General features: G+C 39.5%; 10 protein-coding genes across 13 annotated transcripts in view; 5 read left to right on the forward strand and 5 right to left on the reverse strand.

Annotated features, from left to right (window-relative positions):
* Positions 1-3,757: 3,757 nt before the first annotated feature.
* On the forward strand, positions 3,758-10,276 carry LOC110051082 (beta-2 adrenergic receptor-like). Its single transcript, XM_020757057.2, has 2 exons — positions 3,758-4,182; positions 7,429-10,276. The coding sequence occupies exon 2, from the start codon at positions 7,497-7,499 to the stop codon at positions 8,475-8,477; it is 981 nt and encodes a 326-aa protein (XP_020612716.2). The 5' UTR covers positions 3,758-4,182; positions 7,429-7,496; the 3' UTR covers positions 8,478-10,276.
* Positions 10,277-10,400: 124 nt separating this feature from the next.
* On the forward strand, positions 10,401-14,073 carry LOC110051080 (uncharacterized protein KIAA1958-like). The gene is made up of 2 exons (XM_020757055.2): positions 10,401-10,991; positions 11,126-14,073. Exons 1-2 carry the CDS (start codon positions 10,868-10,870, stop codon positions 12,346-12,348), a joined length of 1,347 nt encoding a protein of 448 aa, XP_020612714.2. The 5' UTR covers positions 10,401-10,867; the 3' UTR covers positions 12,349-14,073.
* Positions 13,129-19,244, reverse strand: LOC110051061 (putative G protein-coupled receptor No18). The gene is made up of 3 exons (XM_020757029.2): positions 18,958-19,244; positions 16,289-17,106; positions 13,129-15,719 (listed from the first exon to the last, which is right to left on the reverse strand). Exons 2-3 carry the CDS (start codon positions 17,059-17,061, stop codon positions 15,395-15,397), a joined length of 1,098 nt encoding a protein of 365 aa, XP_020612688.1. The 5' UTR covers positions 17,062-17,106; positions 18,958-19,244; the 3' UTR covers positions 13,129-15,394.
* Positions 19,245-24,452: 5,208 nt separating this feature from the next.
* Positions 24,453-28,973, reverse strand: LOC110051086 (myosin regulatory light polypeptide 9-like). Its single transcript, XM_020757063.2, has 2 exons — positions 27,481-28,973; positions 24,453-25,588 (listed from the first exon to the last, which is right to left on the reverse strand). The coding sequence occupies exons 1-2, from the start codon at positions 27,879-27,881 to the stop codon at positions 25,474-25,476; spliced, it is 516 nt and encodes a 171-aa protein (XP_020612722.1). The 5' UTR covers positions 27,882-28,973; the 3' UTR covers positions 24,453-25,473.
* A 138-nt stretch (positions 28,974-29,111) lies between these two features.
* On the reverse strand, positions 29,112-31,257 carry LOC110051085 (myosin regulatory light chain 12A-like). Its single transcript, XM_020757062.2, has 2 exons — positions 30,745-31,257; positions 29,112-29,369 (listed from the first exon to the last, which is right to left on the reverse strand). The coding sequence occupies exons 1-2, from the start codon at positions 31,146-31,148 to the stop codon at positions 29,255-29,257; spliced, it is 519 nt and encodes a 172-aa protein (XP_020612721.1). The 5' UTR covers positions 31,149-31,257; the 3' UTR covers positions 29,112-29,254.
* An 873-nt stretch (positions 31,258-32,130) lies between these two features.
* On the forward strand, positions 32,131-35,219 carry LOC149117645 (ATP synthase F(0) complex subunit k, mitochondrial-like). Its single transcript, XM_089283483.1, has 3 exons — positions 32,131-32,218; positions 32,304-32,459; positions 34,993-35,219. The coding sequence occupies exons 2-3, from the start codon at positions 32,313-32,315 to the stop codon at positions 35,080-35,082; spliced, it is 237 nt and encodes a 78-aa protein (XP_089139609.1). The 5' UTR covers positions 32,131-32,218; positions 32,304-32,312; the 3' UTR covers positions 35,083-35,219.
* Positions 35,220-35,942: 723 nt separating this feature from the next.
* LOC110051073 (mediator of RNA polymerase II transcription subunit 28-like) lies at positions 35,943-39,768 on the forward strand. The gene is made up of 4 exons (XM_020757045.2): positions 35,943-36,045; positions 36,126-36,198; positions 36,333-36,445; positions 38,293-39,768. Exons 1-4 carry the CDS (start codon positions 35,995-35,997, stop codon positions 38,482-38,484), a joined length of 429 nt encoding a protein of 142 aa, XP_020612704.1. The 5' UTR covers positions 35,943-35,994; the 3' UTR covers positions 38,485-39,768.
* A 97-nt stretch (positions 39,769-39,865) lies between these two features.
* On the forward strand, positions 39,866-48,643 carry LOC110051072 (proton-coupled folate transporter-like). Of its 3 annotated transcripts, none has more exons than XM_020757042.2 (7): positions 39,866-40,222; positions 41,798-42,024; positions 43,410-43,722; positions 45,196-45,753; positions 45,835-45,918; positions 46,295-46,454; positions 47,984-48,643. In XM_020757042.2, exons 2-7 carry the CDS (start codon positions 41,812-41,814, stop codon positions 48,153-48,155), a joined length of 1,500 nt encoding a protein of 499 aa, XP_020612701.2. In that variant the 5' UTR covers positions 39,866-40,222; positions 41,798-41,811; the 3' UTR covers positions 48,156-48,643. The 3 variants fall into 3 exon arrangements, with proteins under 3 accessions (XP_020612701.2, XP_020612702.2, XP_020612703.2); XM_020757043.2 differs by lacking the exon at positions 39,866-40,222 and adding an exon at positions 40,335-40,778; XM_020757044.2 differs by lacking the exon at positions 39,866-40,222 and adding an exon at positions 40,793-40,984.
* A 10,852-nt stretch (positions 48,644-59,495) lies between these two features.
* The window catches only part of LOC110051065 (uncharacterized), a 17,992-nt gene continuing 8,520 nt past the window's right edge, over positions 59,496-68,967 (reverse strand). For both annotated transcript variants that reach the window (XM_089283521.1, XM_089283513.1), the window contains exons 8-10: positions 62,883-63,062; positions 62,167-62,445; positions 59,496-61,490 (exon numbers count right to left, since the gene is read on the reverse strand). In XM_089283521.1, coding sequence (XP_089139647.1) covers positions 60,973-61,490; positions 62,167-62,445; positions 62,883-63,062 — 977 coding nt within the window. In that variant the 3' untranslated portion in view covers positions 59,496-60,972. The remainder of the gene's footprint in view (positions 61,491-62,166; positions 62,446-62,882; positions 63,063-68,967) is intronic.
* LOC110051066 (serine protease 1-like) overlaps positions 63,582-68,967 on the reverse strand; it is a 7,453-nt gene continuing 2,067 nt past the window's right edge. The window contains exons 1-5 of the mRNA XM_020757037.2: positions 68,806-68,967; positions 66,885-66,978; positions 66,627-66,791; positions 66,059-66,334; positions 63,582-65,879 (exon numbers count right to left, since the gene is read on the reverse strand). The exon at positions 68,806-68,967 is cut by the window's right edge and continues 2,067 nt beyond it. Coding sequence (XP_020612696.2) covers positions 65,356-65,879; positions 66,059-66,334; positions 66,627-66,791; positions 66,885-66,978; positions 68,806-68,925 — 1,179 coding nt within the window. The 5' untranslated portion in view covers positions 68,926-68,967 and the 3' untranslated portion in view covers positions 63,582-65,355. The remainder of the gene's footprint in view (positions 65,880-66,058; positions 66,335-66,626; positions 66,792-66,884; positions 66,979-68,805) is intronic.

Below are 68,967 nucleotides of genomic sequence, written 5' to 3' on the forward strand. Positions count from 1 at the left end.
AACTAAGCCCACTTATGGCACCGGACCAGAATCGAACCCAGGCCACATTGGTGGGAGGCGATCGGTCTCAACACTGCGCCATCCCTGCACTTTTTTTTGTGCTTGACATTTGCTTTTTAACAGTTTTACGCGCATAATGGGCCAGTTCAGAAGACTCAAACATTTGCCCCTCTCAAGGTAGTCTGCGCAGGGTTCCGAGCATTTAGGAGGTTCAGGCTTTCGCCAGATCTTGTTTTTCTTCACTGTTTGACTCAGGTGCAAGCATTGCGCAAAATACAGCATTTGAGGAGTGAGAAGCCAAACAATTTCCTATCAAATTTAAAACCCGAAATATTTTAACTATACTTCCAAAAGCCCGATTAACTGATTAAATTTGGAGGCTGTCTTCAGTTTTGCGAACATTTCAATTTTTCCACGGACCTAAATGCGAAACATCTAAACAAGTTACAGTCGGGCAGTATTTGAAATGTTAAACATCAAACCTTGGGTAGGGCGGTTTTTTGTGGTCAGTTCATTTCTAGTGATGCGCTGAAGGTGACAGATTCAACCTCGATGATTCCTGGATTCCTGGACATGAATAGCAATAAAAATGGAAAATTTTTATTTACCCTCTGCGCAAGGCGTCACTTTTTAACCACGAGTATCTTGTGGGTGATTTTAAAATTTGCTTGATGTTTAAAGTAAATCTATTTTCAGTCGTTCGCACTTTAAGAGTGTTAAATAACGCTTGCGCAAAATTGTAATCGATTCACTTCAAGGTTGCTGATGATCAGAAATTGGTATAAAATACTTTACGTCACTCGTGAAGGATACGCAAAGACGAAGCAAACGAAGAAGATTCTTGATTTTTCTCATGTTTTATTGGGCTATCGAAGGATTTATAAAAAAAATGCTAAACACGTCAACACGTGTGAGAAGAATAATAAATAATTTTTCTATTTATTCAGAGTGACAAAATCAACATCAGAGTCAGAAATACAAATACTGAAATTTGCATAGTTCATTTAAAGTTGATATACATTACCCAAGTAAAGAATAATGCTGAAGCTTGAAATAAAAATAGACGAAGTTAAACAAGTTAATTTTTCTTTAAAGAAGTCTACTTGATCAGATAGCTGCATCACATATTCTGTATACTCGATTTCATCCGCCCAGCTCCCAAACCTGATATAACGAATTGAACGTTTCTATTTCGAAATTTAAGCATTGTCTTTATTTGCTTTTTGCCTATCGATTAAATATTGTGATATGAAACGTTTCAAGCAGTGTGCAAAAACATCTGTACGTCTTATATTTCGAAATTTGCGAGAAAAAATATTCATTACGAGCGGTCTATTTTGGTAAGTACTGTCAATCAATCTGAGACTTCATTTTCAATGTAAGATTAAAATTCAGCGCTGGCTAAAGTTTGATTAAGCCTTTCCTAACTTTGGGATTTTTGTCCCCACGTATGGTCAGATTTTTTAATTTGGTGTTTCAATAACTTTGGAGTCCTATCGCAGACATATGGATAGTAGATGAAAGTTTTGGACGAAAGTTTTAATTTTCGTCAGCGAAAATTGAATGGTCTCCATTAAGGTGATAAATCTGGCATCAAACATGTCATATAAAATATATTATTTGAATTCATAGTGATATGTTAATGAGTTATTGTTCTGGTCAATAATTTCTAATGTCGTATGACTCTATTTGCCTCATTTTTACTTGGAATCAAGTGAAAACCACCAGGTATTGAACAGCTCAGAGGTTATCAAAAAAAGGTGAGATAAAGATCACTTTGTTCAGTATTTCTCATCTTAATTTCTATTTCGGGAAAATGCCCATATTCAGTTTGATATTGGGCATCTGGTTACCTTTGTTATGAGAAAAAAAAAAAAAAAAAAAAAAAAAAAAAAAAGAAAAAACAAGCTGTGTTCTCTTTCGGTCAAGCTTTTGCGGGCGAGAACTTTTTTCCTTCATGGCATTTATTTCATATACAAGAATATTTTCTAGAAATTAAAAGTTAACATTTGGCGTTTTCGTTACACTGGATCTGTAATAACTATGAGAGTTCTCTGTACGCGGGAACAACGTCTTGCTCTTATGCCAATTTGTCTGATCAGCGAACTGAAGAGGCGGGTTAACTAAATAGGGAGCGAAGAAAGTGCTATGTGAAGCTTCCAGAATGTTTCCAGATTGTTTCATCGATAAGTGCATTAGTTTGCAACGAAGAAAATAATATAAAAATGTTTTCGCTTAGGGCAAACAGGAAAGTCTCCAATGTATAGTGTAACGGCTTCGACCTGTTACTTATTATCGATCACATTTGAATAATATCCTTAGATCTACAGCCGGAAAACCCCACTAACGGATACGTTGGAGGAATTACTGTACTTTCCAAGTCAGGTGAGTTACAATGTACAATGACTAGATATTCAAAAAAGTGAATTCTATTTGCGTGACCGTGCTGAATAAAAATTCCCAGGCCTTGTTGGTTGAGTGCAACAAGATTTGTCCTGAAGGCGCAGATAAATGAATTTATGTAGAGTTTTTAAAGCTTTCTTGTTAGTGAATAGTTTGCTAGTTGTGCATTTACAAGTTAAGATGTGAAGCGCCAAGCAGTTAGGATGAACACAGGGTAATGAATGAACAATGGAAGACCTGCAAAATAAGGTTTCATAGCAGATAAATGTTATTATGTTTTATTAATGATTCATCAGAACTTACACACTGCAGACAAAATAGTGTAAGCGGTCACCCTTATATAGCGAAGGAAGTTGCATTGACGTAAACAATGTATCTCCAGATCTTTCTTTGAATTTCCAGTCTTCTTCAGAAAAACCGTACCAGTTAATATCAGATCACAATCGGTTTTTCTTCGAATACACATTTACTAAATACAGGCCAGAAACAATATAAAACACCGTAGGCGAGATGATCGGTAGAGGTGAACGCTAAACAAACATATAGTCATAAGAGTGTCGTAAATTTTCGCTATGTTTCGTGCGGTAAATAATCGCTTTTTGGTGCACGACGACAAATTGTTACCCTCGTCGTTGTTTTTAGTTGTTGTTGTTGTTGTTTGTGTTTTGTTCAAGCAACCTTTTTCCGCGGAGATGTTAGTTTCCCAAACGACGAAATTTCTCCCCTTTGGGAAATGAGTTTCTTGATATGCAAATATTTCTTATCGTTTGGAAACACCAAGATGGGCGCTGTAAAACCCTTTGATTAAAAATAATCACTTTTATTACTGTGCCTAAAATAGGACTTTTTCAATAGCTGTCTCCCAAAATGTAGAGCTTTGTCTTTCGAAAGACGTTTAACCAAATCCATTGATACTTTCGCCCTTTGAAGCACTTTGCAATCCATTTAATTCTGCTTTAGAACATTGTCTTTCCACTTGCTCAAAACAAGACATTTCATAGGCAAATTTCGCTTTCGATATTTTCTTTCTGGTGGAAGCCATTGCCTAAAGCATACTCAGTTATTCAGAGGTTATGAAGTTAGGTTGATCCGAAAGCCTAAATATTCATAGGTTTTTAAAACATATTTTCCCGATTTTCGCGTTTTAGTTTTATTAGAAACATTTTGAAGGCCTAAAATTTGAACGAAACGCATACCACTTCCACACAGAATATTATCTCAGGCAAAAAACAAATGCAAATTTCTTTGAACTTTGCCAAGTTTGACATAATGATAATGATTTATATATCTAAAAATATTTATCTTTGACCAACCAACAGCGGTAAACTTCAATGTATAGTTGTCATGTTACAGTAATTTAACACTCGTGGAAACAGAAGGTTGATGGTTCTGGCCAAATAAGTGATCCTTAACAAGAAAGACAATAGCTGCATGAGTCTGTCAAGAGCCACACCTACTTATATCGAAGATTACAACTGGTATGAATTCTGAATTATACAAACAGTCAATAGTATGTTATAGATGTTTTAAACCGTCATGTAGTCTCGCCTTTAAAACAGTACGTTCGGCCTATACCATTTGTCAGTTGTCAATTCTCCCACTCGCTTTTCTCAAGTTTTCTGGAAGTTCATTTGTCCTCTCTTGTGTTGGCATATTTGTGTTTATCGAGCTAAATGTTTCGCTTCTTCGTAGAGCCACAGAGGGTAATAACAATTGGCAAATAGAGACAAAGGTTTGCCACGGATTTTTCTAGTCTTCTACAAGTTTCAACTAATCAGGGTAAGTAATTTACAGTTCATCGAGAACCTTTGTTTTGTATCGGATCTCAGTTTCGATCGGGTGTTTGTCTTTGAAGTTCGTTGCTGTTTTCTTCGCGATAGTATAAATGGTATGAATAATTAGGCTTCTCTGGAGCTTTAAGAATCCATCAATATAAGTTTATAATTTTACATATTTTTTATTTTTAAAAATTTACTTTGATAGGATTTCAGTCGAGTTTGTTTTGATTTTCGCTATACCCTGCTATTCCAACTGAGTGAAAAATAGCTTGCAACATTATCCGTGCCAGCAACTTCTGAAGTGGTGGGCAACTATCGTTGCATATTTCTTGTAGCCTTTTTACATTGAGACTTTCATTTGTTTTTGTCGGACGACAATGTTAAAACTTGAAAAAATAGAATTCCTGAAAAGCATTTTTTTCTTTCCGGAGAATTCTACAGACGTCACAAATTATCCCGCTATCTACCAAAAGAAAGTACTTCATGACCTTTTATAATTAATTTCACCTTTTATTGATATAATAATGGCTTTTCTTTGTACTGATGTAGTAGTCTACCGCATTTGAGGTTACCATTACCGAAAAAAATGTACGGCCAAGTATCAATAGTTTTGTATAAAAATGTCATTAAAGATTTTATGGCCTACCGCAGACTTCCTGAATTTCTTTGAAATGGATTAAGAGATTCACGGTTTGCAACGAGAAATAAGAAATTACGAGAAATTCCAAAGAAATTGAGAGCTACCAGACGTCATAACTGCAATACAAATGACATTAGCGAAGTAAGGAACAATATACATGTATTTCAGTTTGGACAAATCGAAAGTCACTGATCTAAGCGGGCTTATGCGAAATTAATTTATCCGTTAAGGCCCAAATATATTGTCTTTGAACGCACTTTTTTTACTTGCATTATTGGGAGGTCGTTCGTACTGGTTGGGCACATCTGGTAGACTATGCATTAAAAGACTTGTCTGATGAATTGCCGTCAAACAAACTGAAGTAAACCACTATTAATTTTTCAAGAGAAGCACGTAATAAATTGTTCAATGTAAATAGTTGAACAAAGTTCACTTGGCCGCTCATCTCAATCATCAGAAAAGCTCGCAAAACAGTGGTAAGAGAGTCATGTTTGTTTCAATGAATGTATGACTATTTTAGGAGGGCAATTTCAGCCCAAAAATAACCTCAGGAACTGGGAACAGTGATGTTTTGAGTTTGGGGAACAGTTCCAGAAAAGAAAACTGCAAATTGATACCCGACCATTAAAGCCTTTAGATTTCTGATGGCCATCAAAATAAGCTAAGAGGTCAGACGAGAACTCCATTTCAGTTTGCTTGATTCGGAAAAACTTTTTGCATGCGTAGGTTTTGATTGAGAAGGTCATGTCTAAATAAGTCATTGCTCTGACGGAACAAAAGCCAACTATCTTATCATAGATTCGAGGCTGATTACTACTTTCTTGGTATTATATTACTAATCACTCATTGCTGCCTACTGAACCATCATAAGGGATGGCCAATGGTCCTTCAAAAACTCTGGGTCTTGCAAAATTTTAGTCGAGTTTCACGTTCTTAGCATTTATGTGCGTCTTGCAGTCTTGATATTTTTCACAAAGCTGTCTTGTAGCCACGATTTTTTGCAAGACTGAGTTGTTCAAAACAACAAATGCATAGCTGTAACCAACGGTTACAAACTCTGTTCTTTATTATCTGTTATCCACATAGGCGCTCGAAATCTATAGCAAAAACACAGCAATAATGATAAGTAAGAATTCCATAAAAAAATGTTTTCATAGAAAGGAAATATTCACCCAACGGGTTGTCCTCAACGTTCACTGTGTATTATGATCTATTGGTGATAGTTTCGTTTTCTGGTTGAAACTTTCATCTTTTTCTAGCACCCTACTTTGAACGTTTGAGTTGCTACTGGCTTGTTAATAGTGGTGCTCTAGTCGCTCAAAGTTGAGCAGTATCCGATCAAGCCACCTTAAGATAGTCATTAACACTTTTCACGTCATCAGCTGGTCCTTAACTAAGACATGATCAAAGGATGTAAGGAGCGTTATCAATGTTAATTGTCGGAATGAATTTTTCCTCGAAGTCCGTTTTATATTGAGGACAATCTCTTATTTCTCCTGTAAATTATGGCACCTTGACCTTTTTTAGTTAAAGTGGATTCTGATTTCGTATATATAGACTGTTCAGAGCCCCCTATTTTCTCGTATTTTTATTTGATCCTTGAACGCACTGATAAGATCGAGGGAGAACTTGACGCCAGCCCAAAACGGGAGACTTGAGGGGATCGAGAACTGTTTCCGCTGACTTCATTGTAGTGCACGTGCACGTTACGAATCCATTCGATCTCGTATTCTGCGCTTTTACTGTCCACTAGCTTGAGCGCTTTATTATGTAATTATTTGCAGTTTGTCACCGTAGTATCCAATTCTGTAGAAGTCTTGAGCAAAGCTGCCACTGTGGGATCTTTCTTGTTCCATTTTTCATCTCTCCGTTTCTTCTTGATTTGAATCTGTTCGTTCATGTATTGCCGGAACTTGTGTGGCTGCTGCCTCATTGTGCAATTCTTGAAGTTCATTGATCCATGATTCACTTTGTTCAACTTCTTCCTCTGTTAAGTTTATGGTATAAATGTCGTGCTTACCTTCAACTGTATTCCAAGCTTCATTGGGTTCAGCGAAGGTTCTCTTTACAGTATCAATACCTGTGTTATTTGACTTAAGGCATTTGTTCCGCTTTCTTGTAAAACATGATTATCTGAAGTCCCTATCGTATTAGCCTCTTCAGCCATCTCTCCTCCTTCAAAACGGACTTCCGATGTATTGTTGTAAACAACAAATGTGGCGGTGTAACCAACGGTTTCCGTGTTCTTTAATTAATACTATCTGCTAATACGCAAATGCATTCGATATCTATAGCAAAAACACTGAAATTAAGATGAATAAGGGTACTACTAAATTAAAATTTCTTAGAAAGGAAATATTTTTCCAATGTTTTCCCTCAAAGTTCGATATGTTTCAGGATCCATTAGTGATAGCTTCGTTCAACTATAGCTTATTGACGATTGTTGTGTTTTCGCATGTATTTAATCTCAGTAGAGTGAAAAAACTTTTAAGGGTGGATGAGTTTGCAGGTGCGTAAATGGGTAGGTGTGTGGTAAACTCAGTAACCGAGTGAGCCGTGAAAACTTTCACGACTTTCTTTATGTTCTAATTTCTTTCTTCTTTGTAGTTTTATTTGCAATTAGACGCAGTAGAACGGGACAGCATTTTCACGGGAACAAGAAGACGAATACAGCAATGTCTAACAGCAGCGAGGCTACCTCAACAAACCCGTCGCAGACATTCTCAGACGGATTCCGCGCCGGTACAGCAACATTCACCATAATTCTCATTCTTGGTACAGTATTCGGTAACATTCTGGTCATCGTTGCGTTTTCGCGTTACGAACGCATCCGCACTGTGACAAATTACTTCTTGGTGTCATTAGCATGTACTGATCTTTGCGTTGGATTGTTCTCAATGCCCGTATGGGTAGCGTACGTATTGACTGGACCGGCCTGGGTACTAGGCGCTGGCTTGTCACGTGTTTGGACCATGGTTGATATTTTAATAGGGACGGCATCCATTATGAATCTCATGGTGATAAGCTTTGATCGCGTTCTGTGTATAAAGCGGCCTTTGCATTATAAGCTATGGATGACCACACGGAAAGTGACTGTAATGATTTCTTCCGTTTGGCTATATTCCTTTGGCGTGGCGGTGATAAGTTTCTTTCTTTATCACAAGCGTATTTTCAACCTGATTGCAGCTATCGTGTGCTGCTGCATTCCACTGCTGGTTATTATCACCGCGCACTCGATTATATTCAGAGTGGCACTGCATCAGCTGAAACAAATACGCGCTACTACGCCTGCGCAGTATCCAAGGCGTAACAACAACTTCTTGAAGGAACTCAAGGCAACTAAGACACTGTCTGTAGTAGTGGGTGCCTTTCTAATATGTTGGTTGCCATTCATAATAATAAACACTATCTACAGTTTGTGTGACCCTCAGAGCTGCCATCTGGTGAAGCCAGAAATTATAATGGTCACTAAATGGATGCATTACGGTAATTCCTTGCTCAACCCAATTATTTACACATTCTTGAACTATGACTTCAGGAGAGCGTTTAAAGCGATACTCTTTTCCAGAAATTCGAGACTCCAAGGTGGGATACTTACCGAAACAAGGATGTCAGCAGCTATAAATAGTGCTTTCCATATGGAACAGCGCAAGTAACTCATCATTCTCTGGAGCTTTTTTGAGCCAATCACTTCGCGTAGTAATGCAATTGGCCAGTATTATTGCAGACCGATTTGGACTCTACTCGCCAGGTCCTCTGGAATGTAGTGCATCGCATAATGAAACCAGTTATGGTATAAGGTACTGACGAAGAATAGTAAGAAATAAATAAATTTCGTTAGACGGAACGTCTAAAAACCGGCTACAAGATGGGGGCGTTAGGAGATGGGACTGCAGGAAGAGGGGGTTACAAAAACGATTACCCCGGTATCTGCCTCTAGATGATGTCAGGTTTTAACTTCCAGTTAAGAGATCACGTCTCTGCTTGGAAGTCGGATATAGATATACGTTCCTTTGCATGATTAGGGCAATTTTCCTAGTTGCAGCGTTTTGCTTGAGGAACTGATGTTTCAAGCGACTCAGTGTATTAAACATTGGAAAAATTGTTATCACTCCACCATGTAAAACAGTGTGAACATTGCAGAACCCTCGAATCTTCTCCAGATGGTCTAACTCAACATATAATGTTCTTATTAGACGCAACTGCAGAGTTTGTTTGCATCAAAACCTTGAAAGGAAACACGTCTGGAGAATTTTTATTTATTCTGTATCGTGACTGGCTGTAGGAGATTTCCTGCGTGATGGCAAAATGATAACAGTGAAGCCAAAGAAGAATTTTCAGGAGGCGAACACCACTCTCCTTTTTATTTCGTCTCGCAGAAAGGAAGCCATCACATGGCCTGCGCATGCTATCATGCGATTCACTGTTATGTCTTGTTTATATTTGTCATGTGCCTTTCCCGCGGTTTTTTTCAGCGTCACGCAATGAGTTACGTTGCGTGACTGCATCCAGTTAAGCGAGTCGACTGATACTTACGATATTGTCAAAGAAGGTTACTCTCTGTGTTGCTATGCCACTCAGAAAAATCCGTTCTATATTGTTTAGTCCGCTATATTAGGTGCATTTGGTGATGTTCAGAATATAGTTTCACAATCGATGTTTTAAATACCGAGTTCCTAGAATACACTCTTTTTTCGATAAGAATATTGTTTTGCCGAGGCTGAAATTCTTATTTTTCCGCCGATTTTAGATTGGAAATGTTGTTCATTGTGAATGTTCTTAGATTATAGCGTATGACATATCTGTTTTCGAATGTCTGGATGGTGTCTGGTGGTGTCTGGATGAAGTAATTCTGGAGCAAGCCTGCAGGCATCATAGCCTGATATCACGCACATAAGTTCTTGCAGAAATGTTATTCAGTAGCATCGAATATACGGCTAGTGACGTTTAGATACAGGAAGAATTTATACGGTTTAGTTAAAAACATATAATTGTAATGTATTTACACATTCTAACACATACAAATATCTTCTTTTCAAAGCCTCGGCCCTGGGTTTATTCTTAAAATGTTCTTAAAATTTTGCAAAATTCACCCTCGATATTCCTATAAAACAAATTCTTATAGAAAAAGTAACAGTGCATGAAAACAAAAGTGTCTCGATACAAGTCCTGAAAAAGAATTATAAAAAAAAAAAAAATAAATAAACAGATTGGATGATAAAAACTGTAAGTTTAGGAATAGTGCGCAATCTCATGTGATACGAATCTAAGACTTATGCGCTTGTTCATCAGATACATTTAGATACATATAGATTATTGAAGCTTCAAAATCACAGCTCTACAACTGAATGCGATAAAACTTTACAAATGAATTCAAATAATAAGACTATGCTAAAATGTGATCCATGAAAAACACCAAATTAAATCGTCTATGTACAATTGCTGTAAAAAAAAAGTTATTATTTAGTCTGTAAGGTTTTGCTTAATAGGAACGTGATGTCTTAGACTGTTTCTGGGAAAAAAAATACATTTGCTTGGTTCTGGTAAAAATCTGTAAAATTTGTGATCAGCAATTGCAGATATCCACGATTGTATTGATAGGTTTCTTAATCGTTGAAAAACCCACAGTATATCAGGGCATATGCCTCGCCATATGCAAATATGATCTTGTTTATGCCAAGGAAAGCGCTTTTAATATCAACATGGTAATTTCGAGAAACATAATTTTCGCATTACGCATGTTTTTCAAGATAAAATGTACGATTTTTTTTCTGCCCGCAAGCTAGTTTCATTGTGGTTTTTCTGTTTCTCAACGGCGCTTTGGTTCCAAATGGAACGAAAATGAAAGCAAGTTTATTATCTTGTCAACTTGAGACTACAATATGTAAATTATAAATGTAACTACAGGTTATTAAATTTTGAGCTTTCTTATTGGTTCAAAGCGTACTGGTTATTGGAACATATGCTTCGACGTCGCCTTATATGGAAAAAGCCACTTGTTTACGAGTTTCTTTGATATTCACGCAAGCAGACTACCTTGGGAAACATGGCGGCTGTTGGCCAAAATAGATTTGGTGACTTGTCGCCCGATGAAATACAAAAACTGTTAGACAACGCTACAGCCAAGTCAACGATGAAAGCCACAAAATTTGGCATGAAAATATTCAACGGTTAGTTTTAATATGAGATGATTTGAACAGTTATTTTTATCGAGAGATGAATAACAGTCTTGTTTTCAAAAACACAAACAAGCACAATGTGCATTATTTCATTCAAGCGAAATCGTTTTTTATTTTATTTTCAGACTGGCTTGCCAGCCCCGGAGGAGTTAAATTTTTAAAACCAATTGAGGAAATGTCGAAAGAGGAGCTTAATGCCTGCCTGAAGTGTTTCTACACTTCAGCGAGAAAGCAGGATGGATCTTACTACAAAGCATCTTCGCTGAAATCAATCAGAGCTGCTATCGACCGATATCTTCGAGCGGCTCCACACAACAAACCGTTTTCTGTCATCAGTGATGCTGCGTTTACTGAAGCTAACAAAGTGCTGGGAGCTTTCGTGAAAGACCTTAAGATGTCTGGCAAAATAGAAGATATTGTTCACAAGAAAGCCATCACGAAAGACCAAGTGCGAAAGCTCTATGACAGTGGTGAACTTGGACCAGCTGACAGTCAGGACCCAGCGCAACTCCAGCGCACCGCATGGTTTTATGTGGCGTTGTTTTTCGGACGACGTGGACGAGAAAACCAACGCTTAATCAAGCGCGATATGCTCGTACTTGGACGAACACCTCAAGGATTGGAATACTATGAGCTTAACAGGCAGATGCCGAGTTCACTGCCTTCAGCTATTTCCGCAGATGACGAAGAGGAATCTGAAGCGAAGGTATTTGCCGTACCGGGATCTGCCAGGTGCCCGGTTAAAACGTTAAAGAATTATCTCTCACATCTAAATCCCGCTTCAGATGTGCTATTCCAGCGGCCAAAAGATGGCCAGCGATCGCAATTCAAGCCTGAAGACGTGGTGTGGTATTCGCTGTCTCCCATTGGAAGAACCGTGCTAAACTCTTTCATGAAAGAGATGAGTAAGCGGGCAGGAATTGTCCCGCATCTCACAAACTATTGCCTGAGGACAACGTCGTTTGCTCTTCTGTCGCACAGAATGTTTAAAAAGGTCGAATCTCGTAACACTGAAAAACCAACCTCGGAGGAACTACAACAAAAGTCTGCCCAGCTGAGCAGTTTTGTGGGGATCGATGAAGCACCTCTGGGAGTCCCTCTAGGTAGCTCCGTCCCTGGTGAAAGAGTTATTGGCACCATGGTCGAGATAGAACAACAGCAGCAGCCCAGCGGTGAAATTGTCTTGCAGGTTCGTAAAATCCCAGTTCTGTTGAAAAACAACCAATCTGTCGCAGTGGCCAACATCCCTGCAGCAAGCAATCTGGCGCAAGCTTCACAAGTCGCTCAAACGACCTTGCTTCCCAAGTACAATTCTTACAACTGTGATGTCCAGATAAAGCCCAAATAATGTTCTTCGAATAAACCGTCGCTTTGTGCGACCTTAAGCGAATAACAATTTTTCAAGGTTTTTTTTTTTTTCGCGCTAGACATAAACATCATGTTTGGTCTCTTGTGAAAATCCCGTGTTTTCCGCTCCACCGTTTGCCGTTTCAGTTTTCGGTGAAAGTGATTATCCGTTAATATTTGTTATTCTCTGGTTTTTGGTAAAAGTAGTTATATAACGATTGTTTTGAACTTTTTATTTTAATTTATGATTCATTTATTTAATCATTCGCGGAAGGCGTGACCTCGAACGCTTTGCTTATTTTAATCTCACCTTTGCCAGCGCGCGCACTGAAGACTGCCAAGTTCAATTTATGTCCGAATTATTTCCAAAAAGGGATTATGAGAGATTTGTGAATGGCGAACTTAAGATAATAGGCGAAGGATTTTACTGACCAAATTTTAAGGGTTGTAGTTTTGCTAGATAGTAAGTTGTCACGAATTGTTTTGCCGGTTATCTTAAGTTAACCATTCATAAGTATTGCAGAATTATTGATGATTTTAGAATAATGTTTGACATCAGCATCTCTATCGTTTCGTAGAGACAATGGGATATGTTAACGACCTTCGCAATATAACAAAAAACCCTCGAAAAGGTATATTTTAAAATCCGTTGAGTATGACTTTCAGCATTTCCAAATTCCACCCGTTATTTTGGAAAAATGATGTTGCTGTTACGTTTTGTTTAATCCACGTTCTACAGTAATGTCTGTTCACAACTTCACATGATTCGGAAGAAACCCGGTTTCCTTATTTTACTAGATCTTTCCTTGGTATTTAATATTGTACGTCACATTTAAAAGTTATACATTCAACTAACAACGAACTAATATTTATGTTAGCCAGTTTGTAAAATTTTATTTATGATGTCTAGTTTTTAAGAAAAATTGATTCTGAAGCACATTGGAACAATGCTTTAAGAGCTGATGACATTAACTTTCCACACGTCCTTGAGTTTTAAAAGCGATATTTCATTCAATATTCAAATTGTTCGTTTAGTATCGTCCATGGTTACATATTACAACCTTGAAAATATTTATGTGCTTGTTCATGTTTCACTAACAGTCAAAGGGATGGACCATTTGACTTTTGAGAGAGGGAGGGGTGGGTGATTTAAGTTGGAAAAATACAACCTGCAGGCATTCTTGTACCAGGAAAAATTAATGCACGCAAACCCTGACGCTCGGTCAGAGAGCCGAAAAACAAGCATGTTGAACGGGTAAAAAAATTATCATGCATACACGCACGTGCCGAGAAAAAAAATAATCGTATTGCATGAAAGGGTTAAAATAATCGAGCCTGTAACAAATCACCCGCACATCCCCTCTCCCTCTTCAAAGCCAAATAGTCCCCCCCTCCCCTAAACATGAATTATGTCAATGAGGCCGAATCGAAATGTTGATATTCATCTGTTTTGCTGTGAGAGCTTCTTGAAAGAAGCGAATTCACAAATTGTATCCTGGTCGAAATAAGTCGGACAGGATATTGCCAAACTGCCACTCGTCCAGTTGTTCAAAAGTTAAACCAGGTTTCGCTGAACAACAAACAGCTGCAGTAACCACATATTGTTATCAAATCCACAAATAAACTATCGACTTCCATTCTAGAACGGCTTCGCTTTATCGACGTTTATCCAATGGAGGTTAGTTACCGTTGCTTGAGAAAATGGAATAAAATTGGTGATACTAAATAGCATCATTTACGTATTTATTTGAAATTCAGTGATCTCTCCCTATCTATGAAGGTGTCAAACATTTCAGTAAAGTATGACATTTTCTGTTCTTGACAGCAACTTTACACTGCATGAGAGTTCCGGAAGAATCCTTACTTTCAAACCATGATTGCAGTTTTACCTTGCATGAAACCTCAAACGAATAGTGAGAGAACAGGAATACCATGACGTATGAAAAACGCTCATCGTACATCACCCCTTTCAGGCCGCGTCCACACTACGCCAGAGAAATTTGGAAACGGAGATTTATTTCTACGGCTAGGCCTACCGTCGACACTAATCCGTCATGAAAACGGAGTTATTGGAAAACGCACTTGAAACCGGAGGAATTTGAAAACGCCGGCTTTTCGTTTTCGTGTGGACAGAAAATATTTTGAAAAAGGACCTTTTCGAAAACGATGGCGTCACGAAAATCATGATGTGATTTTCTCGCCCTGTTTTTACCCAAACACAAATCCAAAATGACCGGTGAATGTTTAGTTTTTAAATTCCTCCAGCGTAGCGTGGATGGAAAACATTAGATACGTTTTCAAAGTGAAACCTCCTTTTTCAAATTTCTCCTGCCTAGTGCGGACGGGGCCTCAATTGTATTAATTTTAATTTCGGACGAAATTCATCAACTGCTCACACAAAGGAACTAATTCCATGTCATGCGAAAGTCTTATAACTGTTGCGTTGCCCTGTTTTTTTTTGTTTGTTTGTTTGTTTTGTTTTGTTTTGTTTTGTTTTTTTGTTTTTGTTTTTCCTTTCACCTCATAAAGGCAAGCGCGCGTTCTACGAACAGGCGAACTTGCGGTTCCTAGCCTGCGAACAGGCGAGCTTGAGGTTCCTAGCCGACGAACAGGCTCCTGGCGGGGACGGAAAAAAATTCGTCGTGGTTTATTCCGCCGGTTCCACAAGATCGAGAACAGCCTGGGGTCGAGCAACGTGAAGGCGACCATTTTGAACAGAATAGCCATTTTCACGGTTAATTTTTCTCATTTGCATTACAATGTAATCCAACGTGGATGCGAGGCAATTTCGGGCTAAAACTACAAAATAGCCCGAAATTGCCTCACATGCATGTTAGATTTTATTTTAATGCAAATGAGCAAAGGTAACCGTGTTAAAGGGCTATTGGAAAGAAATCTTAGCTGCACTTTCTAACAGTCTCAAATTGTACTTACGTAAGTATATATTTGGATGAGCCATTGATAGCTATGTTAGATAGTTAGGCAAGATAGTTGAAAAGTTCCTTTTGTAAATATTTCGTTGCAAATGTGTTATTCACCCGGGTTATTTACTGGCTAGACGACTGCAAAGTTTTTTCCTGACAAGTCACCCACAGTTCTGTCGTGCCGTTGGCTTTGTCGAGCATAGATGATTTGCTTTTCAAGGAAAAGATTCCTCGTGTTCGTGTCGAGATGGATAATTGTCTGTCGATTTCTGATTTTGTGAGCGAGGGAACTTTGCCGGTTAAGTTGGAGTACGTGAATTTGAAGAGATGTTTAAAGGCAGTCTTGAACTGCTGGTTCATCAGACTGTAGATAATGGGGTTCAGAAAGGAGTTGAAGTAATGAAGTCCCTTTGCAATCATCACTGCCTCTACCTGAATATGGCATTCACTGAAATTTCAAGGAATACAGTACTTTGTTAGATTCTTCTATGTACAGTTCAATTTGTAAAGGCCACAGTGTCCTCTTACTATGAACTATTAGTTGTATATTCGGGCCTGAGACGTCTTTTTAAAGTGAAATATGTAATTATGAATAGAACGATAGCGGTGACGGAGAATTTATACTATAACCTCTTTTTGTCTGAAGCACGTAATTCTGATGGTTTATTTGTTGGACCTCATATAGAGAAGCCTGGGTTCGTGCAATTTTCTTGGGTTAGGCACTTTACTTCACGCAGTACCCTCCCCACCCAGAAATATGGATGAAGTCAAATGTTTACTCACAAAGGTTTTGCAGGGAATGGTGCGAGGGAAAGCGAAAGGATAGTTTGTGATTGCTAGTATCCCATCTGGGCGGGGGAGGGACAAACTTGTACTGACTTCATTTTACACTGAGATCTAAGGTGTGAACTAGCACTGCTGTACAATTTCATCCTGCTCATCGATCCGTAAGCACGCAATAGACCTTGACCTTTAACATTAAACCATTTTTATATACATTTTCACGGTTGTACTCACCGGCAAAGCGCATTGAAGATATTGAGAAAGAAAAACGGAAACCAACAGATAACAAACGCCCCCATCACCACGCCCAATGTCTTGGCAGCTTTTAGTTCCTTTGGGAGACAGAATCTTTTTGTTTTCTCACCAATCTTTAACACCATCTTTTTGGCTTGAGTGCGAGAAACTTTGAAGATCATAAGATACGCGTAGCTCATAATCACCACAGGCGCCGCAAAACACAGCGAGAATGCGGCCAGTTGGTAAACTGTGGACCGCGACTTTCCCCAAAGCACGAGCTTTATTACGGTCATGAGCAGCGCAAAGGACCACGCCGCGCAGATGGCGACGCGTGTCTTCGGCGTTGTCACGACACTGTGGTACGTCAGCGGGGTAGAGATGCAGATGTAACGCTCGATGCTGATGAGGAGAAGATGGGAAATTGACGCCACGCCGCACAAGATGTCGACGGACTGCCAGATCTTCATCAACCACATTGAGAATCGCCACTGTGGCCCCGTCAGTAGGTAGGCCACCCACACTGGCATTGAAAACACCGCCACTAAGATGTCCGTCACAGCAAGGGACACCACGAAGTAGTTAGTCACGTTACGCAACTTCTGGAAGACCACAAATGCCCGGATGACAAGCGAATTACCGACAAGAGTTAGGATGATGATGATAATCAAAAGAAAAGTGGAAATGAATTTGATCGTGAAGTTAAACGAATGGACCTCCGCAGCGACGGTTGTTGAAATGTTTAGAGTTGTTGTTGCCGTGCCGTTGGCCATCTTCGGTTGTCTGAAAGGTCAGTGAGGGCTTACGAATTCCAAAATCTGAAATTACAATGCACTTTGGTGAATACCGAGATGAACTGAAAGGAACTTAATACATGACCCTTAATTAACTTAAGCTTTCCTCCTGTTCAAAAGATAACTTTTCGAAATCCTTTAATAACTCATTAACAGATTTTCAGTGGTACTTTTTGCACCAATCATTTACGTTGAATGCATGCGTCGAGAATTGATGTTAAAGCCGCTTCTGCTGTACAGATAAAAAAAATCGTTGGCGGCTTTCTATCTAATCTGAAAAAAATAATCAACGTGCAGTAATTTTCGCGTTTCGGACTTGAAAAGCAATGTACATGATCAGTTCTGGATTTTTTTTACAGGCACATTGTTACTCTTCTTGCCTATTTTAAAATTGATGATAAGCACGCTAGATGTAACGCCATAAAGCCTGACTCAAGAACTGCATGTGCGGTTTGTTTACTTCTGGCACAGATTTGCAAATTGAAACGAATTTGCTAAGAATTAAGAAACTCGAAAATTCTACTAAGAAACTGGAACTATTATGTAAGCATTTTGCAAAACATATAAAGGGCATGTAATTTTGAAAAAGGAAAATCGGGAGACTACATTTTTTGTAACAACCTTCATTTCTGCAGAGACGCTAAACGGTCTCTGCTGGAGTTGTCAACTCCCTCCAGTTCTAGCTGTTTGAAATGTTTCCGTTGTGAAGTGGTCGCGAATCGATGTTTTGGTGAAAATTAAAGCGAATGTTTTCCACGTGAAATTGAGATTTTGATAATTAAGCCGGGTCCTGGAAGAATTTTGACACAAACTGCCAGTCATGTACGATAGTTTACCAAAACCTGGAAATGAGAATTGCTTACACTATATCACAATGGCATTGATTATAGACCAGGAGTAACAGCGACCCCTAGATTGAAACATCTCTTGTCAAACCCGTGATAAAATCTTGATGAAGACTTTGAATTCTCGCTGCCTTCCTTCGAGACTCAAGATATAGCTCTTCACGATGAGCGAATAATAAAATCTCATGATGTTTTGTCATTGCCAGCTGACAAGTTCGCGCGGAAAAATAAACAGTTAATTTTAAATTTGTTTTCTTTTCCATTTTTTGCTGGCATGCTTTACGACGAATTTACTTTTGATAAGAAATCTATCTTTTGGACATGTAAAGATTAATTTTTAAGCCGATTGGCTTTTAGAATTGCATTTATCTGACCTCCTTAATATTCGAGTTTGGCAATTACTCGCGGTAATGCTTGTTTCGCCTGTAAGATTAGCTCGAGAGGAAAACAGTGCTACAGGCATATGTAAACATGACTTTAGAGTTGGACAAACCAGCATGTTTATCTTGTCCGATAAGCATATTTTCTTCCATATACATGTCATGTTACGCTTCCTTTACAATACTCAGCTAATGCTGCAATTTGTTCTGAGAATCGTATAGTGCAATCAGATATACATTTCGGCTCTGATCAGCTAGCTTGGATGCAAAGAATCTCGCAGTAAATTTTGAATAGATTTGATATCTTGTAACAAATCTTACGAGATAACGAAAAAAATCAGTGTAAATGACTATTTGGTACCATGTTAAGAGAACACAGCGGTCTTTCATCGCTAATAAATGGCCGGGGGGTGATTTGCCGGGCTCTATAGATACTGAACTTTGGGAAAGTTGGAAGCCAACTGTAAAAAAAAACGTTTTCAGCGCGCGCTTTGTACACTAGAAATAAACGACCAAACAAAGCTTCCTTGCGTCTTAACGCTCTTTCTTAAATGCGATCTCTTTTTCGTTTATCAGAGGAAAAGCTCTCAACACACCTTGGTCGATCAATACTGTAAGGAATAAAAATAAAATGGATTCCATAGACTTACCCGTACCTTTCACAGATCGTCACGATCGAATACGCAGTTGTTGTAAAATCCCTCGACGGTCAACGGGGTATAATCTTACGTACTTCTTTAAATCTTTCAATCCAATCAAATCGAAAGCGATAATGTTACCACCTCGCATGTACACAAGCTTTCAAGTTCGTCGTATCTTGTCTAGTCATTAATCACTCCGCGAAAAAACAACATGAATCAAGTAATGTACACGAAACGTAAGCTGCATTTTTCTTCCGGTTAAAAGTGATCAGACTTGATTTGATCGACATACACTGTTTGTATATCTACACAGAGCGAACTTCTCTACCTTGAAAGGCTGGGATTCTATTGGCTATTGAATAAACAGTAGTATTTGCTCTTAACGGATTTACGTAATAACATTAGGAACTGCTTCAATGATGTAATTAAAGCTGGCAAAGACGTTCGGCTTTTGTCATTTGTATAATTTAAGTTATTAGGCTACTCGTCATTTATACATCCGGAATAACTCCTCAGATAAGATCCGATTTAGAATTACAACCATTTTCAGGTAGTAAAATTTTCCCGTATTTTCCCTATAGCTCCAAGATTCCTACTAAACTTTCTTCCGTTTCGTTGATGCATTACCTGTTGTAATAATTATTTTTCGTTCTTTATTCGAACCTTTTTCTCCGGTTATTATTCTCTGTTGTTGAAACGACAGTAAGTGACAGTCAATGACAGTTTGCTCAACCATACATACATCTCACAATACAGATTTCTTTCAAATGCACAAATACACGAAAACATTGCTTGTCAACTTTTGATTTTAAACGTCTTAAACTTCATCACAGCAAGAGGTGGGGATAAACAGCAGAAAACAAACAGAAAGATTAAACGCACCGAATCTTATTTCCATGTGTAGCAGCTGCAGGGCGCCCGACTTTTAAGACGAAATATTAACTGCTTCAAGACTAATCTGGCATTTAGCTCTCGAAAATATTACAATAACAAAGAAAATCAGTGCTGACTGTAATTGCTGCTAAATGATTCTAAGAATTTGAGCATTTTTTCCAAGCCACGGTTGGAGGCTAGTTTCAGGCATGGCCGGTAGTCAAGGTTTGAGAAAATATTATTTCTCGGTCACATAAACACGTGACCTGCACGTGCGGCACAAATGCAAGTTTTTGTAGACTACGGGTCGCGGGACGGGTCGACTCGCGGCTGTCGATGTCGCGTGCTCCGAGCTCTTGGTTTAGTCGTACTTTGTGCATGAAATTTTATCTTTCATATCGGCTGCCTTTGAATTTCTTCGACAAAAGATAAGATAAAAGAACTCAATACGAGAGTACTTTCTCTTCTTACAACAAGAGAGGACTCTGGGAGCAAGTTCACTATTCACAATTTTACTGATTCATGTTTTGTCAGTTTTAATCCAAGTTTGTTTAATAATAATTTTAATGAACGTAAGGGAAAAGCAAAGTTAAACCCGAAGGATTCTGAATTGAAATCAAATCAATGTGAATAACTGCTAGTAACTATATTATCAAGTATCAACTTCAGCGACTGGTATCGTTTGTTTATGGCATAGAATCGAAGAGGTGGCGTTTATTCCCGAGTGTCTAGAAAGCCCGAATAGCGAATAGCGAATAGTCCCGAATAATGCGAATAGTCCCGAATAGTGCGAATAGTCTCGAATAGTGCGAATAGTGGCGAGCAGTCGCGAAAGGGGCGAATAGTGACGAATAGTCGTCAATAGTCACCGCTTTAGGTCTAATATCCTGCGTTAATTAATTCACCCAAATAAGCAACAGAATTCAGAGAATTTATTACCTTTTCTTCTTCGGACTCAGGCTCGGGCTGTCCATCGCCGACATTAAGAAAACAGAAAACACAGGGATGACCTAATAAAGACGTATTTACGCTTTTGGAGCGGTTAAAACAGAAAAAATTTCGCTGAGAAACACCTTTTGTCCTGATAAGCGTAGTGCTTTTTAGCGGGAAAATCCCGTCCTACGTTGCTGCGAGGTTGACTGCGAGATACTGGGTACCCTATTTGCTACGATTTGCCACTAATTTGCCACTATTTGCCACTATTTGCCACTATTCGCCACTATTCGAGACTGTGCGCCACTATTCGCACTATTTGAGACTATTCGTACTATTCGGCGCTATTCGTTATTCGGGACTATTCGCTATTCGCTGTTCGCTATTCGCTGTTCGCTATTCGCTGTTCGCTATTCGCTGTTCGCTATTCGCTGTTCGCTATTCGCTGTTCGCTATTCGCGACTATTCGCTATTCGCTACTCGGGTTTTCTAGACACCCGTTTATTCCCAGCTTTTGTTTCGATTTTCGATTATCATGGAATTCTCCTTAGTGAACTTATATATTTCTTTGAATGCTAGTTCTGAGAAATTGGTGTTGGATCAAAGCAGTATGCAGCAGTTGTAGGAGCCATAATCGGGGACGGTCCCCGATTATGGCTCCTGGTAGTTGACGGTTTTTTTTTATTGTCATCACCTGTCTGCTTGATAAAGTATCGATTTCGGTAAGAGGAAATCGAACGTTGATCATCTATGGGAATAATTGTGATTAGCAGACCGAACATTCAGAACTGAGTAGATTCTTTTAGGTAACGGCCGTAGGCTGGTAATCTTCTCGTTGTTTTTAAATCTTGTGTAATACAAAACCTGGAGGGGGCTTTCTCGTTCAAAAGTAAAGAAGGTGCAAATTTAAGCAGCCCGGCTTGCTATAATGTAGAGTTGTTTTGTTGTCTTTTGCGTGCTAACGTTCTGGTCGTTTTTATTTAATTCAGTGTTAACAGAATTTACGGGCTTTGAAGCACGCTCTAATTCTGACACCTAAACTGTCGGTCCATTTCAACTTTTCATTTAGGGTGCGTTCCTTTGGGGGGGATCTGAATCAGGATCAGTGATTCAAGATCTGTCTGGATCATGGTGCATCAAGGAACCGATGAATCCACTCTGGTCACGGATTCATCGGTTCCTCTCATGCACCATGATCTAGACAGATCTTGGATCATTGATCTTGATCCAGATCAATCCAAAGGAACACACCCTTAGTTGTTAGTGAAAGTCCTCCTGACAGATTAATTTATTATATAGATTAAAACGCGTCATAATGTACCATACGGTGACCATTAACGAAACATTACTTCATGATTTGCCATGTACTGCATGTAATATATTTTCCATTTAAGGTATTGCTACTTTTGCAACTATTATTACCCACTTAAGTTGTGAAATAAGTCGAATACGGTGACCATTAACGAAACATTACTTCATGATTTGCCATATACTGCATATAATGTATTTTCCATTTAAGGTATTGCTACTTTTACCACTATTATTATCCACTTAAGTTGTGAAATAAGTCGAATTCGTACTGGAGTCACGTCTTAAAACTGTGAGACTAAATTTTTTAAATATTTCCTTTTCATAAGGGTAGCTTACCTATGGAACAATTTGCCAAGGGGTGTAGTGGAAGATGAAAGCTTTAGCTTATTCAAACTAAGCTAAACTAAGTTGAAATCTAAAGTTTTTATATGAAAGCGTGATTTATTTTGTCGTTAATTTCAGCATTTTTGTTGTACGTTTTTAGGAGTCTTTTTCACTTGATTATTTATGACTTCCTTCTTTAAGACGAATTTTATCTTACTTTGTGTTAAATTTTGTAAATTATTCCGAGTTTAAAGATTGAAAGGTCATTCTGATATCTAGCTTATTTCATTGTTCAAACCGTGTGCAGTAGTCCGCTCACCCCGAAACGTGTGAAAACTGAGAGACTTCAGCGTGGCAGAATGTTTCCATTTTTCACTTGGCAGTAGTCACAGTAACAAATGTATGTAAAATTAATAGAACCCCGCAAAGATTTACAATAAAAAGAGATAAGAATTGCGTGCAGGAAAAACCACCACTGAAATCCTTTATTTGCTATCGGTGCGAAATGAACTGAGGTTATTAAATTTAATTGATGTCAGTACCTACGAAACTTAGGCTGATGGAAAAAATTAAGCAAAACAATTTGTAATTTACTAGTTCCTGCAATTTTGTTTGCTTTTCTAGCAGAGCTTCGAAAGAAAACTATTAAAAGTAGAAACAACGTTTGTTATTGTTTTCGCCTTAGCATCTGCTTAGAAAACGCATAGTATTTTTTTAAATTTAATTTCCATATGAAACCACTCGTCATTTTATATACTGAAATAAGAATATTTGGCACGTTTCGTTTAAAACTGAAACGAGTCTTTGATGCTTCGCATGATTCACTCCTTAACGAACGTGCTTAGAGCTTCATTCTGTGTGAATTAGGATTTAAAAGAATCGACTTAATTTTTCATAGGCCCAACAATTCTTGGTTGCTTTTTTCAGCTAAATAAAGCAAAAGAAAAAGTAGTGGACAATTTCTTCGAATTCTCGACCATATACTACATTCTGCAATTATTATGTTTACATATGACTGTTGTTTTTCTGATGAAATTCGAATGTTCGAGATAATCGTTGTTTCATCTTTTCAGCTGGTCTACTTAACAACGACTGAAAGTTTTTACTTCAAGTTCTTGTAATAAGTTAACTAGATACAAAATAAATCTGTTGTTATTTGAGCGATAGATAAATGTTGTCTTACCTCTTCAATTAGCTTTCTTGACCGTCGAACAAAACAAGATAAGCGAACAAGCTGGTAAATGCAGAGAGAATTTGAAGAGCAATGAGTTGGTGAAATTGTAACTTGGTAAGTGGCTGACGTTTTTTCCGATGCACCTGCTTCGATTTACTGCGTGAAAACAGCTTGATAATGTGCTGCTCTCTGCCACTGAAAGATTTATAGCTTCGAGTTTTTTTAACGTGCTTCCAGCAGCGTGTCTCGCTGGCAAACGAGCGAGGTTCGTTAGGAAAAGGAAAACAGGTGAAGATTCAAGTGCATCATAAAGAGACACTTAGCAGATTACCCTCAAGTCCGTAAATAATTTGCATAACAGCTCAATTTAATCCAAGGAGAAATTTACCTACCAACCTGCTTTGGCGTTATCTTGGTTTAAACCAAAGCCTTGCTCGCCTTATGACTCCAAAAGCGAGATTAGAGTGCGATGAGAAAAAAAAAATATCCGAATCACCGGCTTATTGAAAGCCGAGGCTGATTTTGAGTATAGGGCGCCGATGATTTCCGTTGACCAAATTATTTCTCCAGCTGTTTTTGCATTTAAAGCAGTTGAGGTTAAGAGAAGTCCATTATGTCTGACAGAAACAAAAACAATATTTCCAGCTATGTTTGTACCAAATGAAATGTTCTGTACGCAAACGGTTTCTTTACTCAGTCTGCGGCAAATTAAGGGTGAACGTTAGCTCTTACCGGCGAAGTTTTGATTTCCTTTGTAGGTAGAATTGTTTCCTTGGGTGTTAATAAGTCTTAGGTTTTAGCCGTGGGTGTTTCGATGCGCCAGCGATCCTCTGACCGAAACACCCACGGCTGGAAACTGAGCCGAGGTGTTAATTGACCGCTCGAGATGTCAATGATCATTTTTCAGAGTACACCGTATACTCTGATATATTTAATGTGATATTTTTATTTTTACAATGCTCGACTCATGCTATAATTTGTAATACTATAATTTAGTTTTGCCTTGACCGCACCATTTTTGCCTCCTTTATTTAACATTCCTTTGTTTCATTTTTGCTTGTTTCTAATGTCAGGAAATCGACACGATTTCCGCTATTCAACCACTTTTCCTGATTACGTTCATTTATGCTGGGTCAGTTTGGGATTTGGCTTCCGGCTGAGTGACGAAGGCCTAAGTTCGGGTGTGAACGCCAGAACAGAGGAAAATGGAAATAACAGCCATTGAAATAGTAACCGCTGTAAGTATTTTGTCCCTTCCCAAGCTTTTATGTAGCAAACCCGGCCAAAGCCGACACTGACGTCAACACTCACGAATAAATTGTCTTTTAAAGATTCTGCGTAGACTTGAGAACTACTCCCGAACTGTACGGTGGAGTCGGTGGAATTCAAAGCAAAAACATGAAAATGAGATTTAAGATCGGCTGCTTGCTGTAGGGAACAGCAAAGCCTGTTATAAAGTTGTTTAACGCGCATGCAGAGCTTTTGTTGTCTCTGTAGTGTTAATTAAAGCTTTTGTTAATTTGCTGGCGTTGTTGAACTCTTTCAGAACGTTTGAGTCAATTACAAATTACACTCCACAGGATAGGTCACTGGTTGTATAGTTGCCAAGCAATTTCTGTGATGAATATCACGGGTTCATTGTCAATTTATAAACCCCACCCCACCCTACGGAGTCACAAATGGCTTGCTGGCCGTAACAATGTAGCAACCCCTATGTATTATTTTCATTTAGTACAAGTTTAATAGTCCATACATCCCTCGTCCCTTTTCCAACTGTCTTATGATAAGCTAAGAAGTAACATTTATAAAAATGATAATATAACAGTTATTTTAAAAAACCCATAAATCTCCGTGCAACCGAAAACATGTTCGATACTATCGTGGCTGAAAATGATGGCCCTGATTCAAAACTAGTCGTCCTTAGCGCCATGTTTGATCGTCTTTACAAACTCCAAGTAGTTGAAGTTGCCGTCGTCATCAGCGTTTGCTAAGCGAAACATCTCGTCACACTCGTCATCAGTGAACCTGCAGGAAAACGTGACAGTCACGGATGTGTAACACAACGCAGACATTTCTAGACCCCAGACCCCAGACCTCAGAGAACGTTCTTGTTAAAAAAACACTGAATGTCACGAAAGAAATTGGGAGACAGGGAAAATGTTGATGAAAGCCTCGCTGACTTATTTATACGTGATCTAGAGACATCAAAACTGGTTATAACGCACACAAAGTTGGGATGCGAGGTACAACCAATTTTCAACAACAACAACAACAGTTTATTTCTACTACTGTAAACAACTAAAAGAATTTACAAGATTGTAATTATAAATATATAAATAAACAGTACAGTACATACAGTAGTGGGACACCCAAAATAACTAAAGAGCTAAACTAGTTGGGTGACCGTAATTATAATAATTAAAAATGTAAGAGTCAGGAAAGAGGCACAACAAATACATTGGTACACATAAGTATCACAAACTTGGTACAAGATTAAATTTACAAAACAAAACAAAATAAATAGATATAAAAGATCAAAATATCAGTAAACATTAATAGAGACTAATGAAATGCGAAGTTAGTTCTTTTTTAAATTGATTAGAAGTACAAGATTTGAATCTTTCATCGAGTTCATTCCATAATTTAGGTCCATTAAATCGAATATTAAATTTGCCATAATTTGTTCGAATTTTTCGATTCCTTTACGCCTTGCCTGTTGACTCTAGGTCATTCCATTGATATCTATACTCTAAAAGTCTTTGCGGTATACAATAAATTCCTATACTGGCAGCAACTGTGCTGATAATTGTTTTATTTCAATTAAGTGACGCGTAACCGGATTAAACTATCAACTCTGTAGATAATTGTCAGCCATTGAGGCTGTTCATGGCTTCTCTGTAAATTTGTTCAGGAGCAAAGATAGTTCTTCTCCACACATAAGAAAACGGAATAAAACCACGAAGATTCACCCATTTAACAGCGAGTTTTTAATTATTATAGTTTCTCTGTCATGCACAGAACGACTTTAAATTTGACAAAAGCTTATAACCACAACAGGCTTCTCTGTTGTGGAGCAGATTAAAATCACGCAGGGACTTCAAGCTGTGAGGAAAACTTTAGCGTGAGCAAAGTCTGCTAGAAAACGCTAGCTTAGAAGAGATCTCATTACAAATAACAACGCAAGGAAGCAATACTAATGTCTTTTTTGACTGGAACGGCGAGACTTTTACCAATAGTGAACAACTGATTTTAGAGTACCTCGTAACATCTAAGAACGTTCGCGGGTTTTATGCTATAAGTGCACTTCCTGAGGTGACCTTTGTAAGTCGCAGTATTTGAAATGTTTGAAATTCTTTCCTTCATGCCAAGTTATGTAAGACTTTTACAACTCATTGTTATAACCCTCTTGGTTTTAGTAACCCGTTGTTCTATCATTCGTTCGAGACATCACAATCCGTATAAATAGGAATTTATGACGCTTCAACAAACTAAATTCACAAATTAAATACTTTATCCAGTAGAGTTATTACATGTTTCACTTCATGAATTCGCATTTGCATTGAACTGTTTTTATTGAGTCCTGCCAAATGCACTAAGAATCTCTTTTCTCAATGATCAGGAAATTTTGAGAACTCGAGGTGGTACGTGGGCTTTTGACATCTTGCGCACTCTTTTCTCAAACATGGCGCGAAGACACAGCACTGTCAGCACTGTCCTTTTTGTCGCCAGTAAGATGAATTTGCAATCCCCATTATCTTTGTCACACTTGAACCCGCCAGTAAACTGCCCCGTCCGAGAACGCAATACCCGAGCGGTCAGAATCGATCCCAGATCATCACATTTCCCGAATTCTGTTGGGGTTAAGTTTCATGGAACAAAAAATTTGATTGGGTAATTTCTTTGAAGAACTGCCTTACCTGTCTCCCATTCCCATCAACAAAGGTCGAAGCTTGTCCTCGTTTAGTACCCCCTTGCCGTCATAGTCAAACGAGGCGAAAGCGTTCCTGATCATGTCCTCGGGGTCTGTGCCATTGAGCTTTTCACCCATCAATGTCAGAAACATTGTGAAGTTCAGAGGCCCAGAAGCTTCATTCAACATGTCGTCGATGTAATCGTTCGATTCTTCCTTGCCCAGCGAGTTGAACATGTCTTTCAGGTCTGTGTCTTTGATAAACCCATCGCGGTCTTGATCGATCATGCTAAACGCTTCTTTAAACTCCTGGATCTGCTGTTGGTCAAACATGGCGAACACGTTAGAAGTGGCTCGCTGTGCCTTCTTCTTGCTGCCGGACTTTTTAGCTTTCGTTTTCGAAGACATTTTAGGCGTGTGCTTCTTTTTTCTCCGCGCGCTTTGTCTACCCAACGCAAAAACACTATGCAGTAATGCTAGAATGTTTACGGATTTTAAATCGCCGGGTATCAAACCGCGCTTTTGTGAGCTCGATACAATGCCCTTGACCTAATTAGGAAAATGTTATCAAATTGATACCTGTCTACCAAATCTTTTTCCCACGAAATTACAGCGACGAAATAAAGGACATTACAGCAAAACTTTCCTTCATGTGTGTCCAGTTAGAAGCAGCGTGATATATAAAAAAGACGAAAAAATTTTGTACAAAGGAGAGAACCAAACTGGTGCGCAGATTTCTGCCTGTTCTCACGTCAGCATTTTATACAGTTGTAGTCCGCTTGAAAATCTGTCGTGTTATTTACAGCTAATTCTGCATCGTTCGGATATTTTGATCACAGTTACCAAATTGCTATTGCAAAACCTAAGGAAAATACCGATTTATTAGATTAAATACCGGTAAATTTATTGGGAACTGGTAACATCTTTTCTTACGGCAGATTCATTCAGTTAAGACAACTCGGTTCTGTTATCTTTCTTGCCGTTTAGTGACGGTTGATTAGTCACCGACGCCCTTTACACCGCTCCAAAGCTGAACATATCAATTCTCCTTAGCACATTACTTAGTTGTCTTTGATGAAAGTTCTAAGAATTCAGCGACGTATCAACTATTTTCCTAACTACTGTTAATTTTTCGGTATTTTCACTAAAGGTTGTTTTCGTTAGTGTTTGCGTAAGCTGTAGCTCGCGGTATAGTCTCCCTTCGGTGAAAATGGGTAAAGAAAAAGCTTATAGTACACCGTTTGTATGGACTCCCGAGTGATCGGCTGTACATAATTTTTATGCTACAAATAATCTTCAAAAAAAAAAAAAAAAAGAAAAGATAAAAGAAGAAGAAGAAAAAAAAACAATTACAAATTTAACAAATTTAATGTTAACTTAGAGGAGCCCGCAGAAAGATTGAAATTTGGGGGATTCAGTAGTGCCGGAAAACCCGATTTTAATAGGATTACAGGTAAATAATGCTATTTCGAACCATATGTTTATCTCAAATATTTTTCCACCAAAATGCTATGATTAGAATTGACCGTGAATTTCGTATAAACCTCGTCAAAGTAGTTTACCTCATCTATTATTATTAAATTTTTTTGGCCTGACAAATCAGCCTTCATTTCAAAGCGTTGAATTAAACCTCGAAAATAAATGACAAAATCACCAGTTTAATCATCTGAATTAATTATCCAAAATCATTCTGTTGCACTACAATAAAATGAAAATTTCTATGCTAGCTATTTACGAAGAGTTCTGTTCCTTGTAATGATAAAGTTCTTTCCTTCTGTTAATCAGTCATCTTGTTCACCGTGTTTGATGGTTTTGGTGAATTCCACGTAATTGAAGTTGCCATCGTCATCAGCATTCGCACAATGAAACATTTCATCGCATTCGTCCTCTGTAAACCTACAAAAAAGACGAAATACAACTTATAAACACACTGCAATTACTAAACATACCTATTTTGGCCGGGCGTACCTTAAAGAGCTCTGGATACTCGACTAACACAATCAAGCATTTGGATCACGTGGCTGTATTCGCGTGGAAAACACGCGCGCGTTAATCTCGCGGTTACGTTTTTTGCATGACTCGACTGCCCCTCAGGCCAGATGTTTAAATAAATATAGCAATAATTATCTGATTGCCATCTTTGACCTTCCCATTGGCCATGGCGCTTTGACAGTTTTCACAAGAACAAGACATATAGCAAGAATTATCTGGGATAGACTGATAATTCTACGAGAATTCGTCAGCGCAAAATTTCCATTGTTGCAATCCGTTTAAATGCAGGACATAAGAATACACAAGTGTCCACTCAGTTTCGGACAAGTGGAATCTCGATTATTGGAACAGCCGTGAAAACCGCTTTAATGACCTTCAGTTGACCTCTACGGTATTTTCTGTGATGTTTTTAGTCTGTATTTGAGCCAGAATTATTAGAAAAGGAGAGTAGAATTTACGACTTCGATTCGCGAAAAAAACAGCTTCAGACTTCCAAATAGGCAATTAAGCAATCTGGTTTTAAAAAGCGAGAATTTTGTCAGTTATTTTGTGGGCGAGGTAGGTTAAATTTGTAAATTGAGTGACGAAATGGTTCATTGTTACGATCTCTATCTGTTTAATTTAAGAGTATTCTACGGCATGCTTGATTAACACACTGGTAAACAAAATCTGTTTTCCTATGCTCTTCCTCTATCAACTCCTAGCACGTATTTGATTCTCACAACCAATATCACATCAACAGAAGCCGAGTTTGGTGAATCTAGTTTGGGCCAGACAACCCTATGAACAAGTATAAGGAACACAGTTATCGGTTCAAGCTATGATATGACGTCTGAATAAACTTAGAAGACCCTAGGCCCTCGGGACAATAATTCAAGCCTGTTTACAAATTCCCAAATTCAAACTCTCCATACCTACGGGCGCACATATCTTTTAATGTCAGCGTTGAGAATTCAGCGTTATATCAGTCAAGACAACTGCTTTCTTACTCTCGCATTTAACGTGAAAACTGTTTCCGTTGTAACGAAGTAGAGCCTTCATAGTGCTAGTCATTGCAAAATTCTCGTCACCAGAAACTCGCCCTCTTTATATAGACGGGTGTGTCTTTTGGATCATACTTGATTTTCAATGTGGCCCAATTCTGCTCACACATATAGACATACGATTGCAAAAATCAACGCCATAAAGAGAGATCACCTATTTATATTACATCTCCGTAATGCGCGCCCAGGACGCAATAAAGAAACACTGTCGGTATTTCAGTTCTCTCTGTACCTACCTGTCCCCGATTTTCATCAGCAGTGGTCGCAGTCTGTCCTCGTTGATGATTCCAGTTCCATCGGGATCGAAAGTCGTGAACGCACTCCTGATCATGTCTTCGGGATCAGTCCCGTGCATGTTCTCCGAGAACAGCGTCATAAACATGGTAAAATTCACCGTGCCGGTGGCTTCCCCCAGCATGTCCTCGATATATTCGTCCTTCTGGGGCCTGCCCAGAGAGTTGAACATCTCCGTCAGGTCTTTAGCGCTGATGATTCCATCTCGGTCCTGATCGATCACATTGAATGCTTCTTTAAACTCATGAATCTGCGTCTGATCAAACATTGCGAACACGTTGGAAGTTGCACGTTGAACCTTCTTCTTCGATCCACTTTTTTTCGATTTCGTCTTCCCCGACGACATTTTGATCGTCCGAGAAAGTCAACTAAGCAAATACTTCGAGCTCGAGATGAAACGTCAACGCAGTTCAATGCCAGACACACCTTGATGGCAAGCAAGGCTGAAATGAATTTAAAACTCGCCGGAGTCTGTTATCTATGTAATTTTTGTCGGTTTGACAAAGGGAGATTGACTTTCTTGGTTAATGGGGTCGTTTGTGAAAATGACACTCACATCAGTGCTAATGTAATGAACTTGTCAAAGAAAATTTTCCCTCGACAAAAACAGGATTTAAATCAAGCATGCATGCAAAATCTGTTCAGCTTTCTATTGCAAAGGATATGTTATTTTCTGTGTCACTATCCTACACGTATTGCACTTAGGCCCAGCATGCATGATCATAGATGCTGGTATACCTTACAACAAAAACAGCCTTAGAAAGAAGTGTTATCATTTGAAACTGTTTTCAGTGCAAAATGCTTGTCAATCGTCTTCAGGCGTGGATGCGTGCCACACGAGTCTGCGGTGTGAAATTCTGTTTTCTAAAAACGCGTCTCGCCACGAACACTGATAGTTTCTTGCAATCAAATCATAAAAGATCTTATTTGAGAATTGAAATACACGATACTTTCAAGCAGATCTCGTTGCCACTCATTAATCTTGAAGCTCCATATGTTTGCACGTCAGGAAATTATAACAATTGATCGAAAGTTCGTTTAACGTAAGCTCTATGTCACGCAATGTTCAGACTGGTTACATTAGCGAATCGTCCGGCATGGTTTTCTTTTGCTAGATTTTTGACTCTTTGTTGCATAAATTACACAATTTATCAGAATCAGCGCAGGGTCTTCATATTGAGCTGATATATCCTTTGTGCCAGTTCAAATTATACATCAGAAAATTTGTATTCGTAGGAAATCGCGCGAGGAGATAAGAAGATCTCGAGTTTCGCGCGCGCTTGCGAATGGGCTCGACCCCGAGCGCGACCCTGGGAATGAGTTTGCTTGGAAACGTTGTCAGCGGCTTCACCCACTTTGATTAGGAACTTCTTCTGTCGGCCATTTTTGGATTTACTTGGGAAAGGATTGTAAAAGGTAAGAGTTGTTTTTCTCGCAGGAAGCAATGTTTTTTTACGACTTTATGATTTAATAAGGATACTTTTACGTTCTCTCAATGAAGGAGGCCAGGATGAGCGGGGTTTTATGGAGGAGTTTGCGTGTTCCGTTGGCGAGGCGTATGACGCGACAAATGGCTGATCATCCCACGGCGGAGCAGCTTGGTTTAACAGGATGGCAATATTACTTTAACACTCAGACTATTGCTGGAAGACGTAATGTAAGTAGCTTTTGTTGTATGAATGTTCAATGATTCCTCTAGGCGTGCATAGCACGACCCTCTGGATCATAAAACTGTCTTTGACTGATATTGCAGCAGCTCTGTGAGAACGTGGTCACTCTCAATCAGAGCTTCCACTTTTTTTCTGATTCAGGATATTACTTATTTGCGTTATTGTGGTTGAAAGAACGGGATACAAAATTAGCAAATTTTAGCAGCATGAGCTTAAGGTTTGAAGCTCCAAATAATTTCTACTGAAGTACCTAGGATAAGTTGGCTCAAGAGGTAAAATATATAGATGTTATCGGCCGGCTGGGAGGTCCGTATAGTGAAAAACTGTGACTGAAGTCTTGAAAATGCTGCCCGAAGCTGGAGGCCAAGGGCTGCATTTTCAAGCCCGAGGTCACAGTTTCTCACTATACGGACTGACCCTAAACCAGCCAATAACATGTGTATCTTTTTTCCCTGTGGTAAATTGGCTTTCAAGTGGGTTTGTTTACGCAGCTTTGTCATTGAATCAGCTTATGTGCCGTCTACAAAAAATTCGTAAAAAATTTAACAAGCAAACGAGCGAGTAACTCAGACACTAGATAAAGAAAGATGTATTAATTAACGTATTTATTTCGATCTACCTTATGTTAGTTGCATTTAGCTCACCAGTTAAGTTCTCCAAATTTTTTTTTTGGTGTGAAATTTTGTGCAAAGTTTAAAGTATTACAGCAAATTAAAACAATTTCTGTCAGTCATTGCGAATCATTTGAAATCCAACTTTTCTATCCTAAAGCAAAGAAATTCATGAAGTGTATTCCACAGAAATTCTCTCAAATACAACAACGATCAGACAGGTAAACTCAACTGAAATTGATTCATTTTTTGCTAAAAATTGTACAGAGAGAGACAGATAGGATTACGCGACATTACAGCGCCAAGGTACAAACAGCCAAACAAACTCTTGCAACTCAATTGAATTTACTTAGCGGTACAGTGACTTTCCTTGCCATTTAAAGGTGAATAGAGATAAACTTCCATTAATTAATCATCAATGGAAGTGTAAAAAGGAGAAAAGATTGTCGATTACATGTACCCTAATTTGTTCATGAAAATAGATCAACATGATGGATTCCGCCCACTGTGGTGGTCTGGATGAGAAAATTCCACCCGCGCCAGGAACCATTCAGATTGCAGGAGTCGTTGAATTCAGCCCGCTCACGAACTGAGAAAAAGATAAAAAATAATATTATTAACAATTTACCAAACTAAGATGCAGGACAAAAAGCGCAAATCTACTGTATGTCAAAAATTGTTCACAACCAAAAACTCGGCAAACGTACATGTATCTCAATACTTCCAGTTCTTTTCCTTACGGTAGCTTTCAGCTTATTCAATTTGAAGGCTAGTTTTGAGTTCAGCAAAAATTGGAGGCATTTTTGGGGAAACGTATGTAATGTTTAAGTCCAAGTTTAATGCTCCTTAATTATAAGCTCCTCTTGTTATGTAGTGGAGGCCCCTCTGTCTGATGGAAAACATTCTGGTCATGAGAGCCCTCCCCTCAGATTCATGTATAAGTCGGCCCTTTCCCCCTAACCATTTTCTGTGACTGAAATTATGTACAAAGAATGGCACGTGTATGGAAAATTCTCATTTCTTATGTTATTCCTCCTGGCGAGTTGTAGAAATACAGGTCTTATTACAAGAATGTTAATACTTGCTATACAGTCCATACAGTCAGAATACCTTTACAGTGTTCTCCGTAAGTGCCAGTGGCTAGGAGAATTTCCTCTTCCTAGAGATTTTTTCAAGGTACAAAATGTACAGTACATGTACATACGAGGCAATCTTCAATATACAATGTATATTTTCATTACATCACGAAGCTGAAAACAATGAAAATTTGACTGAAAACTTGAAAATGAAACAAGAATCACAACAATAATGGCATCTTCAGGTGAATAGTCAGCAATGATGGCATCCCTGTGTGAACTTGTCTTTGCTCATAATTTTATGGTCGTGGTCACCATATTCATTTGATTAAGTGCCCAACCTGGAATGAGTGCCTACCCTGTAGGTAGGAAAAGTTAACAGGGTCACCATAGGTCAGAAAATGGTCAGGGAAAAATTTCTTCAAGGTCAGGAAAAAGTCAGGGACTTTTATTTTGAGTCAGGGAAAATTGACATTTTGAAGAAAAGTAAGAGAAAACTGAAATAATTTAACATGGCTGATTTAATACCATTGAAGGCTGGAAGAAACATTTGTGGTCACTGTGATCTGAACAATATTTTCCCTAAAACTGAAGTAGGGACATTTGTTGAAACTTATCAGTCTGTATGATTGAGTGGAATTAAGGATGGCTGTAAGTTGAGGCCACAAAAGCCGCTATTAGATCTGACATTCTGTATTTGTTTGGTCAGGGAAATTTTATTTTTATCACGGAAAAGTCATGGAAAAGTGAGGAAATTTTGAAAAGGGATATTTGTGGCAACCAAGGTTAATAAGCGACCAGCCTGGAATAATGTACTTTATTTTTTCTTTCAGGTTGTGTTTGCAGTTTATGGAACCCTATTTGGAATTGTGGGACTTTTTAAGTTGAGGTCAAAGTCCAAGAAAGAGTCCCCAGCAAAATAATTGTGAAAGAAATCATTCATCTGTAATTTTGTTCATGGAAGCATTCTTGTTGAGGGAGAACAGTTTGAATTAATGAGTGATGTAAAGTGTATGAAGCCATTTGTTATTCTAATAAACTGGATTGACTTTTAAAACCACTTCTGTGTTGTGTTGATGTTCAGTCCATTTAAGAGTTTAACCAGTCCAACAAAATTGGACAAAGTTAACACTAAGGAAAGATCAAAATATCCCAATTCCTAGCAAGATGTTAGATTTTTTTTTTACCACGGAGAGCCAAGACTAAAAGAGCTCAGTAAGGGTCTGTTCTCTTTGGTTAATAGTAGGCTCAGGTACTAGCCACAGTTTGGGGAAGGGAGACTGGACTCGAGAGAGCATGGAAATCAAGCATATGTAGATACAATACGTTGTTCTATACAGTAGGTACAATGTTATGGAAAACAATAATAAAGTCAGGAATAAACCTTTTGGGGGAGTGTGAAGTGGATTTATGTAGAGTAAAAGAATAAGATAAAAAATAAATAACTCAATATAGCCTGAAAGGTTCCATGACCATCACATAACTCTGTCACTTTCATGCCCGCTACACAAGCTAGTCGTCAAAGTCACTTCAGAAGAGTGACTGTGTGTATCTAGACCTTTGGCATGTGATCTGTTATGATCAGGGGTTTAAACAACAACAAATGTTAAGTTGATCTGTTAACAATGCAGGCTGATAATTCCAGGAGCAGATTATTTACACTACGATATTGGATCTCTCTGTGCTTCGTTTGGAACTAATACAAAAAAAGAGAAAGTTTTGGTAGTTTTGTTGGCTAAAGAAAGGCAAAATCTTGTCGAAGAAGGGAGGGGACGGTGAACGAAGAGCCTCGTTGCCAGGAAAGGCCCAGGGCCTGGGAACCAGTGTGGCACAAGATGGCTGCCCATAAGGAAGATTTGGTTAGCGCTCTTGAGTCTTCACTACAGGTATTAAAACGGCTTCAATCTCTTCCCGAATCGATCTGTTTCATCTGCGTGTTTAAATTTCGCAATCTTTTCTCTTTTAGACGTGTGTGTCTCTGTTGCTTGTCACTGATAATTTGGAAAAAGATGGCGAGAAAATGAATGTCAACAAAAGTGGTAAGCAGATCAGGGCAACTTTCCGCACCATCAATTTAATTGAAATTACTAGACTTAATCGCGTGCAGTAAAGTCAGAAATAACACGGCAAAATGCTCCTCGCTAAAATTGGGACATACCTTTGTAACCTTCAGGTGTAGACGCCTCAATCATAAAATTTCTAGAGGCCGCCAAGTCACTGGAAGCTGATTTCCTCAGGAAGCAAATGTACAGCCGGGTAAATCATCCCCAAGAAGTCACAAAAGAGGTAAAGTTTCAAGCCTGGAAGGGTATATGCATGTACGTTGTTCCTTTGTTTGTCGCTCTAGTAATGCATTGTTCAAACAAAAGGCAGATACAAGAGTGAATGTATTCTCACAGTGGTGAAGCAAACTGGCAAAATAATGTTATGACCATAGTGGGGGGGCGGGGGGGGGGGGGAGGGTTCTCCGTAAATCTTTGGGTGGAGGTGTGCCGCTGGGACACTGGAACACTAACCCCATCCTATACCATTATCAGCTAAACCACTACTCTATCCCAGACTAGCTATTTTCCAAGCAGTAACTTTATCACTGTCGTAGTCTGACATACAACTAAACCAAAATCATACAAGTCACTTCCAAGTTTCAACTTCTATTGAAGAACCTCAAGTAAAAAACCCTGTTCTTGAATTATGTACCCTATTCTGGACCAAAACTGTCTGATTTCTATGCCCTATTCCAGACTAAACTGCTGGAAAACCATACCCTTCACAGCGGCGCATACATGTACCTACATAGCGTATGTACATGTATTGGAGTACCCCCACCGGGGTTATGACTGCATGTGATTTGCTATTCATAGATGGTCAATGTTAAGGTACTTCCCCTGAAATAAAACTGCACATAGATTTTTGTTCAAACTTTGTCCAATGGATATTTATCATATGAGAACTTAAATTATAAAATAAAAAAGGGGGGTGCCCATGCTTGTTTATTAAGTGAGGCATTGAAAATGTCCCATTTTAGCATTATTTAACGCTTATTACAAGAATGCATTCCAAGTTATTGTAAACTCTTGGAGAGCCCAGACTCATGAAAACACGCCTCAAACTACAGTCAATACTTGTGTCGGACACAAATAAACTTTTTAAGTTTGATTTTGACAGACAGCTGAATCCTTATTAAAATATTGGAACCAAATTGCTTGCCATGGCTATCACACTGCAAAATAGAAAAGACTACAGTGCAGCTGCTATTTTTCTTAGGTATTCAATTTTCAAACATAGAAATCAGATCAGTCTTTTCTCACAGAAAGCTAATGATTAGTTGATTAAAATGACTGGAAACAAATTTGGGGTGCCCGAGCTCGTTAGTGAGCTGTTAGCCATTTTTCAACTGACAGAACTCAATATCAAGGCAAATCCGCCATGTTTTCAATGTGCGTATGCACGAACATGCGCTAATGACACCATAAATTATGCACAGTAAGGATGCGCAATGCAATACTAGGGAATGACCTTAACTGCACTGTACAAGGTTTTCTAACCAGTGTAAAAATTTATTAATTATGGGAGTGTTGCTACTATCAGGTGTTACTGATTTCAGAACTACACGCTAATCTTGTTTTAAAGATTTTTAATTAAATATGGAGTTAGCCTATGTTCAATAATATTATTAGGGTTATTGTTATTAGGGTTGGCCAAGGGGTTTGGTGTGTATGGTATACAGCCCTGTTGAGGGTTCAAGTTGGGTAAATGGTACTTTTACATTGAAATGTGGGCATACAGTGTCCATGTAATCTTGTTTTCATTTTTCCTTGATCTGGAGCAAATGTTCTGTCTTGCAGTGTTCTTATTTCGGGCAGACAGTAGAAATCACTAAGGGGAACAGAAATTATTTGGAAATATTGAGAGGTTCAAAAATTTGAGAGGCAAATATCTCTTAGCTTTTTGACAAGGTAGTTAAAGATTGCTTTGAATAAATGGGAGGTTTAAGGTCTCAAAAATTCAGGATAGAAATAAACCCCAGTACAGACCCAGTACAGTAGTAGCAGAATAATACAACACCCCTGCATGTATTTGATACTGGTAATTATTGTTTGTTGTCTTAAATACTCTCATTGTTTTATTTTCAGGAAGTGGACAAAATGAGAGCTGAGTTAGCTCAGAAAGAGGAACTTCTAACAAGAACAAGGGAGAAAGTTGCCATGTGGGCTAACAGACTCCAAGATCTTGAAACAAGACAAACAAGGCTTCAATTAGCAGACATTATACCGCAGAGAACTGTGTCATTAGATCCTTACTCTCTAGAAGCGTCAAGAAAGTAGTTGAATGTATTTGTAAAATTTGTACACTGTAGTATAATTTTAAAAGCAGATTATGTTAGTTATGAAGAAATTTCAAAATCCTGGGGTTTAATGTTGAGTTGAGTTGAGTCTCTCATTGTTCATTTAAAGCAACTGGGGAGGGTAGGGGAGGGGAGAAGGAATTGGCTGGATGGTTACTATGGAAAAGGCAGGGTTAAAGTTCCATTAATTAAGCTAATCTAGGTTTAGCTTATGTCAGTAGGTTCCATGTACTAACTTCTCACACACCGCTGGGAGCCATGCCAAACTGAACCACGCAACCTTACCTTAAGTAACAAAACAACATAACTGTCTTACAACTGCACAAAAACTTGGCTAGAAAATAAATTCATGGCAACTTAATGCACTCTTGAAATACTTCACGAGTGGGCAGGTGGGGGATGTCAAGCAGTGGCAGATAGCAAAACAAAAACTGAACCTTGTACACGCCACATGACCTGCAAACCCCCACACACTTGTACTCAGACTCCCAGCTGTGTGTGAGAAAAACATTTTCCACTTCATTCGTTTCTCAGCCAGCGGAAAACCTTGCCTCTCAGTGAGGTTTTCTGCCCTCCAGTTTTGACACTACTTATCTCGCACTGCACAAATCAAGAAAAACCTTTATCAACCCTTAATCCTGGGTTGCTCTTGAATAACCTGGTACGGGAGAATAAATCATGGTTACCAGCAAACCCAGGGGGGAGACTCCCATATAAAAAGGACGGGGGGGGAGGGGTCTCGTCGTACCTTTAAGGGGTTGAAAAGACTGTTTTGGTACCTCTTAGTGTGTTCAGCCACAAAAGGTCCACAACGGGAGCTTTTGTGATACCTTTTAAGGCATTGAGCTGAAGAAATATGACAGAGATAAAGTGTTATGTAAGAATTGGTACCTTAAATTTTAAGCCATGCCCAAAAAACAGGATCTTAGTACCTCTTAGGGATTCTTTTCAAAATTTCTGACGAGCACCCCGTTCTTTTTATATGGGAGTTCCCAACCCCCCCAACCCCCGGCCAACCCCCAGACCAGTATACATGTGCTGATGAAAGGCTGGGGCCAAACATGATTGTGATGGAGTAACATCCCATCTAGGGAGCTTGGGAATACTCCTACACTCTTATGTGTTTCTGAGCTTCTGCTCATTTTGCTGAGATAAGCTTTTATGGCATGGGCTGGTTTCGCTCCAGTGCAGATTCTATTATTGATGGAGGTGTACATAAAAGAAGTTTCTCAATAAAGTCATGCTTTCTCACAGGCAAAAGAAACCTTTCTCAGATGCAACAGAAACCTAACCAATATCATAGATATAGGACTTAGAAACCACCCCATCCCCTCGGGAAAAAAATGCCGTCCATCCATGGAGTCACGCAATCTTCATTTTCTGTGACGCGTTCAGTGTTGCGTGAGTGGTGTAAAGTTGACAGTGACAGTTGACAGCTGTATTTGCGTATGGCCCTAGATCAGGCCTGGTAAGTACTTGATAAATATACGCGCAACCATTTCAGAATATGCAGAATTCAGAATGAGGTTTAACGACAACCGCCAGGATTCCACCTGCTGTTGACAGAATCAAGGAAAAAAAGAAGTGCAAAGGAAGTAACGTGATTTTGCAGAGCTGAAGCGAACGACTGGTTTTGGCGCCAAGGAAGAAGGAGTTAACGCTGAGAAACTTTATTAGTCAGAGAAATCTACCTGTTAGCTCTTGTTTAAATTCGGAAGGTAAGAGATTTGTTAACGGCAACAGCAACAGTAGTTTTGGCATGAACATGCTCGCTGTGAAAAGTTCGTGGTGTCATTCACGAGCTGACACCGCTCTCTCAAGATTAATGGTTTTTCAAGTCGTAACGTGCAACAGCCATCAAGCCAAGTTTATAAGCTTACTTTTAGCTTCCCTTAGCTTGCGGATTTCGCTTTTCCATAACCTATGATAAATAGATTGATCTTTCAGTATTAGTGAGTTTATTGTTTTTTTCTTGTTTTGACCGGAGAATCTTATAATGTAATAGCCCTCTTTAAAATTTGAGCTCATGTGACACTCTCGTGGGAACTGTTCTTTTGTCTGCTGATGCTCACGTGAAACCTCAACGGCAGTCACATGATCTGCAAACAATGGAGTTGAATAAATGGTCAGTCAGCAAATCAACTGATCTGACAGAGCTCTATATACATGTAGACACATTTCAATTTCTTTTACTTGTATTACAGGTTTTATTTAGTTCTGACTGTCTTGTTTCGTGAAAATGAAACAAGTGTTGAGGTGGATATAAGAATTACTGTACGTGGATATATTTTTAATGGCATCTCCCGTCATGTTGATGTGACCTCTTATTACAAAATATTCTGGGATGCAACTTTATGAATACCAGAAAATGGCAAGAACATTTATTTTGTAAAGCTACCAATCTTTAAGTCACAGAACTTTGAAGAGGAAAATTATAGGGATTTGTATGTCAATTTTTACAGAGGCTGCAACACATGTTGGTAATTGAGTTGAGCACAAATGTAATATCGTTATTATTTAAATGAATTACTAATAGTTTCTGAAGTGGAAAAGGAAGCGTTGTTTTCTCTAGGTTTTGCCCCCACCCCCTCCTCCCTGACTCTGATGTGACAGCCTGCATCTAACCTCCTAACCCTTAATCTTACTGAGGGGGGTGAATAGGTTTTCGGATCGACGGATTTGGCCTTAAAAAGCGCACTGATTGTGGATTCTCATGGTAAATCGAGCGGATTCACGTATTTTGAAAACACAGTGGATCGTGGATCAGCTGTGAAATTTGGTGTGGATTCCGGATTGTACTTGTCTTGATGTTGGGATCTTGGGTCCTAAACCAAATTTGGATCATAGATCTTTCTTCAGCCTTGGTCAGTATGTTAATGAGTTCATCCAAATTATTTCTTTTTTCGAACAAAGCTCATTTAAACTCAGGTATGAGACTGTTATTGGAGTTGTACTATGTTATAGCTATGATACATGTTGCCTTCTTTACTATTTGTACGAAATTAACAATGGCATTCAAATTTACCAGTTTACCTTTTTACCTTCTGCTTTGAACTTTTACACTTGTGTTTCTGTATGTGGTTGCGGTGTCGGATTATTGAACAAAAATATTGGTGGGTGGACGGATTTGGTGAAAAAAATGCACGGATCGGCGGATTCACCCCCCACCTCACTGTTGGCCTTTCATTTCTTTTCAGTGATGTTCATAATAAAAATGCAAAAGGACAAAGTATTATGATCAAAATTATTCTTCTTTGTCATTAATTTTGCTCAATTCTTTCTTGTTGTGCCAGACTAATTTGCCAAGATGCCTTTAGGAGCCTGGTTGAAGTTCAGACGACCTACTATAGAGCCAGTGATCTTTCTTTATGCCTATGGCCTCTTCATGCACTTGCCCGTTATTCAACAGTACATCTACAAACGTGTCAGTGATGATAAGGGTTTCCCTTATAGTGCATCATCAAAAGGGAGCTGCAGTAATCAGACATTAAATGTAACTCTTAAAGAATTGGAAAAGGAGGTGAATTTCTTCATTATTGCCGTATTAGTATGTATAATGCACCAGTCATTTGAACCCTCCTCCCCCACCCAAATTTGGGGATACCGGGGGCATTCACGTCTGCTGTCAGTGAAATGCAGTGAAAGCCCTGTCTTGCAGGGAAAAAATTCATAGTGAACTCTCCCGCCCTCTAAACATCAAGCACAATTCATTAATAAAAAAGATTGATATAATTTTTTAATAACTGGAGCTTTCACAGGATTTTTTTCATATCTCCTTCGTTAGTTGTTTAATCTCCATGTTTTCTATGAACATGCAACTTTAACCCAGTCTTCTGAAAGAGGTGGCGAACCACAAGTGAAATCCCCGCCAAACCCCTGCTCTGACCCTGCACTGTATAGTGAAGCTGCGAAAAAAGGTACCCTCTCCAACTACTGGGGAACCTAAATTGAGTGAAAACGAGGTGAAAACCCCCGGTTTGTCCCAGGTATCGCCCAAAGGGGGGGGGGGGGGGGGGTCAAATTACTGGTGCATAATCTGTTAACCAGATAAGCATTCGATTCCACACGATTTCAGGAACTAAGCTTTAAAACGATGCCTTGACTACGAATCTATCACAGTCCAAATGTCTTAAATATGAGTCTACAATAGTCCAAGTGTCCTCGATATTCAAAATGAACTCAATTGTCTCCTGTTCATAATCACATAATAATTATACCTTGATCACCCTGGGCGTAATGTAATTGTAAATACTGTTCTTTCCCATGACACTCATTCACGCGCAACCACTGCTGCCTCCCTCCACGACTAAATTAAACCCAGGAGTTTGAGTGTTCTTTCTTTCCCTGCAGTTGTGTGCTATATATGTACCTCAACTTCTCTTCCCCCTGCCCCCCCCCCCCCCCCCCCCCGAGCCCTGGCTAATGCTGTCTTGTGATGTTTTTTAGGTTAATTGTATTTCATTCTGAGAATGTGGTCAATGAACCTCCATCTCCTCCAGATGTAGATTTGCTTACTGATGGTGCTGATGTTAGCCCAGTTATGAATCTCTTCATTTGGTCGCATCCGTCATACACCACGTTTCACACCTGTATAGTAACAACTACATTATTTGTCGGCAGCGATCTTCAGTGTCATGTACAGTTTCAGTTGGCTGCTCTTCCAATGTTTCTAAGCTTTCCCAAGTCAGTTTCTGATGTCTTCTTCTGTACCTCATTTGTGGGCTAATGCTCCTTCAGTTGATAAACAGCACCTCCTCCAGTCATTTCCATTGACTTGAACCTTTCACTTGCAGGGCTGTTCCACTATGGTCTTTACTTTGCTCATTTTGAGACCTCAGGACAAGGTATTTATAAATTTAGGTTGGATTAATAATAATTTATTTTTGTTCAATTCTCCACATGTAGGTGCAGGCCTTATCATCATACATTCACTTGGGAATAGTCATGTTTGCTTCAATTCCTTCCATATTAACTGCTCTCTTTATTGGTGCCTGGACAGACAGTGTTGGGCGTCGACCTGCCCTAGCCTTGCCCGCTATTGGAAGTACACTTGAAGCTTTCATTGTGCTCTTAACAATGTACTTTGAATGGCCTATTTACGTGTTGTTTGTGGGGAGTGCCATCAGCGGCACATGTGGATATTTTACCACAATGGTGCTAGCAGTCATGGCGTACATTGCTGACACTACTGATGAATCAGATAGGAGTTTCCGCTTGGGTAAGAAAAAATCTGTGGAGCCCTGGACTTTGAGTGAAGAAATTTAAAAATAAGATATACTGCAGTCCTCTGGGCAAGATGGTAACAACATTAGTTTGCTAACCCTGAGAAGCTGGATAGCGGTAGTGTGGTCTACCAAGTGGTTAAAACCTCTCTTCTGGTTCTAACATTTGCTCCTAATCCACTGTAGGGGAATGACATCCACCCTAGTCTGCCCCCCAGAATTTTGTCAGGTTGCTGTGGTTAACAGTTTGCAGCAGCCAGGAGGAGAGACATGGTTTAAGATTAACACATTGACCCAGCTGTTCAGTGCCCCGGGAGAGGAGTAATCCTTATACGGGGAGACTCAGTCTGTAAGGGATACCTTTTTCAACCGTCAGTTATATGAAAGGGTAGGGAGTTCGCAAGTTGAGCTTTATGAAAGGCTCGAAAAATCTGTCATTTAGATGTAACATGAACAGGAACTGAATAAATGAAACCTGTTTTTTGGTTAAAATCTCTTCTGGTAATGCTTGATGTTCTCCCATAGTATGCAAAGGGATGCAGTGTTCTTTTAAAAGTAGGTACATGTAGGTGAAAGGAGAACGTTTTTTCAATAAAAGGTATAGGAAAGGGGTACTTTTACTGTCAAAATGGTATACAAAAGGGTAAGGGGTTGGATCTTTGGGCAGAGCCTTCCCATACAAAACTGGCCCTGTGGCCAGTGCTTTAACTAGAATCAGGATTGATAAGCTTATGAGCTGGCTGTCACTCATTCTACCTTGTTGCATTGTAAATGGAGCAGAAGGCTGCCCGGTAACACCTTACAGTACATCCTTTATGGTCATCTCTACCTCATATTTATTGCGGCCATAATCTTTGTCATATTATTCAGTCAGTGTACGTATGTACATTTATTATATGGCTGTGTCTCTCAAGGACTGGAAACTACTGAATTCACGAATTTGATTGGGTGAAATTGATATTGACCGCGGTCTAGATTTTCCCATCTAGACTGGCATCTAGACTGGTTTCATTTTGCGTTGAAAAAGTAGTAAACTAAAATACAAAAATGTTCACCATTTTCTTTTATTTTCTTCTGAAGCATTTATGGAAGTGCCAAAAGCCTATGACAAAAAAAAGAAGTAAAGAGGACGAGCAAATTTCGGCAGGTTTAAGTTAAGCTCTTTGCCATTCGCAAGCACAATGTCAGCAAACCAGTTACATTAAACGAATTAAAGTTTTCTTTGCCATATAATAAACATCTTATTAACCCAGCTAAGTCGGTCTGTATAGGAGAATGTTGACCTCGGTTGTGTGTACAGACCGCACTGCGTTCGGTCTGTACCCACGGTCGGTTTGTACCCACGACCTCGGTCAAGATTCTCCCATACAGACCTCCTGCTTGGTTAATAAGAGCTAAGTATACCTTACAATTTCAAAGGTTTCAGAAATATTCAGCTGATAATTATATTCGATTGTTTTCTGTTGCAGCTGTCATGGAATTTCTGGTGTTTTTTGGTGGAATGATAAGTCAACTCACCAGTGGCCTGTGGATTGAGAATCTTGGTTTTGTAGCACCATACTGGTTCATATTTGTCTGCCTTCTTGCATCAGTTCTCTACATAATTTGCTTTGTCCCAGAATCAAGGACCTCTTCATCCACAGTGGGCAAGAAGTTAAACATCCACAAATTATTCAGCTTATCAAGCATCAAGAGAGTCTGGTATGTGTACAAGTGTCCAAGAAACGGGGCTGGAAGAAATCTCATCATCTTCACACTATGTTCTGGTGTCATTGTTCTAACCACCCTCGGCGTGAACGGGGTCGTTGTGCTGTTCCTGTTGCACAGCCCACTATGTTTCTCTGCGGGAAAGGTTGGATATTTTTCTGCATTCCGATACTTCTCACAAGGCCTTGGTGCTGTTCTTGGTATAAAGGTATTAGGGAGGTGTATAAATGAAGTCAACATTGCTAGAGTTGGTATTATCTCCCTTGCGTTGTCACTGCTCGTGTTTGGATTCTCTAAATTTGAGTGGTTGGTGTTTATGGGTAAGTACTTTCAAGCAACTCTCTTTTACCTGTGCACATTTTCTTTTAGTCTCATTTCTCTCTCTTCTTTGTTATAATCAGCACCAGTGGCTGGAATATTTGCTGGAACAATCACCCCTGTTTTTCGTGGCATGATGTCAAGAACTGTTGGTGCAGATGAACAAGGTAAATTTAAAAATCTGTTAACATAATTTTTCACTAATTAAGTATGCAATTGTTTTACTGATTGTAATGGACCATTTTCACAATGTTGTGTAACTTATCTTATCTTTGTGACACAGTTTCTTAGTATCTCCCACCATTTAGGTCTACAATGTGTGCAGAATGTACATTGCTTGCAGACCCAACTGCTTGCAATGATGTCCTGACTGTATTTATGCCTGTAATGCCACCAGAAGGCACAATGGGTCAGTGGCTCTTTGTATGCATTGCGGACCTATATGTGCATGTTTGCTAGAGAGTTTATTGGGATCAGATCTTATGCAGAACTTCTGTGCTGTTTTAGGTGCATTATACATTGCTGTCACACTATCCTTTTCAGGAGCACTGTTTTCAGCCACTGCATCCCTGGAAACCTTGTTTAACTTTATTGGTGCCTTCATCTTCAACTCAATGTATCCTGCTTCTCTGAAGTTCGATTTTCCAGGATTTGTGTTCTTTCTGGGAGCAATACTATTAATTATACCACTGCTACTCATATGGTTGGTACCCATCATGTTGTTTCATGTGACTTATATTTTTATTAACCCAGTTACAATACATTGCGTACACTGTTCATTAACTTTTACAGGCTGTACAAATTAGTGAATGTAATAATGTATGCAATGTATTATCAGCACATACATTACCTACTACATTCTCACTTAAAACACATAAATTTAATAGTTATTACTGTTTTACGTAGCTAGGGAATTGGTAGTGCCTCTGTTGGCAGTGCCTCTCCCCACCCAGGTGTATATATGGGTCCTAGTGGCAGCCCAACCAAATACAATGGGTAACCTGCAATTGACTTGCATCCCATCCAGGGGTTAAAGGAGCTATTAGTTAGGGTTTGCGCATCTTGAAAAGTTTAGTCTAAATATTTCAAGTTTGTCGTGTGTAATCCGTGTTAATCTTCTTCATCCTTAACCATCCTTGTTCCTTTATGGTTTATTATTGCATTATCATCTCTTCGCTGTTTTTCTATCTTCTATCTGTATCTCTAGATTTTCTTCGGGTTGTTTGGGGTAATTTTGTGTGGTAACAAATTAACTCAAAATACCATGACTGAGCTCCTTTAAGTATGAATACTCCTGGTCGCTTTATGGAATGGAAACCAGAGACTAGCCTTTGTCACTGCATCCCTACCTGAAAGAAAAATTCGGAAAGGCGTCTCTCCAATTTTTTTCTCTTAAGAGTGGGGGTGGGGGGAGGGTTGTGACAAAGACTACCAGATAAGATAAGATAAGATAAGATAAGTTCATTTATACACGGTTTTTCCATCAGTCAACAAAGTTACTGGACTATCTACCTACCTGCCTAACTACAATAAAAATTTTAAAAAAACTGCTTTTCGTGGAGGCCGTGTCTAAAAATTTACTTAAAATAAGATATTACTTTAAACTGTGGCGACCTAATTTAGATTTGAAATCGGTCAGTGAAGGTGCTTGTCTTAGGTCTATAGGTAAGTAGTTCCACAACTGAGCTCCGCTGTACGAAAAACGTCTTTTAAGATAATCAGTTCGAGGTTGTGGAAGAACTAATTTGTTTTCGGTATTCCTTAAACGATAAGCATTTACGTTGTCACGATATACGAAACTTGATCTCAGATAATCAGGTCTCGTACCATTTAATGTTTTATACATTAGGATAGACTTCCGTTCCAATCTTTGATAGTAGAGTCTTCGCCACCCTAGTGCCCGAAAATTACCAGAGAGAGGTGATCCATGCCAATAAACGGACTGTGTCCTCTGATTGTTGGGATTGGTGGAAGTTTCTTAGAATGGGCTCAGTACCTCACTTAATGAACTCACACAAATGCACCAGTAGTGAATGAAAATAATAATAATAATAATAATAATAATAATAATAATAATAATAATAATAATAATAATAATAATGATATACTGTGATACTCCTAAGCCCTTTCAGTAACACAGTGATCAAGATCAGTTTCTTTATTCTCAACATTAGTCTCCTTGTAGTGTAAGGAGAATATGCATGCTAATCGCTCTTGAATTTACCTTTGCAGCTGCTTGAAGAACCCCAGGAGCTTCTTGTCAGAGAGAGATTTGTTCAGGTCAGGACAGCCGGATAACATGGAGAAAAATTTAATCTCACCCGGAGTCAGCATCTCAAGTGAATCAAGCTCATCTCCAGTTCCGAGTCCTACACCTGATGACACATATCAACCGGTAGCTTGAAAGAGAACTTGCTCCATGCATCATCCGGGAATCCATCTATCCATACTGTTAACTTAGCTCTACAGTTTTCTGATTGGTTGTGTAGTAATCGCACGTGACAGTCGTAACAATCAACAACCAACTGGAGACTGTACGGATCTCCGTAGATCTAAAAGAAAATCCAGATAGGTCGTGTGGCACTTTGTATAGACCTAGGCAGAAGTGTTATCTAATGATGACTTTAATGTTCATGTGAATTTATTGATAATAATTATTGAAAATATTTTAGACAGTAGAAGAGAGAGAAAATCTTGAAGACTGAAGAATTTATTGAGAATGATCAAAAGTTGCAGAATTTCATTGGCATCGCAATCGAAATTTAAACTGTATATTAATGCTTATCTTGAACAGTACAGTGTGTGTATGTTGTAGGACAACTATGCGATTTCATTTCCTTACACTTAATAATTTTTTTTTTGTCCTTAATAAAGAGAGAGAATTTATATGAATTTTATGACTGCGCCGCTTCTACTTTTTTTTACGTCGGCACATAAATCTTATTAAAGACCCATGACGGACCGGTGTGCTTTGCGCGTCAAGTCGTGTCGCCATATTTTCATTGAGTCGAATTAACAAATTGACGTCAGTTTTTCATGCTTCTGTCCTGTTATTGATCATGAATTTCGTCATAACATCGTCAAAGTAGCTGTGTCCACGAGGCGATAGCCGAGTGGATCCGCAAACTACTTTGACAACGTTATGACGAAATTCATTGTCACTAACAGGACAGACGCATTAAAAACTGACGTCAATTTGTTTTTTACGATAACGAATTGTCAAATTGTCCGCCCTCGCTCGCTGACGCATCCCATAAATTATAAATTCATGTGTCTGTCCGCTTATTGACAATAAAAATTAGCAAATGAGCGCGCGAGAATTTCTGCAGTTGTCGTAAAAAAGTAAGTGAAACCATTGAATCCATAGCAATCCGTTACCATCCGGTGTTTTTGCTGCTTGGCTGGTTGCAGAGTGTGCGACATTTAAACCCCAATGCTTTCCATAAGTAACAGGCCCTTTATTTATTGTCCTCGATTTTTTGGCCTGCTTGCTTCGCGCTTGGGCTCACAGATTATTGAGTTTACATCCTTCTTGCCACACAACTCAGACCACGTGATGATTTACTTGGAAGGTTCCAGTTGTACAATTTGCCCAAGCAACTGAGTGCATGTGTAAACAGAACAATGGTAACCTCCCAAATGAATCATCATGTGGTCTAGATTGGGTGGCAAGAAGGATGTAAACACGTCAGCCGAATCCACATAGCCCTTGTCGCTTCTCTTAGCCAGAAAGGCCTTGGCACGAGAAACTTTGTCAAAAGTTGCGTCTTATCATGCTTATTAAAATTGATAACATAAAAAAGTTTCACGGTGCCGTTATTGAATTATAAGCCCCTAAAGTTGTAATTAAGGGTGGTTTTAGCAGGTCATACTGTTACCATGGTAACCTATAGCGTCGCAAAAATGATAACGTCTTCACCAATGATTGGGCAGTCTTTTGATACCCTGATTGTAGCATCAACTGATAAAGAGTGGTTATAACGACCCATCAAAATCTAACTGTTGAAAACTGTTTTGAGCCACCTTAGTCAGTAGGGCGTGTATACATATTACTAGCAAAAAATTTCCGACCTTAAAATTTCGGACTTTTAATTTCCGGACACTTTGTATCTCATTTCGGTCAAATTTCGGGCAACAATTTCGGACGCTACTGAAACATGGCTAAGGTAAATGTGCGCCTACAAAACATGAAGTAGACTGACAATGATAGTTTTACTGCACCATCAAGGTTTTACGAATACACCGACGAGAAAATAACATAAATACTATGAAGCCGTTACGTATCTAAATCAGTGTCTCAACTAGGGTTCGCTTCAAAAACCCCGGCTTAAAGGAAACTAATAGCTCTGGAGCTACTCAAAGTATTTCGGACGCTTAAAAATTTCGGACGGTTTCATTTTTGGAGACGTTTTTGTCTGAAATTAAAATCCTCCGAAATGTTTTGCAAGTGATGTACTTTAAAAAATGGAATTTTACCCGAAATTTAAAACTCTGCTAATTAGATATTTAAACACTCTTTTAAATATTTTCCCTTTCGTTTTGTTTTTCCGTATTTATATTAGCAACGGGCGTTCACTTCTGCAAAAGCTGCACACTACAATACTGAAAACGTCGCGTAAAGCTTAGTCGATGAAAACAGGAAAAAATCAACCGTGACAAGCATTTTTACAGGAGACGCTTCGTTGATTGTTTAAAACACGTCGTTCTAATTAAATTGTCAATGCTACGGTTATTTCAATTAACGGGCAAAAATATTCATGAATTGAGTAGAATAAGGTTATTCGTTGTGCCGTGACAGCAGTACTTAGTAGACGTCTGAGAGTACGTCTGAAAAGATACTACTTTGCGTAAATTAATCTGTTGGAGCGATGTGTGCCCATGATTAAAGTTCTAAAAAAGGAGATTAAAACAGATCTGAAAAAACGTTAAAGCTGGACTTTCCACCGCCTTCTGCGGTTTTCGACAGAGAAATGGGGGGCAACGAACAATGACGTGCCATTCCGTGACTCTTGCAGACTACATTTCTCTGAAGGAGATCGCTGAAGGCAGTCGAAAATTCAGTTTTTACGTTTTTCAGATCTGAGTAAAGTTGTAAAATAAAATGGAGAGCTCGAGAACGACCTTTCGTTATGCAAATTAAAAACGGCAATTTCGAAAATGAATTCGAGAGTTGGAATCCAATCCTACTTTTCCTTGTCACGCATATTCGAATTGAAATTTAACACTCACTTTCATCCGGCTGTCATATTTATGGGAAACGAAAAAGGCAAGTACATTCAAAAATCTTTTTCTTCGCTAGGGGAAAGCGGACTTAGTGAATCCGATTTCAGAAATGAGAAAAAGAAAACTAGAACCGTGAACTTCTTTGTTATGCAAATTCAAATTCAAATTCAACACCTTTTTATAACTTACATTTTTATGGAATTTACAAAAGTAGACTCTTAATTTTTGCTTTTGTACGTCTAAAATATACCTTACGCTACAAGAGACACACAAGTGCTGTGGTCCACAGCAGAATCCGCCGTCCCGCTTTGTCTACGAGTAAACAGGCCAGACCTGTACCCACAAACTGAGCCAAGCCCACTGTTATGGGGACAAGTTTTCCATTTGAGAAGCCTGCCGTTCCAAAGATGGTTGCAGCGTTAAAGAGCACTGCATTGACTCCACAAAATTGTTGGAAAACCATTAAACCAATGCTGATTATCAGGGGCTTTGCTATCACTGGTGATAACACATCACGCAATTGAAGCCGATCACGATGCTCTGTCAAAAGATAATTAAAATCACTTAATTACTTCAATCCATACTATTTTCAATGAAAAAACAAATCGCCCCGTTATAAAGGTTTGGCCCTCAAACTTTGCATTTTGTTTATTTTGTCATACTCTTTCCATTTTCTGAAATTCTTACAATGTAGCTACAATTACGAAATACACAGCATTTATTGAGGTTTTAATTAGTTGCCACTCAGCTGTGCTCTATTAGAAATCCGGGAATCTGATCGGTTCCGTTATCGTTTTCGATCCGCTGATAGACAACGATCGCGCGCGGTGCTCTTGAAACGGAAAATTATTCATAATTTTAGGCTTTAAAATACACAAAATTGTATGTTTTGCGCTATTAGCGCGGAAAGCGAGAGTGGCCGCGAATTGGGCGCAAAAAAATTGTCTCTCCCCAGAGACAACCTAGTGTGGACAGACTAGTGTTGCACATGCTAATGGTTTCCTCTCAGGAATCTGGGGTCTTCTTTTTAGTCCAGAGGTCTTCGTTTAAATTAATGCATCAGTCAATGCTTGCCTGGTTCTTATTTTAGGGTCACTCTATGTTTACGAAATCTATTGACTGTCATGACAAGGGAGAAAGCCGTTCACGAAATACATCACTAGATCAGCGGGTCTTCCGCCCTAGAGTTTACTTTCTGTGATCTTCGTTTTATTAACACCGTAGTGAGTTGACCTCTTGCTAATGAGGCTGTTTGAAGCTACAAACGGTTTTTTTTCCACGTTCTGGTTTTCTGATTCATCAAACGATAGTGACTATAAATAACAGTGACTTTATTTGTAATCTCCGCCGCAGCCGTTTTTGGGCTGGGGTGTTTAATACGCAACGCTTCTCCAGCGTTGCGTGACCTGTAGTTTTCTGCAGGATGCGAGCCGCACTGATCACAATCCCATCGAGTGGCAAAAGTTTGGAGAATTTAATAGCTTTCCTTTCCCAAAATTGTTCAATATTTCTAATCAGATATACAGAAAGAAGACTGTCCAAGGGACGCTGTTCCGATCTACCTTCATGTCCTCTGAACTAAAATTTTGAAATCAGTAAAGTGGAAGCTAAGGAGATATAAGACATCTCGTGAATACTGCTTTTAATTCAAGGTGGACACTTACATTGTGCAACCCGCAAACGCAAAAATTCACTTATCAAGAGACTATTTTACGTAAACATTATTGTAAAGTCGTGCAATGAAACCGCTTCCTGAATTTATTTAATTCTAAACGCGGTAAACGCAATGAGTATTCACGCTCTCCATTAAAAAAGCGTTGTGCGACATATCGAAATTTTTACAAGCGGAAGACAAGAAACACAGATAAAGAAACAGGTAAACTTACCGAGAACCAGGACCCCTGTTGGTTAGTTAACCGTCGGGGTGAGAGATTGTCGCCCATATCAACTTTCTTTTCTTTCGTAAGTTCTCGCGCAATTACGGATGCGCCACACTCGCGTTTTAGGCGCAGGGATCCCAACAAATGCTTTCTTAACTTTTTAAAGATGCTACTTTTGGTCCTCAACCAAATCTACACACGTGTATTTCACTTGTGGAAAACTATCGATTTGCACAGTGTTTGGGTTGGAGATTCTCGCCCATATCAACTTTCTTTTCTCTCGTAAGTTCTCGCGCGTTTAAAGATGGGCCACACTCCCGTTTTAGCTGCAGGGAACCCAACCAATGCTTACCTAACTTTTTGAAGATGCTACTTTTAGCCTTCCCCCAAATCTACACGCATATATTTTACTTGTGGAAAACCATCGATTTGCACAGTGTCTTGGATTGGAGATTCTCGCCCATATAAACTTTCTTTTCTCTCGTAAGTTCTCGCGCGTTTAGAGATGCGTCACACTCGCGTTTTAGGTGCGAAGATCCCAACAAATGCTTACCTAACTTGTTAAAGATGCTACTTTTAGTCCTCCCCCACATCTACACAACTGTATTTCACTTGTGGAAGTCTATCGATTTGGACAGTACTTCGGTGAGAGATTCTCGCCCCATGCATTTTTCTTTCTTCCGTAATTTCTCAAGCGTTTAGAGATGCGCCACACTCGCGTTTTAGGTGCGGGGATCTTAACCAATGCTTACTTAACTTTTTAAAGATGTTACTTTTAGCCCTTTCTCAAATCTACAAACGTGTATTTCACTTGAGGAAGTCTCTCGCTTTGGACAATGCCTGGGTTAAAGATTCTCGCCAAAGTATACCTTTTTTCACTCGCGTGTTTTCGCGCGGTTAGCGATGCGGCACACTCGCAGTTTTGGTGTGGGGATCCCAAACTATGCTTACGGGGCTCTTTAAAAATGCTAGTTTTGGCCCTCTACTAAATCTACAAAAACGTATTTCACTTGTGAAAGTCTATCGATTTGGACAGTGCTTAAGTTGGAGATTCTCGCCCATATCAACTTTCTTTTCTCTCGTAAGTTCTCGCGCGTTTAGAGATGCGCCACACTCGCGATTTAGGTGCACGGATCCCAACCAATGCTTACTTAACTTTTTAAAGATGCTACTTTTAGCCCTACCCCAAATCTACACAAGTGTATTTCACTTGTGGAAGTCTATCGATTTGGACAGTACTTGGGTGAGAGATTCTCGCCCCATGCAACTTTCTTTTTTCTCCTAAGTTTTTGCGGGTTTAGAGATGCGCCACACTCGCGTTTTAGGTGTGGGGATCTTAACCAATGCTTACTTAACTTTTTAAAGATGCTACTTTTAACCCTCCCTCAAATCTACACATGTGTATTTCACTTATGGAAGTCTGTCGCTTTGGACAATGCTTGGGTTAAAGATTCTCGGCCATTTATATCTTTTTTTCAGTCGCGTGTTTTCGCGCGTTTAGCGATGCGCACACTCGTGTTTTTTGTGTGAAGATTCTAAACTATGCTTACGGGGCTCTTTAAAAATGCTAGTTTTGGCCCTACCACAAATCTACACAAGTGTATTTCACTTGTGGAAGTCTATCGATTTGGACAGTGCTTGGGTTAGATATTCTTTCCCATGTCAATTTTGTTTTCTCCTGCATGTTCTCGCACGTTAAGCGAGACGGCACACTCACCTTTTAGATGTGGGGATCCCAAACTTTGCTTACCTCGCTTTTTAAAGATGCTAGGTTTAGCTCTCTTTCAAATCTCCAACGTGTATTTCACTTATGGAAGTCTGTCGCTTTCGACAATGCTAGGGTGGATATTTTTAACGATTTCAATTTACTTTTCCTTTGTACTTTTTTCGCGCGTTTGGCTATGCGGCACACTCGAACTTTTGGTGTCGGGATCTTAAACTACGCTCACTGGGCTTTTTAAAGATGTTAGTTTTGGCCCTCTCTTAATTTACACATGTTTATATTTTACTTGTGGGAGTCTTTCGATTTGGACAGTGCTTGGGTAAGAGATTCTCGCCCATATCAAATTTCTTTTTTCTCGTAAGTTCTCGCGCCTTTAGAGATGCGCCATACTCGCGTTTTTGGTGTGGGGATCCCAAAGTATGCTTACGGGGCCCTTTAAAAATGCTAGATTTGTCCCTCACCCAAATCTACACACGTGTATTTCACTTGTGGAAGTCTGTCGCTTTGGACAATGCTTGGGATGGAGATTCTCGCCCATTGATATTTTTTCTATCGCGTGTTTTTGCGCGTTTACAAATGCGCCACACTGACGATTTAGAAATAGATCGATTTAGAAAGTGTTTAGGTTGAGATTCTCAACCATATCAACTTTCTTTTCTCTCGTAAATTCTCGCGCGTTTAGAGATGCGCCACACTCACGTTTTAGGTGCAGGAGATCCCGACCAATGCTTACCTAACTTTTCAAAGATGCTACTTTTGGCCCTCTCTTAAATCTACACACGTGTATTTCACTTGTGGAAGTCTATTGATTTAAACAGTACTTGGGTAAGAGATTCTCGCCTATATCAACTTTCTTTTCGCTAGTAAGTTCTCGCGCGTTTAGAAATGCACCACACTCGCGGTTTTGGAGTGGTGATCTTAAACTATGTTTACTGGACTTTTTAAAGATGCTAGATTTGGCCCTTTCTCAAATCTACAAACGTGTATTTCACTTGTGGAAGTCTGTCACCTTGGACAAAGCCTGGGTTAAAGATTTTCGCCCATTTAGATCTTTTTTTCACTCGGGTGTTTTCGCGCGCTTAGCAATGCGGCAAACTCGCGTTTTTGGTATAGGGATCCCAAAGTATGCTTACGGGACTCTTTAAAATGCTAGTCTTGGCCTTTTTTCAAATCTATACAAACGTATTTCAACTGTGGAAGTCTCTCGATTTAGACAGTGCTTAGGTTGAAGATTCTCGTTCAAATCAACTTTCTTTTCTCCCGTAAGTTCTCGCGCGTTTAGAGATGCGCCACACTCTCGTTTTAGGTGTGGTGATCCGGGCCAATGCTCACATAACTTTTTAAGAGGCTACTTTTAGCCCTCCCCCAAATCTACACACGTGTATTTCACTTGTGAAAGTCTATCGACTTGGACAATGTTCAAAGTCGCCGGGACTGGGCTACGCGCAGCGTGATTTTGACCAGGTTTGGGTCGATTTCCAGGAACTTGAGTGATATTTAGATTTGGGGGAGGGCTAAAAGTAGCATCTTTAAAAAGTTAGGTGAGCATTGGTAGAGATTCCCGCACCTAACACGCGAGTGTGGTGCATCTCTAAGCGCGCGAGAACTTACGAGAGAAAAGAAAGTTGATATGGGTGAGAACCTGCAAGCTAAGCTCTGTTCAAATCGATAGACTTCCACAAGTGAATTACGTTTGTGTAGACTTGAAAAAGGGCCAAAACTAGCATTTTTAAAGAGCATTTTAAGCATAGTCTCGGATCCCCACACCAAAACCACGAGTTTGCCGCATTGCTTAACGCGCGAAAATACGCGAGAGAAAAAAAGATATAAATACGCGAAAATCTTTAACCCAGGTATTGTCCAAAGGGACAGACTTCACTGTCCAAATCGATAGACTTCAACAAGTGAAATACACGTGTGCAGATTTGGGAGAAGGCTAAAAGAAGCATCTTTAAAAAGTTAGGTAAGCATTGGTTGGGATCACCGCACCTAAAATGCGACTGTGGCGCATCTCTAAACGCGCGAGATTTTACGAGAGAAAAGAAAGTTTATGTGGGCGAGAGTCTCCAACCCAAACACTGTCCAAATCGATAGACTTCCTCAAGTGAAATACACGTGTATAGCTATGGGGGAGGGCCAAAAGTAGCATCTTTAAGGTGAGCATTGGTTGGGATTCCGGCACCTAAAATGCGAGTGTGGCGCATCTCTAAACGCGCGAGAGCGTACGAGAGAAAAGAAAGTTGATAGGGGCGAAAGTCTCTTACCCAAGCACTCTCTAGCCTGCGAACACAGCCGTATTTCCGGCTGTCGCTTGTCTCCGCCGAAAATAACGTCTGCGAAGCCGAGCCGGGAAACGATTTCTGTGACGTAGGAATTTTAAGCCAATCACAATTTAGCTCAAGTAGCCCCAGAACTACTGCGCGAGGTATTCGCTGCGAGGAGCACTCGAGTTTCATTCTGTCATGGAATCTGATTGGCCAAGGAGAAACACAAGTCATTACGTCACAGAAATCGTTTCTTGGCTCGGGTTCGCAGACGTTATTTTCGGCGGAGACAAGCGACAGCCGGAAATACGTCTGCGTTCGCAGGGCTAAAAGTAGAATCTTTAAAAAGTTAGGTAATTAAGCACTGGTTGGGATCCCCGCACCTAAACTCGAATGTGGCGCATCTCTAAACGCGCGAGAACTTACGAGAGAAAAGAATGTTGATATGGACGAGAATCTCTTACCCAAGCACTGTCCAAATGGAAAGACTTCCACAAGTAAAAAATACACATGTGTAGATTTGAGAAAGGGCCAAAAGTAGCATCTTTAAAAAGTTAGGTAAGCATTGGCTGGGATTCTTGCACCTAAAACGCGAGTGTGGCGCATCTCTAAACGCGCGAGAACTTACGAGAGAAAAGAAAGTTGATATGGGCGACAATCTCTCACCCCATGAGAGGACGCAAATGACTTCTACTGTAAGTATCTCTTCCTGTTGTTGTTGTTTTTTTTTCTTTAATTGTATGAGAACAGGGCTGTATTTCTCTAAGGCTGTCGGTGTAATTCGTAAAAACACTGAGTTCTTGTAAATCGTTTAAATTTATGTTGCTGGCACATGGGTGGGCACTTTATATGTAGACCGTGATACCTTAAACTATTTTTACTGTTTTTGACGCACTGCTACGTTAGTCTGCTTTATAAATATTTACCTGCTCTGGTCAAGTTTTTAATTTTAATATGATTAAACGTTCTTTTTATGCGTTCCTGTTAAAAATGATGCAAAGTTGTCAATTTAAGTAATTTCAATTTGAAGAAAAGGTCCTGTTTGTACCTTCTTGTTACTTGATGAAAATTTTGCGGGGTTTGTTTAACCAGGGTGCTTCATAACGCCTCCTGGAATAAGCTGTACCTTCCTTAGTTGAATCGTCATCAGTTTATCGTACGTTATTCAGGTTATTGATTGGAAAAATAATTATACTTTTGAACCTTTGTTCCTCTATTTTCAGGGGATGGGGGCTGGGCTCATCACTTCTTTCGGAGGTCGTTACTTATGGACTTTTACGATTCGTTGCGTGTACGAGCCATTGGCCAAGCGATTGGCCAAGCCATTGGTAGCCGTGCATGGTCACCTAAAGCACTGACAATCTATCTTAGCTCCATGTACTAAGTTTCTCCTCGGGTTTTTTCTTTTTCTTTTTTTTTTTTTTAGCCCTCGGCTGTGTAATTGTGCGATATTTTCTACACAATAACTTCAATTGCCGAGCATGATAATATTGCACGTGGCTCCCACTGTCAACGACATACTCAGACAAGTATTCCAGATCATCTGGGTTTTTATTCCCTAAGATCTGTTTTAGATCGATTGATCAGACACTCCTTTACGCCCGGACAAGCATCTCGATGCAAGCTCAGAGTTTACTGTGATGGCCGTTTCATCGGGTAAACAATTACGTCTGCTCGCCGCGATCAACATCCATTCGTAGGGACTTTGGTATCTGTATCTTAAAGTTCAGTTCGTAAATCTGGTTCAGGGGGAGAAGCAGAGGAAGGTTCATGTTGTGTAATTCGTTCATCATTGCGGGATTACTTGATTTATCGGCATTCCCCCGTTTTGTCCGCTCACATTTTTCCCTGTCCAAGTCTTTCTTCACGTGTGTTTAGACGTGATCCGATATATAATGATGTTGTTTTGTTCTACATTATTGGCGTCGGTGGAGTCCGCCATCATTTGAAAGCATCGGGAATGACTCGAACGCACTATTTACTTTTAAAGCACTATTAATATCGTAGCTTCATTTTAAAGATTGTCTCATTTTCCATCGGCCCTTTCTGGTTTATTTTTTTATTTAATATCATCGACATGTCACTTAAAACAGATTATGACGCCTTTCATGGCCGCAAGACGAAGAACCCTAGTGAGAGTATGTAAGGAATGCTGGGAGAATTTCCTACAATTTCTCTCCTGTACTTACAGTAGAAGCCCCTTGCGTCCCGTCATGCGGCATGACATGCACTTGCTAAATCCTCTAAAGCAGACGATGAATATCCGAGGCAATAACCATAGCTGAGCGGGCCGAGAGCAGCGATAAAAGTGGCCAGAATCGTTCTGCGAATTCTTTATTTGCCCGTGTTAAGCTCAGATTTAATGGAACTCGAGTATGTCTATTCTCTCTTCTCTAACTTGCCATCAGTTGACTCGGTATCAGCCATTTTGGGTGCTTCGAAGCACAGCTGCAAGATTACTGTAACATTAGCTAACACGAAACAAGTGATGCATCACGTGAGTAGATAGGTGTAAATCCATGGTCTGTGGAACGGGGAAACGGACGGCGGAGGACGGAAGGCGGGTGGCAGAAACCCCCACGCAATCGCCGCCCCCACCCTGATGCCGCCATCATTCCGTCTACAGTATCAACTTACAAACGTCTGCATCCATATGTGGCAAGAGTAATCACTTTTTAAGTAAATTCTTGAAAGAGCTGTACAGTGTCACGCTATAGTTGATTACGAAATCATTCTCTATAAGAAAAAGGTCAACGATCTACAACTGGCTATTGTAGTTTACTGTATACATTAACACTTACATTGCCAACATTTATCAACAGTTATTTTACCTTGTAAACCGTAAAATATATCTTTACATGGCCTGCGAACCGCGGAGTTCCTTTTGTTTTCCCTTTTTTTCACAGCGTTCGCAGGCTGACCATTAAAACAATCATGAAAACAATCGCCATATCTACATATCGTTCACATATAGTTTAACATATCGTTTACATATCGTTTAATATTTTTACAACAGAAAAGATAAAAGGCATCGTGACGAAATTTGAAGCCCGCGAATACTGTGCTGGAGATAAATGCCAAAACATTTGCCTGTATAAAAAAAACGCGCACGTACCTTTTGCCCTAAATACTGTGATGGCTCGACTATTGACTTCAAAAAGGCTAAAGACATGAAAGAGAAAAATCTTCAGCTAAACACCTACCGATTCAATGAGTTTTGATAGTACATATATATTAAAAGACAAAAACAGGACCTTGCGGACCTTCAGAGAATGTGCTTGGAAAATTTGCTTTCCAGAGCTTTAAAGAACAGCTAATTGGACGAATACGCAGTAGGGGCGGATCCAGACCTTGACCTAATGGGGGCGCCAGTATCCAGACCTTGAGCTAAAGGGGGAGGGGGCAGGCCCTCCGGCCCCCTTCCCTAGATCCGCCTCTGCACAGTATTAACATTTTGTAGGACGTCTTCAGGGGTTTTCGAAAGTCTTCAAAAATCTTCGTAACTTATGAAGCGCCTTCACATGACGTCACGGCAGCCATATTGGTGTTCCAAAACAATGAAACGGCGGCCATGTTGTACCGAACCAATCCTCTGGGAGGTGAACTCTTTTCTTATGTGAACACTTCATTTTGTTCCAATAACTTTGCATGGCTGCTGGTCATGTGAATGAAAACGTTCTATCTCGGAAATGTCTTCGGTGATTTAGACACCAGAGTGAGATAAAGATTGGAAGTACTTTGTAAACAGTATTTCATGGTTCTTACAGTCAAATAGCGCTTTTGCTGAAGCAACTAGAAAGTGACCTTTTCAATTTTAATTTTCGAAACTACACGACAAGCACATTGTAGCCAGACAAGTAGTAGACTGTTCACAGCCCTCTATTTTCTCCTATATTTATTCGATCGTTGAACGCGCTGATAGAATCGCGAGAGAATTGGACGCCAGCGCGAAACGGAGGACTTGACTAGGTAGGGGGTGGGAAGCGACATGCTCGCTTCCCTCGCAAACCCCAACCCCCACCACCGCATACTTCGCGCTCACTTCGCTCGCTTTGTCTTTCGCGGCGTAAATAGAGAGGCTGTGAACGGTCTAACAAGTAGGAGCTGTAAAGAACTTCACGCAGTTTTAGTTTATGGGTCTGGTTCTGCTGGGGAAATATGTCCGTCAATCCAATCCAAGAACTTCTTGATGTCGGTGTATACACCAGGCCTCCCCGCCTGAGCACAGCCTACTCCCCAGCTTGTGGCTCCAGCAAGAACGTATCTGCCCCCCTCCTTACACACAAAGGGTCCTCCGCTGTCTCCCTTGCAGCTGTCCACCTTACCCTCCTGGTAGCCGGCGCAGATCATCTTGTCGGTGACAATTTCCCCGTCGCCTTCCAGGTACTGCTGTTTACAAGTGGCGTGATCAATGATGGGAACACGGGCGACGCGGAGTTTTCTGGAGCTCCAGCCCGATTGGTGCGTTCTCCCCCACCCGGTCACCGAGCAGTTTGTCCCCACGGGGAAGTGACTGGAAGCGGTCGGCAGACAGACCGGGCTCATGGTCTCGTTGTACCCAGCCAAGGGGCTTGCAAAGCGCAGGAGTGCGATGTCGTTGTTGAAGATACTGTGGTTGTATTCGGGATGCATACAAATTTCGGATACGGCTACAGGAAAACAGAGTACCAGAGTTATTATTTGGTTCGTTAGATATTGCAAGAAGACGCTACAACCTAATCAATCTCGCGAGTAACTGAATTGAAGTCGCAGTCTCGTAGCACAATGATGTCACGTGACCTAGCCCCAGACCTCACTCTAACCTCTAACCGTATGCTTCTAATCTACTAACGCTTTCATCTGGTACAGTTCTATGGTCATAGCCAAGATTAAATAACTGGCATTGTGCAAAATTTTTACTTGTAGTGAAGGGTGAAAGCTGATTATTCACCGCTCGTAAGACAATACAACATTCTTTTCAACAAATGAATTAAAAAGTATTGCCTTTATGGTGTTGCATATGTTAGTTCTCTTGTTAGGAAGTGACATTCAGGCATTCAAAGCGTATCGTGGTAATTAATTATAAAGGGGTTACGTCACGGTTTGCGCATCTTAAAAAGTTTTAAAAGCCTCTTCTTTCAAGTTCGTCGTTTGCAATCCGTGTTAATCTTCTCCATCCTTAACCGTCCTCGTTCCTTTATGGTTTATTATTACCTCTTTAGTGTTTTTCTATCTTAGTAAACCATTATTTCAGGTTTCCTTCAACTTGAAGGTAATTTTGCACTTAGCCAAAATTCAAAATTCAATAATTCAAAATACCGTGTCTCAGCACCAATTTCAACTTACTCTTTTGAACCTCGTGGCCATCAATGTTGTCCTTATCAAATTCTCCAAGTATAATTCTCAATCCAGGATTCGGTGCTACGCATCCGTTTCTACTTGGACTGTTACGGGTGATACAGTGGGCTGCGGTCAACACCCACTCCTGGTTGATGAGAGATCCTCCGCAAAATATGAAATCATCGTCCTGTTTCTGGAGCCCAATCTGCCACGGCCAGTCTCGATTGGAGGCTACTTCACCTCCCACAATACGACTAGCACTGGGTTTAGGGCGACCGCAGATTTCTGTGCAAATAAGATAGTGGGCATTATTAAAGAAGAAACGTTGGAGAAGGTGAGATTTGTGATACCACCACTTGACATCATCCTATTTATTTCAATGATAGTTAATGTGAATTTAAGAGAATCTGCAGACTACATGTATATCTCCTTGTTGATCGCATATTTATGTTTTTATTTTTGTATATATCCGATTATTGTGTAATTTATGTTAGGTAATAGCTTCAGGACTCCTATTGATAGCAGAGATGCTTTGTAATCTCCCTGAAGGGACTACCCTGAAATATTTACCTTTACATTTTTATTTTTAAATAAAGGTGTCTATCTATCTATCTAACTTATTTCTCAACAAGCACTACGTGACAGTCCGTTAGCATTACGAGACAATCTAATAGCCGCTGCGAACGAGATGATGTGACTGACTCGAGTTTCTTGTCACTTACCAGCTGGGCACTGATCTTTCAGTGAGCATGGACGCGTTTCTTGATTCTTTCCAACACAAGGTTTACCATCGTTCTCAGGAGCAGGGTTGTCGCAGTATCGATTTCTTATAGTGAATCCAACACCACATGTCTTTGAGCAGGGAGTCCATTGGCTCCAGAGACCCCACTGACCATCAACCACTAGGGAAGAACACAGCAGTGGTAAGTGACATGTCAAGGGAAGAAATCGTGTTCTCAATTTTTGAGGGAAACACTGCTTATGGTAAATAAAGCTTTCCTCATTCTGTACCGACTAAGCTACATTAAACGCCGCTTTTAATACCATATAATTTAAAACTCGGTCTGTTAATGGACGGGTTTAATTGTGCACGTGGACACGAACGGGGTTGAAGAGACTGCATGGAAGCCCGGCCAGGGAAGTGATTTGAGATATGCAGCCGCGTTATTTGAGTTGCCAAACTCGGGATGTGGCTTATCTGCGAGTGCGGCTCTCGCCGGTGTTTACGGTTTTTTTTTTTTGCCGCGAAACCCAAATAGATACCTACTTTCCACTAATTAATTTGCCTATTCACCGAAGCAGTCAGGTTACCACTTGTGACTAATTGAATTAGAGTATACCAAATGAAGCGCAGGGGAGAAAAGTTACGAAAAAGCGTAAGTTTGTTGAATGAGCCGCACAGTTCATATGAGAAGAGACCATTTTTTTGTTTCATTTTTTGTTTTAATAAAGCGTCTAACAAAATGCAAAACACTTCAGATAACATGCTCTTCTCTTTGAAGAAACCACGTGATGCAAGGGGCATCTTGACTAAAAAATAGGCTGAATTTTTCAACCGCTAATTCATAATCAGTCTTACCCCAATGTTAACCATTCTTGTTTCTTTAGCCTTTATAGTTTATTATTACTTCTTTAATGTCTTTCTACTTTAGTAAAATATGATTTAAATTCAGAATGACCAAATATATTGAGTCGTAGCTTCTTTATGCCTTGCTTGCCTAAGATCCTTCAATCTCATTCACAGAGCCCGCTACCCTTTTAGTTAGAACCAAGAATTGAAACTTCGGGGCGAAACGGGAAGGCGAGACAGCATGCGCACAAACAAAACATAACAGGATTTTGTCAAGAGCGTTGGGCGTTTAGTCACTGCTGACCGAAAACGCTGTGAACGAGATTGTTCAAGAGCAAGAGCTGTATTTACGTTGTTTCCATGGTTACGTACGTTATAAACTTACAAAATAACTCTAATTATGTATACCTATAAAACAATACGCCTTAACTCTCAATAACTTAGCGTCTACTATTTATTTCATAATGGCTAATCCTCTATAAATAGCATAAAACAACCCTATGTTTACATTCAGTACTGACTAAGGGTCCTTGGAAAACCAACATGAACAGGGGCCGAAATCTAGCTTCAATGTTCTTACAACATTGTTAACTTCCACTAGAAAAGTAGCTAATCTTTAATCTTGTCTAGAGTGGACCTTAAGCCTTCATGTCAACATATAAAATTTCCTTGTTGGTCACGATACAAACTGGGTGCTGCAAATTGGAGGAATATCATCAATGATCACATGAAAAGTAAATGAGATCCATAAAGGATAGTCTAAGCAGTATCAATCAATTAACTTTATTTAGAGAGGGTGACACTTGACAGTATAAACTGATAAACTAGTGGCCCTCTGTGCTTAAAATCTACAAGTAATTATAAAATAACTAAGTATAGTAAAAAGTATGAACAATAAAAAGTTACAATGAATAAAAGTATCCATCTTCAGAAAGTAAATCAAGCGAAAAATTAAACTATTTTGTGAGAATATTTAACAAATCGATCAAACTTTTTCCTTCTCCGGCTACACTCTAAGAGACCTGGGAAATAACGTCTGAAATGTTCACAACTCAAGTGGAATCAGGTGTTGCAAGCGAGATTTTCCACTACAAAACCTTCTACATTTTTGGCGCCATTTTTATGGAGTGTAGATCATGCACAATTTGTTCAGTCCGTTCTTTTTTCCTACAGTAAAATTGCAAATAACAGGCAAAATATAAAAGTTTTTCACTTTTGCAAGAAGCCGACGATTTCCTGTGAAAATTCGCTTGCAATAGGCAGTTAACGTCATTTTAAGTCTGATTCACTTATTGGAAAAACTTGTGATGATATCTCAAGATTCCTCAAGAGTTACGGGTTAGGCTATTGCCATGGTCTATACTCTCATTGACTGTAGTTCTCCACAAAATGAACACGCGAGAATTGTCTCCGTTATTTTCAAAAAAAATATTACTGATGAGTAATACTTATTGTATCGACTGTTCTACCAGAAATTGTGTGTTGACCATTTTTTAGCTTTAAGGTTTAAGGGAGTGTTATTAAATCGCTATTGCAATTCTGACTCTTCTAAACTACACGGCAAGCTTTGGATATAATAACTTGTTCAGTTGGCCTTGAGAAAGCACCATGTTACCAGGAGAGGTTTATTCACAATCCTTCCGCCCACAAGACGTCAAGTCGCCTTGGTTACAGGCTATCCACGAACGCAAACAGTTGATGTTTGTGTAGACCCCAGGTCTCTTCTTCTGGGCGCATCCAAAGCCCCAGCTGACAGCCCCAGCCAATACGAACGTTCTATCGTTTTCCAGACAAGCCAGTGGTCCTCCACTGTCGCCTTGGCAACTGTCAATCCGACCCTGCTCATACCCGGCACAGAGCATGCGCGATGTAATGCGGCTTCCTTTATACATCTTCGCGCACTTGCTGCGCTCGATGATTGGGACCCGGGCCACACGCAGTTTGTCTGATACAGGACCGGACTCCTCTATTTGACCCCATCCCGTCACGAAGCATCGCGCACTGGCTGAATAATTACGCGCTGAATCTGCCAAGCAGATGGGGCTTACAGAATCGGTGTAGTTGACTGCTTTGCTTAAGTGCAAGAGGGCGATATCATAGTCCATAGTTTGATCGTTGTATTTTTGATGAACACAAATGTTGGAAACATCTATATAAGAAATAATAAGAAAAAAATTTTAGAAGACTAGTGGACGGTGATTCTCCTCAAAATTATATATGTTTAACAAAAAATAAAACCTAAATAATTCAGTTTCACCGATGAAGCTGAGAAAAAAAAATATTGAAAAGAAAACACAAAATTGAAAACGACCAAACAAATTCTCTTACAACTATATGTCTCGTTTCCTTCAACTTTCTTTAGATCCGATTCTCCCAAGACAACCTTAAATTGCCGTCTGGGGTCTGAGTCGACGCAACCGCGTTTCCTGCCAACAAAATTCTCCACACAATGTGCAGCGGTTACCACCCATTCTTTGTTGAGTAAGGACCCGCCGCAGAAGATGGAACCATCGTGAGGCGACTGGAGCCCAACTTGCCACGGCCAGTTTTGAATGGAAGTTACCTTGCCACCAACTATACGACTTGAGGGTAGCTTGGTTTTGCCTAGTTCAAACAAAAAAGAAAATAGTTATTTTATTTCTTTTATGCCTGGTGCCTGCGGCTTTCTTAAGATCAGAGCTTTTGCCTCTTAGTTCATTTTGTACAACAAAATGTCGAGACATTTTTTTGAGAACAAAATGCCTTTTTCCGGGTTCTCGACGCGCTAGGAAATCCCACTTCCGTCCGCTCTTTTCTCACCACCCCGAGCGGGGAACTTCCCTTCCCGTTTCACCCACGTCTTAAAAGAACAGTACACGAATGAAATAAATGGAGCAGTAAATTAAAGAGTTCGTACCTGTAGTACACCGTTGTGTCTGGACTCCATACCCTTCGCAGGGCCTTCCTCCGTGTTCCGGGGGTGGATCGATACAGTATCTTAATCTTCTTTTCCTTCCTGCTCCACCGCAGTTTTGAACACATTTGCTCCATTTGTTCCAAGGGCCCCAGTTTCCATCTACCGCTGCAACCAAGTAATAGATATTAGAAGTACAGTCGATGAGGGGATTTAGAAAAAGCTTTAGCTATGACAATACGAGATGGACTCTGTCATTACCAGCCTCGCCAGAGAAATCATCATCATTTCCATCGTCATCATCATCATTATTGGTACGAGCCTCGTCATATCCATATTCACCTGTCCAAATTGTCTGAAAACAAGATAAAACCGGTATTTATTGCATAGGTCTGAAGTTAAAAAATTTTTATGATTTCGCAGAACATTCGAGCAATAGTGGCGAAAATAAAGTTACCAAAAAACCCTCATAGCATGGTAATGTTTTGAATAAAGGTAAGAAGAACTTATCGAGATTTAAGCTCTCCAGCTGACCCCGCGAGAGAAAATTGAACTTGAAGTTATCCATATTGCAATTAAAACACACGTTTCGCGTTAGTTGAAAACACAAAACCACACGCATTAAGCATTCTTACGAGGTTTGACATTGACTCTTACGAGAATGCTTGAGAATTTAATCGCGGGGCCACTTAGAGAAATTAATCAAAGTGAGATGTTTTAAATAGTACTCAAAAAGTTACCGTGCTGTAAGTAAATTTTTAGTCAATAATTTTTGCATTTATTGCTCGAAGTTTGAGCGGAATCCGTCTTGATTATTCTAAGTGACCTTCTTCTAGTTCACTTGTCTCACCATCTCAAAACCTGAAACAGGTTTAAAGAAGCTCAGTCACGCATTTTGAGTTATTTTGGCCATGAACAAAATCACCTTTAAATTGAAGGAAACGTGGAAATAGTAGTTTGCTAAGATAAAAAAAACACCAAAAAATGATAAATTTAATAAACCATAAAGGAGCAAGCAAGGCTAAGGATGGAGAAGATTGACGCGGATTACAAACGGCGAATTTGAAAAATTTAGGCTTAACTTTTTTAAGATGCGCAGAACGTGATGTAGCCCCTTTTAGCAAGAAGAACCGTTTCGTCGCCACAGAGGACTTTGCTGGTATTCTCAGTAGCTTGTTTCATCGTTCTTAAAAATCTGATAAAAAGTTGTGTAAGCTGCCCAAACTCTCAGTGAATAAGAAACTTCTTTACAACATGATCAAATAATGATCAAGGCAATATATAATCAACTTAGAGTCGGATAAATCGATTATTAACCGATACAAAAACATGTTGTTAACTTATCATCAATTGATTACTGGTCATCAAACTAATCCCTAATTAGTATTAATTGATTAATTGTTATGTGCCAACGATGCCATTCTAATTTAATTACAGTCCCAAGGCGAAAAAAGGGCGAAAATCTTCAAACATCATTTAGCGTTGTTGTTGTACTAATCCTGGGTGATTTCCATTGCTAACACTACCAACATATTGTAATTTCTTCTGGGAACAGACAGACCATATTTCATTTACTTTTTTTTCTTGATTTTGCGCACATTTTTAAATGAATCCCCTGAGTATCTACTAGCACAACTTTTCATAGAGATTATAGAAAATGGTTTGGCAATGTGCCACAGCCGATTAGAGGCCAAAAAAGGAAAGAAAATCTGGATTCTTTGACTCTTAAATTTCTTTTGCCTGCTGAGGATTTTCACAGTACGCCAGCGACAAAAGCAAGTTAGAAGTGTGGAATTTAACAGCATGCCAGACAAACGGGAAAACGAACTATTGTGTATGAAAAAAGGACGCCTGAATAGGAAATTGTCTGAATTTTGCAGATCTTTGGTGTTAGCTTTTTCCAAGACTTCACAGGCACGTTCGTAACTGAATTGAGTTAAATATTTGATAAATTAGCCTACAACCATAGTTTTGAACTAGGGTCATAATCACATTTTGCGCGAAGTTAAACAAAGTTTCCTGGTCTTAAACGTTCGTGGCGAGTGAGGAACCGGCAAAAGTGAATACCGACATCAAATGATTACGGATAAATGATGCTTGCTTAACATGCGAGACCACTTGGTCTTAAAACATGGACTAATCCTACTTAGACAGTTATAAACGTAAACAAATTCAGACTTACCCTTGTAGCTTTGCATCCGTTTGACGTGAGAAGAACAACCATCAACAAAACAGCAATGAAAGAGATCTTGAAAACACTGCTCATCTTCAGATGTTTCTCTAACGCGCGCGAACTGCTCATAAAATTAAAAATCGCCACTCGACTTCAATGAATTCACCGCTA

Source organism: Orbicella faveolata, unplaced genomic scaffold, assembly GCF_042242905.1.
Source record: "Orbicella faveolata isolate gen_17 unplaced genomic scaffold, um_ofav_v1 contig_1, whole genome shotgun sequence".
NCBI lineage: Eukaryota > Metazoa > Cnidaria > Anthozoa > Scleractinia > Merulinidae > Orbicella > Orbicella faveolata.

Bases quoted from the DNA above. Each gene is read 5' to 3' on its own strand.
- LOC110051082 (XM_020757057.2), top strand. From the start codon at position 7,497: ATGTCTAACAGCAGCGAGGCTACCTCAACAAACCCGTCGCAGACATTC.
- LOC110051080 (XM_020757055.2), top strand. From the start codon at position 10,868: ATGGCGGCTGTTGGCCAAAATAGATTTGGTGACTTGTCGCCCGATGAA. The intron at 10,992-11,125 runs GTTAGTTTTAAT...TTTTATTTTCAG, and splicing joins TGGCATGAAAATATTCAACG to ACTGGCTTGCCAGCCCCGGA.
- LOC110051061 (XM_020757029.2), bottom strand. From the start codon at position 17,061: ATGGCCAACGGCACGGCAACAACAACTCTAAACATTTCAACAACCGTC. The intron at 15,720-16,288 runs GTGAGTACAACC...TTGAAATTTCAG, and splicing joins ATCTTCAATGCGCTTTGCCG to TGAATGCCATATTCAGGTAG.
- LOC110051086 (XM_020757063.2), bottom strand. From the start codon at position 27,881: ATGTCTTCGAAAACGAAAGCTAAAAAGTCCGGCAGCAAGAAGAAGGCA. The intron at 25,589-27,480 runs GTAAGGCAGTTC...GTTTTCCTGCAG, and splicing joins TTGATGGGAATGGGAGACAG to GTTCACTGATGACGAGTGTG.
- LOC110051085 (XM_020757062.2), bottom strand. From the start codon at position 31,148: ATGTCGTCGGGGAAGACGAAATCGAAAAAAAGTGGATCGAAGAAGAAG. The intron at 29,370-30,744 runs GTAGGTACAGAG...TCTTTTTTGTAG, and splicing joins CTGATGAAAATCGGGGACAG to GTTTACAGAGGACGAATGCG.
- LOC149117645 (XM_089283483.1), top strand. From the start codon at position 32,313: ATGAGCGGGGTTTTATGGAGGAGTTTGCGTGTTCCGTTGGCGAGGCGT. The intron at 32,460-34,992 runs GTAAGTAGCTTT...TTTTTCTTTCAG, and splicing joins CTATTGCTGGAAGACGTAAT to GTTGTGTTTGCAGTTTATGG.
- LOC110051073 (XM_020757045.2), top strand. From the start codon at position 35,995: ATGGCTGCCCATAAGGAAGATTTGGTTAGCGCTCTTGAGTCTTCACTA. The intron at 36,199-36,332 runs GTAAGCAGATCA...TGTAACCTTCAG, and splicing joins AATGAATGTCAACAAAAGTG to GTGTAGACGCCTCAATCATA. The intron at 36,446-38,292 runs GTAAAGTTTCAA...TTTTATTTTCAG, and splicing joins CCCAAGAAGTCACAAAAGAG to GAAGTGGACAAAATGAGAGC.
- LOC110051072 (XM_020757042.2), top strand. From the start codon at position 41,812: ATGCCTTTAGGAGCCTGGTTGAAGTTCAGACGACCTACTATAGAGCCA. The intron at 43,723-45,195 runs GTAAGAAAAAAT...TTTCTGTTGCAG, and splicing joins AGATAGGAGTTTCCGCTTGG to CTGTCATGGAATTTCTGGTG. The intron at 45,919-46,294 runs GTAAATTTAAAA...TATCCTTTTCAG, and splicing joins TGTTGGTGCAGATGAACAAG to GAGCACTGTTTTCAGCCACT.